The 53,468-nt window shown below is 47.8% G+C and overlaps 1 protein-coding gene and 1 long non-coding RNA gene across 3 annotated transcripts; one reads left to right on the top strand and one right to left on the bottom strand.

The window, feature by feature from the left end:
- Positions 1–7,076: 7,076 nt before the first annotated feature.
- On the bottom strand, positions 7,077–33,978 carry MAL (mal, T cell differentiation protein). 2 transcript variants are annotated; one of them, XM_066377677.1, is made up of 4 exons: positions 33,799–33,964; positions 12,726–12,893; positions 11,524–11,649; positions 7,077–7,619 (listed from the first exon to the last, which is right to left on the bottom strand). In XM_066377677.1, exons 1-4 carry the CDS (start codon positions 33,889–33,891, stop codon positions 7,545–7,547), a joined length of 462 nt encoding a protein of 153 aa, XP_066233774.1. In that variant the 5' UTR covers positions 33,892–33,964; the 3' UTR covers positions 7,077–7,544. The 2 variants fall into 2 exon arrangements, with proteins under 2 accessions (XP_066233774.1, XP_066233775.1); XM_066377678.1 differs by lacking the exon at positions 12,726–12,893 and having other exon boundaries at positions 33,799–33,978.
- A 119-nt stretch (positions 33,979–34,097) lies between these two features.
- LOC136400637 (uncharacterized) lies at positions 34,098–49,724 on the top strand. The gene is made up of 3 exons (XR_010750344.1): positions 34,098–34,629; positions 40,306–40,461; positions 49,657–49,724. It is a non-coding gene; the product is annotated as an uncharacterized lncRNA (long non-coding RNA).
- The last annotated feature ends 3,744 nt before the right edge of the window (positions 49,725–53,468 follow it).

Here is a 53,468-nt window from a genome sequence, read left to right as displayed (position 1 = left end):
AAAGGGTCAAACACCGTTGACTGTTAGCACCAGGGGCCAGTGAATGGTTTGATGCAGGAGAAATGGGGTGAAGGGCAGAGCAGCCTGTTGTAGCATCTGGCAGCCCCGGCCAGCTCACTGGACACGCTGTCTCAGTATGCATTCCTGTCATTGTTTGCCTGAGGCAGGGCACAGGCTGAGACTGGAGGCCCTAACCCCACTTTTAGAAGTGAAAGGTCCGCAGAAATATGCTGTCTGTCCACCTACAACTTCCCCTGCTGGCCATCCCTCCCTGGCCTGGGTGATAGGCATGAATCACAGGAGGGACCCTTTAGGCCAATCCATCTCCTCCTCCTGCTGCCGCTTTCCATCCTGGGAGCTGCGAAGAGCCTCTGTCCTAAGTTTGCTCTGTCCTGTTGAGGGTAGTGTTGGGTGAGCTCGTGCAGAGAGCTGGTCAGGGCATCTGCCTGGGATGGGTGGGGTAGGGGTGAAGTGTGGAGAGCCAGGAGGAACAGGAGCCGGCTGCACATGGGGGAAGCTCACTGGAGCACGTGGCCTGACAGCTGGGCAGGGTTTAGGCCAGCAGATGACATTGTGGTCATCACCATCATTGACGTTGTCACCAACATTCATAGTACAGTGTATGAAGATGTACTGAGTGATTGACAAGTGATGCTTACAGCAGCTGTGCCTCACCCCAGCCACTGGTGGGTGCATGTCCTGTGTGATCCACGAGGTCATCATCAGTTCTAACCCCAGAAACCGAAGGCCTTTGGAGGCCACAGAGCCCGAACGCTGTCCCCACACTCACAGGGATAGCTTCTTCACTGTCCTGCCATGTCGTCAGGGCAGGTTGCTCCTTTAGCTCTCTCCTTTCTGCCTCAGTGACCATGGCAGGAGGCAGCAAGTTATCTTATAAGAGGGCATAATGTCTGAAGGTCCATCTGTGTTATCACAAATGGCAGGGTGTACCTTTTTTTATGACAGTACTATTCCATTGTATATATGCACCACCATTTCCTTATCCTTTCATCTACTGATGGACACTTAGGGCACATCCACGTCACGGCTGGTGGATAATGCTGCTATGAACATGCGGTTGCAGCTATCTCTTTGGGACAGTGATTTCCTTATGCTAAGTAAAATAAGTCAGCCAAAGAAACACAAATATTTGTGATCTTATATATGGAATACTAAAAAAAACTCATAGAAACAGATCAGATTTGTGGATGCTAGAAGCAGGTGTGGGGATGAGTAAGAATTGTGAGAAGGTCAAAAAGTACAAACTTCCAGTTCTAAGATAAAAGGGGGATGTGATGCACAGCATGGTGACTAGAGTTAATAATAATGGATTGTTGTTGGGCAGATAATTTATGCTCACCTCATTAAAGATGGCCGCTGCCCACGTGGGGTGGCTGATTGCCCTTCTTGCTTGGGATGGGGCTTGGGTATGCTAATGTGTGTTGGGGGAGGGACTTTCACATGAAAAGTTTTAAAAGGAGGAGCTAGGAGGCCATTTTTGGGAGAGTGCCCACCTTCTTGTAGAGAGGAAGAGCCCATGGGGTAGCAGGTCACGGAGGCTACCTGGAGGAGGCAACCCAAATGGCGGAATGGTGAGGTGGAAGCCTTTCATTCTGGGAAAACTCTGATGAGTCAGTGGCTTTGGGAGCCCTGAATGGAAAGGGAAGTGTTTCCCTGCTGTGTGTTTTTACTAATTTGCTGAGTACGAATCTAGGATTAAAGAAAAATGGACCACCAGTTTTTGGCTCCGCAGTTTCTTTACCATCTGTCCAAATTAAATATGAACCTACATGGGCCAGGCAGCTTTGATGGTGGCCGTGCCTATTGGCCCTACAATTGTATATTTGAAAGTGGTTAAGAGAGTAGATCTTAAAATTTCTCATTACAAGGGATAAACTTTATAACTATGTGAGGAGACAACTAGACTTATTGTGCTGACCATTTCATAATTTATACAAGTATCAAATAATTATGTTGTACACATGAATCATACACCATATTATATGACAATTATATCTCAGTAAAACAGGCAGAAAGACAAGGGGGTGGCTGGCCGAGGAGGGTGCCAGGAGCCCCGAGCTGAGTGCTCACTCCAGCATTAACTGATGGGTGCTCTTGGTGCCTCGCAGGCCTCCTCTTCACCTGTTAACTCTCAATTCCACCTGGCACTGCTGTCAAGGGGTGACGGGGAGGCTGCTTAGGCCTGGCCGGATTCTCAACCTGGGTGACAAAGGGGACTAAAGGTTCTGGTTGATGACCTTGACCCTCTCAGACCTTCTTGGTACACTTCTCTTAGTGGTCAGAGGGCTCTGGCAGAAGTGGCCTCCTTCCCAAGGGACTGAAGTTGGGTTTACTAGCTGGGGCTATTTTAAACTGTCATGGCCAATTACATGTTCAATTCTGTGGGGAAAAGCAAAAATGTCCATCCAAGTTCACAACAATGTCAGGAACATGGTTAATCAACAAACACATCGTGAATAACCATTATCCATCTGGGTTAGAAACTTCAATATAATTCTAGATCCTTCTCTCCTCATTCCTGTAATTCAGCACCATCCCTCCCTCCCAAAGGCCTGAGCCAAATCCTGGAATTCTCCCAGCAACCTATGAATGTTCCCATTCTACAGGGGAGGGCGTTGAGGCTGAGACAGCCAACCCTAAACTGCCTCAGGGATCCCTGCTGTCGGCCACTCCCTTCCACTGTCTCAGTTTACCAAACCTGGTCAAGTCTGTCCCACCTCCCCAGACCAGCCTGTCCGTTCACTCCCCTGCCACTGCCCAGACCCTCGGCACCTCTTACACCGGCACCTTTTACATGGCCAGCAGGTGTTTTCCACAGGTGCCCCCTGGGTACAAAACAGGCTGCACCCTTGCCCTCAGGGGGCCCACAGGGCCCTCACAACGTCCTGAGACCTCTCTGCCCCCACCCCACCGCTACCTGAGGTGGCTCACAGCCTGGCTCTGCCTGGGAAAGCCCTACCTACTTTCTTTGCCTGCCAAAGTCCCCTCAGCTCAGACATCACCTCTCAGGAAGGTGGAGCTTCTGCCTGGATTCCCCTGACACTCATGTGCCTTTTGGAAATTTCAGTGTCACTAGTCAATGTTGTGGCTGTGAAGGACTTGCTTGGCATGTCTGTGTCCCCTGCTCCCAGAGGAACAGGGACCTTGGCATGCATGTTAAAATGTGGCAATGACAGGTAACTTGGGGTCTCTGGAACCAGATCCCTTGAACTGGAATCACACTGATTTGCTCTGTGGCCTTGGGTAAATGACTTAACCTCTCTGCATCTCAGATGTCTCATCTAAATGGTATCCACCACATGTGTCACAAGGATTAAATAAAGAAGTGAAGCACTTCCAGCAGCCCCAGGAACCACGTCCTTGACAAGTCCTTTCCCCTTTGTGCCCTGGTGTCTGCATCCTATAGGCTCTTGGTGACCATGTATTGACTAAAGAAAATCCTGGAGGCTAAGCAACTTGCATTGAGCAAACCTCCCAGGGTACCATCTATAGAGCCTGGCACAATAACTGCTCCCTCCTTAACAGTGAAGGAAGAAAGACACCGCAGTGGGAGCCCCAGCGCGTGCCCCCAGCACCCCAGCTCTTAGAGGCGGCCACAAGCAGATGCGGGGGACACAACAAAGGCCTCTGAGTCACGCAGAAAGTGGGGAGAATTTCTGTAATTTGTTTTTCCAAATTGTGTTATTTTAAAAGCCCTGGGTGGTGCCCATGTACACAGGGACACTTGGCTGGGCCAGAGGCGCTTTGTTCCCTGAAAGGCCCCATTGTGACCTCGAACTGGCCTGAGTGATTCCCAGAACAACAGGCCCTTGTGTGGCCCCACAGGCTGCTCGCTGTGCCCACGGCTGGCAGTGCGAGAGTTTTGCTGTCTTTAAGGTCAGAATAGGGAGGCTGTGGGTCTCTGTTAAATGGTGCTCTTTACAGTTTTGTTCTGGAATGTCAATGAGGCCCACCTCCTGTATGTTGTGTCCTCTCCAGGAGAGGGGCAGATCCAACAGGGACCACCAGGAGCAAACATGGTGGATGAGAGATATGTCCCAGAGGAGTGAGTGCCGCCCAGGCTGCCCTGCCCTGCCCTGCTCAGGGGCCATGGCCACTGAAGCCACAGGACGAACCACCACACCTAGCTGGATTTGCTCCACAGCTGTCTTATGCTGTCTGTCCTCCTGTGATATATACCTGCACCACATACTTACAGTGACTATGGTTGGTTCTGCTCTGCAAGCTTTGGCTCTGAGTTAAATTGCAGGCATCAGCTTCATATATACTTTAAAAAAAATTTATTGATTGATTTTTAGAGAGAGGAAAGGAGAAACAAAGGGAAACATCGATTTGTTGTTCCTCTTAGTTATGCATTCATTGGTTATTTTATGTGCCCCGACTAGAGATCGAACCTGCCACCTTTGCATGTTAGAACAACACTCTAATCTACTGACCTACCCGGCCAGGGCTCATCCACCTTCTACACAAAGCATCAGCCAGACTGGGTGGGCCTTTGGCTTTGTGGGGGCTGCAAAGTGGAACTCACTGGCTGCCTGAACTGGCATTGTGACTGCAGCTCAGAGCAGCCAGCCCCTTCCACTAAGACAACTGAGTCCAGAACCTGGACCCAACACACAGCCTCCTACCAACCCTTTAGGTTGTCAGGGATGTCCCCCTGAAGGCCCCTGCCCATGGGCATCGGGTACACTACAAGGTCTCATCTTACTGTCACTTTCAAAGGATCAGGAGGACACTGGGGACAGGTATGGGCCCTGGAGGGCGGCAAGTAAGCACAAGGCTCCAGGGACAGAAGGAACAGGTCCTGATCACAGCTACTATTTTCAGTTCTCACCAGCTGAGTGAACCTGTTTCCTCACCTGTAAGCAATTTCAGTGGTCATCTCATCTCCTGTGGCCTCTGGGAGGATGACAGAATGCTCCAAGTATGACAACCGCATATGCAGGAAGTACCTGGCCCAAGGCAAGAGCTCCAAAGATGGCGGCAAGATGGTTACACAGTGCAGATGTGTGTCCTTGGGCAGTTGTGCGTAGGGGTTAGTGCTACCTGTCCTTCACCAAGTCAGGGCCACCCAGCAGGCGATGTATAAGGAATGCCCACCCACCCTTGGGATGACACCAACATATGCCCTAGAGGAAGGTCTCCTGCCCAAGACCCAGAAGCAGAGAAGGGGAGGCATGGTGGCCACAAGAAGCTTTGGGGGACAGACACTATCCCACACCATGAAAGCCAATGGTCCCAGCATACAGTAAGGTGCTGAGTCAATGCTTATTCTTTGCTGAGACCTGCCCATTAGCCAGTATTTGGACCTGCAAACAGTTCCAAAACAGCTGGGTAAAGAGGAGCTGAGCACTGAGATGCTTGGAGCAGAGGGGAGAGAAGTGGTCTGAGAAGAAAATAAGAGCTCAGGAGATGGCATTTGTGAAGCTGTCCATCCTGTTAACATCTGATGCAAATTGGATGCAAATCAAAGGCCCAAATGAACCAGCAAATTGTAAAACTGCCTCAGCATGGGAGGAAGGAGAAAGCCAGGTGGGAGACCCCTCCCTGCTAAGCCTTGGGCTAGTTAAGCTCCTACAGTTGGACCCATTTGCAATTGAGAAAGAGAAAATAGAGAAAGATCATATCAAAGTTTCCTTAAAGGATTAAAAATTGAAACCTTGAGAAATTGGACTAAGCCTTCTGCTTCTCCTCTTTGATGGGAGTCAAAACAAAAGGCCTGTTACAATCTTGGTGCTGCCTCACTGGCAATTTTATTTAAAAAAATGAGACCTCCCTCTGTCATCTGATTGCAAATATTGTTAAACACGTGACAAACTACCTCTCATTTCTTAATTTGTCCTTTAATTTTTCAGAATAAAGACCCAATCAACCCTTTGCTCTTAATTTACTATGAAGATTTTATTTATATTTTGTGGTAAGTAGACTCACTAAAAGTGCTCGTTTTCTGGTACCCTGGGATAAGACAGCCTGAAGACACCACTGAGACCCAATTCAGTCATGGGGCCCCAAGCTGGAAGGGAAGTAAACTGTCTGCTAGTGAAACCCCCATCTAAGGCTTCAATCTTTGCCCTGCTTGACCGCTAGCAAGGGGTCACTCAGCCTCTGCCTGTGCACTGTGTGTTGACAGCCGTTATGATACGTGTTTGAGGCACCTGTCCCAGTGTTCTGAGTTTGAAATATCTCTAATTTCTTTGGTCATTGAGACAAGGGAGCATTTGACAATGAGAGCTGAGCTTTCAGGAGTCCAGACTGAGCGCCCTCCTTCCTAGCTGTCCCTTCCTTTCAACCCACAGACACTTCATACTCACATGTGGCACTCACCACGTGGCATACCTTCCTCTGTAGTCTGGTCCCTCTTCTCTCCTATGAAATGGCCCAAGGAAATTCTAAAAGCAGTTTGTACACATCCCTAATTGGAGCAGAACTCAGAGCACACTGCCCAGAACATTTCTCATCAGCCACACAGGGAACAAGAAGAGGCTTTTGCACCTTGTTTTCTTTGGCTTAAAGACTTTCTAGTTGAGCCCTGGCTGGGGTGCTCTGTGGACAGTGCACCGAGGTCAGAGTTCGATCCCCAGTCAGGGCACATACAGGAAGCAATCAATGCATACACGACTAAGTGGAACAACCACATGGAATGGTGAATTGTTGCTTCTCTCTCTCTCTCTCCCTCCCCCCTTCCTTCCTCTTTCTTCCTCTCAAATCAATGGAAAGAAAAAACAACTTTCTAATTGAGCACAGACCCCTTTGTCCTGTAGGAAAAAGAATGAGGACCCTCAGGCTGGTACTTAGGGAGTTTCCAAGGAAGCTGCAGACACACGGGCAGCTGGGGAAGGTGGGATGCCCAGCACCATGCTCTCTGAGATGACAGTGCAGTGGACATGCGCACACAGCTGTCAGCTGAACTGCCACTGATGCTGCCACTAGAGAGTCACTTTGAGCCAAGGATTCCTCAAAAAGAAAGCTGACTTGATGGCATTCCTGACACTGGGGAATTAAAAACAAAATGCAAACAACACCCCACAAAAGGATTGAGCATAAGGCACTTCGAGGAATGTCTCAAAGGTTTATCATCCTCCACCATGAACATCTGCGAACATTGGTTGGTCAAGTTTTACTCCCCGTGACAGTCTCCATGAAGGCTGAGAACCAGGCCAGGGGATGGTTGTTCAGAGAGCCCGTGATCCATCCAGAGGTCTGCAGGGGGTCTTTGTTTCATGGTCTCTCAGATCACAGCCCCAACTTCCTACCCCCACCCTGCCCCCTCAAAAAACCATAATAACCCAAGAAAGACAGTCATCATTGGAGGTTAAAGGTAGCTGGCCCCCATCCCTGACATGAAGGTCTATGGGACAGTAAATATAACACCCACAAGAAACAGAGCATTGCTTTTTTTTTTGGTTTGTTTTGTTTTGTTTTTTCCACCATGGAGAGCATGCCTGCATTCTAAAAAGTTATGCTAGAAGGCCGGCCGATCAGTGAACACCGTCTCAGGGTTTAGCTCAAGTTCTTCCTCTGCTTTATGAAGACTTCCATCGGATTAAAGAAAACACGGCGTGGACCACATACAGCAGAGTGGCTACGTATGAAAACACCTGAAACCAAGATAAATGACCATTAACGGGCATGCATGGAACAGGGCAAGGCATGAGCTGGCTGCACCGGGCTGGCTGCTCACACAGTGCTGGTTCAGGATGACAGACCTCCCGTGTGTGGCCAGCTTCCCACCACTCATGTGACACCCCTTCTTCCTAAGCCCAGATGTGGCCCCAGACTGCTTTTGGCACAGAGCTCCAGCTAACCAGACAATCCACTGGATGTGGTGGGCAAGGTCAACTATATAACTTCTCACATGGTCAGGTGGGTGCCTGCCACTCAACTGGAAAGGGGGACTTCAGAAGCAGAAGAGTATTAACCATTCTCCATGGAAAACGGCCCCCCCCCCCCCCCCCGCCACACCAGTCAGACTAGAGTCTACCAGCTGTGAGCCTAGCGGCCTCTGCTAAGAAAATATGCACATGTGGACATGTGGGTTTGCGGGCCCCAGTCAAGGTCGATGCTGCCTGCATATCCTCAGACCTCATCAGAGTTTTATTCTACAATTCAATGTCACAGGCCTGGGTAAGGGGGCGAGGCTCCCAGGCAGTGAGGGGCAGGGACATGGAGGAGGGATTTTGAGCTTTTGTGCAAAAGGAAGGAGCTTACTGAGGGAGCTGCTGGGAAGATGCGGTTAGCAGCTTTGGCTCTGAGAATGAAGGCCCCAGAAATGTGGCAATTGGTCACTTGGTGGTTGTCACACTCCTGACTGTGTTCATTGAGTACCATTTACCCCTACTACCCTACTCAGGTGGCTGGTCTCCCTAAAGCTGCCTGCCCTCGAGTCAACTATCTGCACCTGGTTTTGTGACCTTGAGCTCAGGATCAAGAGTTTTCAGGCCAGCCACAGCATTTAGGGTGGCCACGCTTCTGTGACTTTGGGAAATGCCGATAAACAGCGGCGGCACCGTGCTGCTCTGCCCCTGCTCCACACATGGGCGAGCCCTTCAGCCTCGTTGGCCAGAGGCGATGAGTAAGCCGAGTTACTTAATAACAAATGAAAGAGAACTCATCCGGGGACTCTAAGCACTCTGTCTGGAAAGAGCAGTCATACACGTGTGAGCAGCCCCCTATAACACCTCCGCATTAGCAGGGAGAAGTTCACGGCCTGGGCAATTCCACAGCATGAGAACCCTCGGCAGAAGCACCTCAGAAGTTCCCATGGGAACAGGAAACAGAGACATATTTTCCAAGTGAGGCCAAGAAATGACACACTGGGGACACTGAGAGCCAGGGACATGAAGTGACATTCTTAAGCTTTCAGAAACCCCTTTCCCTAAACAGCCGCCACCAGTGCCCACCACAGATCCAGAAGCCTCCAGTTTCTGAAGAAATTTCCGCTGTCCTCAGTCAACTCCACCAATGCCTGGATCCCAAAGGCCAAAGGTATGGGAGAAGGCCATGAGTTGCCTCCCACACCCCTGGACTAGCCACCTCCTGACCATCTGAAGGGTAGGTTCTGCTGGTCAGGATCTGGGGCTAAATCCCGATTAATCCTGACTCTTTCTGCATGGCACTAAGGCCACAGACACGTCCAGTAGGAGGTGTGACTTTACACAGAACCGGGCTCATAGTTCTGTGATGGTTTCAGCCCAGCCCATCTGCATGCAGGGAACATTTTCATCTAAATTGTGGTGCTGCTGACAGCCTGAGCACGCTCATGGTTCTCCAGCTTAACTAACACAGATGTGGGGGCATGAGCCCCCACAGTGAGCAGTTGCAGAATAGACAAACAGATGCTGTGTGGTCCTTTATAGAATCCTATGCAGCAAGAAGAATGAACATTGTATGTCTCACCCCCATGCGGGATAGCCTCATGGCTGAGAGGAAGAAGCCTGACAGAAGAGAAGACACAAAGCACAACTCCACTTACAGGGAGCTCTAAGGCAGATGGGGCTGAACCGGACAGCTAGATGTGGGGGTGGGGGTTATCCTTGGTGTGGGTGTGCAGTGATGGCGGCAGGACAAGGAAGGGACCTCAGGAGTTATTTATTCTATCTATTTCATGATCAGGACACTGGTGACACAGAGGAGTTCACTTCATGAAAATTCATCAAGCTGTATGTACACTTGCATCTTGATCACTTCTCTGGATGTATGGAGTAGCATCGCAATAAAAAGTGAAAGAGAAAAGTCAGAACATAGTAGAGCTCAGTGGTTCTCAATTAGAGACCCATCTGGCAAGCAGGCATGAATTCACACTGACTGGATTGCTTCATCAAGTGCAGACCCACTAATAGAATTCCTTCTACCTTTCATGAGTGTTGTTCACAGTAATTTTATGAAAATGATTGTCAAATGCCTTGCTGATGTCTGTTGGAAGAGAAGCCTTTGGGGTTGGGATAGTGGAGGTGGAGGCTCTCTAGGTCGTTTGAAGGATAACCAGCCTCCCTTGGAAAATGAGCCAATAAGGGAGCCACTCCATACTGTGGAACACTGAGGGTACCAGGGACCACGAGGTGGCTATGTTTGTGGAATTGGGGAGAAAGCTGGAAGCTTCCCCAGGGTGGGGGATGGGCCCATAGGGCCCAATAGACAAAACTGTGAGGAACTTTCCCCAAACACTTGGCTCTTCGAAGGCACCCTCACCGAACCCCTTCCCAGAGCCCAACACCATCCATCCCTGTGGGTTTCCCTCAGCCTCTACTTCACCCTTTCCAAAAAGGGGGGCAGCAGAGTTTTGGTACCTGGAGCTGGCTATCATTATATTTGCATAAGTCATAGGTCAACCTTTAGAAATCTAAGGAGTGCTAGTTCTGAAATTTTTTCTTATTTTTTAAACACAGTTAAGAAACACCTTGACATTGTAAGTTAGTGCTGCAGTACAAGCCCACGCACCCGTGACTCTATGAAAAGCTTTGTGTAACAATCTGTTGTCAAACTCCCTGTCATTCTGATCCTTTTAAAAAGAAAACCCAGGTCCTGATTTGCAGTCCACCAACGGGTCCTGCTCCGCCACTGGAGAGCATCCTCTTTAGAGCTCAGAGACCTGTCATACATGGCCAGCACCCCTAATTGTTCTGCTGATTGGCTGAATGAGATACAAGGCCCTGTCCCTCCCACTGCTCAGTGGGAGGCCTCAAAAGAAGAGGTTCACTACCTCTGGGTTCATCAAAGGACCTGGACAGTAAGTACATCATATTTTACAGATAAGCAAGCCAAGGCTGGGAATACAAGGGACCCACCCACACAAGGAATCAGTGGAGTTGTAACTCCGGTCCCTTCTCCTCCCACAGGTCCTCAACAGTCAGGCAGTAGACAGCATCACGAAGGCCACTAAGCAGCAAATACCCACACCTGGGGGTTCTGGACGAGGGTCTGGCGAGGCACTGGTCACTTGGTTTTCCACTCTGGCCTCAGTGCTTCCCAGCCCTGACTGAGCCCTGATGGCAGGTCGACCGCTCAGTGACAGCCAGGAAGCCCAAGTGAGTGACAGAGTACCTGGCCTGGATATCAGGCCCACCGATTCCTGTAATCTCAGAGCAAGTCACCCAACACTCTTGGTTCTCTGGCTCTATCTATGAGATGGTGGAACAACAGTGGCTATGTCTCGGGGCTGCTGGGAGGGTTAAATGAGATTGTTCACCGAGAGTTCTGACAGTGCTAGGCACTGAGCGGTCTCGTTTCCGCACACACCTTCCTCTGCAAAGCCCCCCAGGCACACACCCCTGGGCCAGCCCAGGTGCAGGGAGTGCAACACTGACTGATGGCTAGGGGAGTCTTGAACAGGTCACTTCCGTTCTCTGGGGCTTTACTTCTTCAGGAACAAGGGGAAGGTTTACTTCATTCAAACGTTAGTGGACTATTGTTATAAACTATCAACAGAAAGGACCAGGGCAGCCTGTGGCTCAGCCCCTGTCAGTGGACAGTGGGGCTGTGAACGTGGAGGGTGGATGGACTCACCACGGCGGAGATGTTTTCGTGGTACTGCTTGTAGGTGTAGCCGTAGCGCATGTTGATGGTGGCCAGAGCTTCCAGGACAGAGGCACTGAGGTAAAACAGGGCGGCGGTGCAGTGGTAGGCTGCGTCCTACAGGTCAGAAAGGGCGTCAGAAGGATGGAGGCCAGACACAGACACAAGAGCAGCTGTGGTCCAGCAGGGCCTGTCCGGCCCCCACCCCCACCTGGCATGGCTTTGGTCCCTTCATCTCCCCTTATCCTTCCATCACCACCCCACCGGGCCTCTCCTCAAAGCCTGCCCGATCAGCGCTTCTCACTGGTTGGGGGTCAGAGGAAGGACCTCAGTGAGGAAGGGACGCTGCTTTTCCTTGCGGTTGGGATCAAGAAAGGGGGAAGAGCAGCTTGGGATGTAATAGGTAGAAACTGGTTCTGGACCTGAGAAGGGTCACACATGGTCACAGTCCCAGTCAGGATGTGACCTTGGTGGCCAGTACAGGGGAAGAGAGTCCCAGGCCATTTCCATTACTGTTTTGTTTTGTTCTGTTGTTCTGTTTGGGGGAGGGAGAATCAGATATGCTTAAAAGCAAAGGAGTTTTGAGAAGCTGCAATTTGGAAATGATTTCAAAGTCTCAGAAGGAGGCTTTTTGAAAGAGAGAGGCCCAGCCAAATTCACAACCACAGCAGGTGTCCTATGCGTGAGTTTTACCCACTTCATGGGCCTTGAGGCAGAATTTATGCAGACAGAAACCACAGGTCATCCCTGGCCCCAGCCCCCCAAGTTACTCTCCGGCAGCCCTGCTTCAGAAGGTGTAATGGGGAGCTGAGCAGCAAGCACAGCCTCACACTGAGCAGCCAAGGCCGACACCTAGGACAAGATGGAAATCAGCCCTCCTGGAGGACAGAGATGCCACTCTGGGCACCTGGCAGGTGCAGGCAGCATGGGTGGGGGTTTGGGCTGCCAGTCATCCATGAAGAAGGCAATCGTGCAAGAGGGAGCAGAGCAGGCCTCTGCCTCCTCTGACCTCCTGGCCGCAGGGAGCCCTGGATGCTTGGACAGCTCGGGGCTGAAAGCCCGGCCGGCTGCTCCTTGGAGCACAGGTGGGAGCCGTCTATGGAACAACCTCACCCAGCACAGGAAAAGCCAATTCCTGAGGAAAAGGGTCCAACACGACCCACCCCCTCAGACATCACAAGCTGGGGACTCACCAAGGTGACCCAGGAAGCCTCCCCACCATGGGCGCCAATTATATACAGGACAAGCAGGGTAGTGGTGGCCACGAAGCAGAACACGGACACGAACATCACCCATCCCTGGACCAATGGCATGGCCACCAGCGACGAGGCAATCAGGATCCACACCAGGCCCCCGAAGACCTGCAGAGGGGGAGCACAGTGGGAGGGGTAAGCACAGGGTGGAAAGGGCCAGACCCAGAGGTCACACCGGGCAGAAAACAGGCAGCAAACAGTGGCGGACATTTTTCTCACCAGAAATGACCCCGACCCCCTCACGCTGCAGCTGGATCTCCCATTCTAGTCTGTCACACCTCCTGTGGGCTTGCCTTTTTTATTTTTTATAATGCAATTAATACTTTTAATTTAACAAATGCTTATATCACATTTATATACCTATACTAGGCACTGTCCTAAACTCTTAAAAAATACTACCTCAGTTAATCCTCACAACAACCCTATGAGCGAGGTACGGACCCATTTGTCCTCTGGGGAAACTGATGTACATGGAGGTTAGGTGTTTCATCATCCCAGGAAAAGGCTTATGTTAAGGTGTCCAACTTTTTTATAATGAAAAGGAGAACAAAAATAAATGGAAGAAAACAATTTCGTAAATAAAAGAAACATTTTATTCATTGCAAAAATAATACACTATAATATGATAAATGCATGATAAAAACATTTGTAATATTTTATATTATAATTATGCTTACATGCCTATTAATTTTAATAATAATTGTAAGAAAACTATTATCTAAATGAGTACTTTTCCATTAAATGAATATTTTTTGTCAACGTATCATCTTGTAACAATATATTGGAAATATCTGAACAAGAAATATCCTTCATATTGAATCTTACAACAAGTGCTGCAGCTAGAGTATCAACATTCAATCTTGATTTCTCACTTGTCCAAAAATCATTAGCAATTGAAAGAATTCTTTCAACTGCTGCATTAGTTCCAGGGCAGCACAATGTAAACTGAACAAGAATAAATAAATTTTCACATGGAGTATGTTCATTTTTGAAATGGCTGAATATTTCCACCCATCTTTTATCAATTTGACATGTTCATTTTCCCATTGTATTAATTTTTCAGAATTTAAATATACATTCAGTCTTCTAATTTCTTCAAAGAGACAACTGTCATCTATTTTGAGGTCTGGAATTTCTTTAGATAAAAACTCAAGACAAGATTCAATATCTGTCCAATATACTTGCTATGAAGTCAAAATACACGATTGAAAACTGTTATTTCTCATGATGTTTGTTTCAGACTATTCTTCAATATATTGAAAACATGTCTGGTAAATATTCTGCACTTCTTTGATAAACTTTTCTGTTATGCCCGGATTTGATTCCTCTAAGTCTAACAATTTTCTTTTTATAATTAAAGGAAGAAAATTTTCTTCAAAACTAGATTTATATTGAAGGATAAAGTCATTCAAAATAAGACAAACTTCTGTAGCTGAAATGTGTTCACCTTCAATCTTTTGAATCATTTTGTGAAAAATAGATGCTTAATTATGTACAAAATACATTAATATCTCAGATATTTCATAATTGAAAGAGGATTCCAAGATTTTAGGATATTTGTCTAAACTTACAAAATATAAACAGCCTGACCCAGGTGGTGGCGCAGTAGGTAGAGCGTCAGGCTGGGATGTGGAGGACCCAGGTTCGAGACCCTGAGGTTGCCAGCTTGAGTGTGGGCTCATCTGGTTTGAGCATAGCTCACCAACTTGGACCTAAGGTCGCTGGCTTGAGCAAGGGGTTACTCGATCTGCTGAAGGCCCACTGTCAAGGCACATATGAGAAAGCAATCAATGAACAACTAAGGTGTCGCAACGAAAAACTGATGATTGATGCTTCTCATCTCTCACTGCTCCTGTCTGTCTGTCCCTATCTGTCCCTCTCTCTGACTCTCTGTCTCTGTAAAAATAAAAAAATAAAAATATATATATATATAAACACACACACACACACACACACATACATATACACACACATACACACAGAGGCTCAAATAATTGTAGAACACGCTCTATAGCAGGTGTTAGAGCAAGCCATCTAACTTTTGAATATCCTGAAAGTTTTTTGTATTCAACATTTGCTTCTTCACAAATTGTTTTAAAGTAGCAACATGAACGGTAAAACGACTAATGTGCAAATAAATTGTAGTTATTATTACTTTTACATCAATTGGCATGGCACATGATGCTGTGTTGATTGCATTTGATAAAATATGTGCATTACAACCTATTCCTAGTATTTTCTTTTGGAGTAACTCTTGCAATTTTACATATACATTATTTTGCGTCTTTGCTCACCAAAATTTGTATTTGTATTATCAGCCGTTAGTTCAACAACTTTGGATTTCAAATTGTTTTCATTTATTACTCTGTATAGGTGGTTTGACAAAATTTTGGAAGTTTCTCCCTCAATGAATTCTAAATTTAAAATTTTACTTGAATGCCCTTGGTAACATTAAAATGTCTTACTATTATTGGATACAATTTAATTTCATTATGATTTTAATGCATCAGATAAAATCATTACAAATGTTGCAGTTTCCAAGTCCTCTGTAAGTATTTTGTCACAGTAATTTTTAAATACTGATTTCAAAATAGCCTCACATTTTGTCCTGGCACATGAAAATTTTGCATTGTGAAACTCTTTCAATAATTTAGTTGTACAATTCATACTGCAGAAACTTTGTGAATTATGGTATGAAAAGCAAATGTTCTCTCCATTGCAGCCAAATGGTTTTCATCTTCAGAATAATTTGAAGTTTTAAAAAAACTTGTTACTTTACAATTGGAAGCTGATGCATCTAATGATTGCTTATGTTTGTTGGTAGTCAAGTGTTTCATTATCGCTGCTCTGCCCCAACTGCAATACAAAATTCTCCACTGCAAATATTGCAGAAAACAATGGTATCTTTCTCTGATATGAGGAATGGAAATTCCTTTTTCAATTTATCATTGAAATGGCATTTTCTCTGTTTTGATTTTTTCATCCCTTAAATGAAATTAAAAATTAAAAATAAAATATAGAGCTACACAAACAATGCAAGCACATTAGGAACTGAAAACGTTACACCATGGTAAGCGAATTTTCCGGAAGCTAAATTAACAAAACTAAATATCAAACAAAACCACTAATTTGGAGTGATATTTGGGTGTATTTATCATTTTCTAATTAGAAAACATGTTTTATGCAACTATTTAATCAAAATTCGTTATTAATAGATATGGTTTGAGGTTAGATTTCCACTTTAAAACTTGAATTTCAGGAAAATACTTGTAAATAAAATTATACATATTTGGAAATTATTAAATAGATAATGAATTAATAAAATGTGAATTGTGCTTACCTGTCTATGATTAAATATTCACTGAGAAAGAAATAATCGTGAGTCTACAATGTTGTATCAGTAAGAAGTGCACAAAGCCATTCGCGCACTCGGTATATTGCGCTCTCTCTCAAGGCCTCTCATGCGGAGCGCATGCGTCTCACTATCATGTCTCACCACACTGTACTGATCCTTGACAAGTCGTCATGTCAAATACAAATACGTCACATCACACACAATGGATTGACTCTGCATCAATCGAATACTGACATTTACAGATTAGTCTTCCAATATCAAAAAGGAGGACATATAGGAGGGCATTTTTCGAGGGAGGACAGAACTTACAAAAGAAGGACTGTCCTCTTTAAAGGAGGATGATTGGTCACCTTATGTCATTCAACTAGATTATCATTAGAAGGGTGTTTTTATTCTGAGGTTATAGCCTCCTTAGTATTTTGATATTTCTTTCTTTTATTAAATGGTAGTGATCAGAAAAATAATTAGCTACAATATGTCATTAGCATTTTGTTTTTTGAAATTTGATTCCTGACATTCCCAAGTCTAGGAGGTGCTCTGACAACCGGAGTCCACGCTTGAGTGGAGAGGGCCCAGGTCAACCCCCCAGGTGGCCCAGGACAGATGTGAAAGAAGAGCTTCCCATTGTTACCTAGGAGACACCCCCATTGATGTCCACAGGGTCAGTGAGCCTAATGGTTTCAACCCCAGCCCTATGTGCCCTGTGGTGTGAACTAAAGTGGTACCTTTTGCCCACCTGCTGGCTAAGTGAGCCCACTGTCCTCACAGGTGTTCTCAGCCACTTAGCTGAGAAGCATCAGGAGACAATCACATTGGGAAGGAAAAGTCAGTGCAGTGAAGACTCTGGACTTACCAAACCAGGCTGGTCCTGGACTTGGCTGGTTAATTCAGTTGGTTAGAGTGTTGTCCCAAAACGCCAAGGTTGAAGGTTCAATTCCCAGTCAGGACACATACAGGAATAAACCATATCGGGACCATGCTCTAACCAACTGAGCTACACAGCCAAAGCCAAAAACAGTTTTAATGAGATGTAATTCACATGCCATAAAATTCACCCATGTAAAGTATACAATTTTGTGGTTCATAGTAAATTCACAGAGCTATGCAAACAACATCCCCAGTCCATTTCAGAACATTTTCATCACCTCAGAATAAGCCCTGTGCCTTTTAGCTATCTCTCCCTTGAGCTCTCCCATCCTTATCTGATAATTCCCTGACTTTCTGTCTCTATAGATGTCCTTGTTGTCAACTTCCATGCAAGAGGAACCACATATGTGCACTTTTGTGATTGGCTTTTTCATTTAGCATGTCTCCCAAGGTAAAAAATTCTCTCTCAGGAGGACTTGTACAGCATACCTCTACCATCACAACACACTCATGGCCCATTCTGCCCCCACCATTTAGGGGGTGCCGAGTTAACATGTCTCATCTTTCTGGGGCTTCCAAGCTGGGAAAAGCTGAGGAATCACTTTTTTCCCAGGGCAGTTCTTATAGGACAGATGCCACCAGGCCCCACGTGTCCCAGAAACATATTTTAAGTTACACGTCAAGAGAAGGGAATGTCCTCAGTCCAGATGAAGTGATTAAAACCTCAGGGGTTTTGCTCTCAGGAGACATGCAGTAAGCGTGCCCTCTGCCCGCCTGGCCCTGCCCAGGAAGTACCTGAGGGGGAAACGCTGGGTGGCTGCTTCAGGAGGGAGCCACAGAGGGCCACCTGGGAGGGGTGCTGAGGTGGGAACAGAACAGCTCTGGGGACAGGAGGCCGAGCTGCGGAGAAACTCTATTCCTGGCTAGATGTGTGTGAGCAGGGCCCTGGGCACAGACATTGTTTTTGTGAGAGTCCTAGGGCAGGTGTGTGTAGAAGCTATACCAGCCCTTTTTGTACAAACTGATGCTCTCAGTTGCTTAGAGCATCATCCCGGCAGGCCAAGATTATAAGTTCAAATCCCTTGTCAGGGCAGAATTAACTGATTCATGCATAAATAAGTGGAACAACAAATTAGTGTTTCTCTCTCGCTCGCTTCCTCTCTCTCTAAAGTCAATAAATGAAAAAGTAAAAACAAAAATAAATTTTAAAGCTGTCACAGCAGCTTGCCAGGGCACTTGTGAGGTCCCACAGCATCAGTGCCATGGAGCATATGCTCGTGAGTTCTGAGGGATGCCACTGCATCGATGGCGCAGGCTGTATGTAGCAAGAGGTCCAGCTTGCTGGTATACAAATGATCATTTGCTGCTGCCCCTCCCCCCCCACACACACACATTGCCATGGGTGCAAACTGGCTGAAACTGTGGAGAAGCTTCTGGCACTGTGCATAGCACCACCCAACAACTGGGGTAAGACATGCTCCCCCAGGAGGCTGACAGCCTAGCGGAGACAGAGGTCACCAGTTACACTGCAGGATGATAACCAGCCACGAGCGAGCTGGGCAGGAGCTCAACCAAAGGGAGAGGTGGACTTGGTTGGCTGACTGGGCCAAAGGGTCAAGAAATAGCTTTCGGGGCAGAGGGGAGGACAGAGGACACACCAGCCCAGAGGATGCTGAAGCAGCAGTGAGGGCCTCGGGAGGCAGGGAAGCTGTGCACAAAGCAAGGGGCAAGGAGTGGCAGGACACAGAGCTTGAGGGAGGGTGAGCCTCGAGACAACTGACCGGGCCAGGCCCACACAGTACTGACCCGGGATTCTGTGTGAATCATAGGACTAGGCCAGGGCCTGCCCCACTCCACCCACTAACAGGGCAAACAGAGAACAAGAGCTGCACCCACACCCGGCAGATAAGGCATCCTGGGCAGGGAGCAGTCACTCTGTCCAAGCCCAGGACCCTACTGGCCAAATATTTGTCAAGAGCAAGGGGTAGGTGAGGGTTCAAACATTTCCCTTCATAAAGAACACTCTAGGCCCTGCCCGGTTGGCTCAGTGGTAGAACATCAGCCTGGCGTGCAGGAGTCCCGGGTTCAATTCCCGGCCAGGGCACACAGGAGAAGCGCCCATCTGCTTCCCCACCCCTCCTCCTATCCTTCCTCTCTGTCTCTCTCTTCCCCTCCTGCAGCCAAGGCTCCACTGGAGCAAAAAGTTGGCCCGGGCACTGAGGATGGCTCCATGGCCTCCGCATCAGGTGCTAGAATGGCTCTGGTTGCAACAGAGCGACGCCCCGGATGGGCAGAGCATCACCCCCTGGTGGGCGTGTCGGGTGGATCCTGGTCGGGCATGTGCGGGAGTCTGTCTGACTGCCTTCCCGTTTCCAACTTCAGAAAAATACAAAAAAAAAAAGAACACTCTACACGGTCTCAGCTTCCAGGAAGCAAATGCTCAGAGGCCATCATCCACTACCCCTGCCCGCAGTCAGGTCACCACCCACCATGATGGAAATGGCCCGGCTCAGGGTTGTCTCAGACAAAGGGCTCTACGTCCCCCTCTGTCTGGGACCCAGATCCCCTGCTGGAAAGGGAGATGGAACCTGGGCTAACACTGCATGCTCCTCAGTTCTCACTCTGCGTTAGGATCACTTGAGACACCGTGAACAAACACCGACACCCAGGGTCTGGCTCTACTGGAGAGAAGCGGTTATAGGACAAGAAACAGACATCGGGCTCTTGCCAAAGGCCTTGGAAGATGTTTCCATAGCAGCATGTAGAGGGGGTTCTGGTGACTCCTGGGAGACAGAAAAAGGAGCTTCTCCTGTCTCCTGTCCCAGCCTGGCCATCCAGTGACACCAGTCTATACGCCACTCTGAGTTCTGGGTGCAGAGTTTCCTCTTATTTCCTCTCCTCTCCTTAAGCCCCAATCCCTGTCTTACCTTGAACGTGAGCTCATCCTCAGCTGTCCTTCAGACGCAGGGACATAGCCTCAGTGTTTATGTATGAAAGGGACTGAGCTGGTGGTCTGGGCCCCTACCCACCCTCGCATGGCAGGACTGGAAACCTATGTTTAATTCGGGCCAACCTGGATGCTGAGCTGAGCTGACATTCTTTAAGAATTAAAGATAATGTACAAAACTAGAAAAAAAAATCCCCAAAGACCTAAAGAGTTTATATCTGTGGTCTACCTGATCAAATGATTTTTGTGAAAAAAGTTTCCACGGGAGATAGTCTTGGGGGGAGCTCTCATGTAAACTCAGGGAAGGTTCTCTCTTTTTTTGTCTGAGTTAATCCATGAGAGGCAGGTGAGGGTGGTTCAGGGTGTAAACTTTGGAAGAAGAATTCAATCCCAGCTCTGCCATGTACTACTAGCTGCTTAGCCTGTTGCCCCTGGCAAGTTATTTAACCTATCTGTTCCCTCTCTAAAAAATAGTGGTAACAACGGAGTCCATACACCAGGTCAGAGAGAAATGGCACAAAATCTGCAGAACGCCTGGCACGTGGTGAGGCTTTTAAGAGCTGTGGTCACAACTGTTATGTGATAAGGTCACAAACTGTAACCACGTAAAAATCCAAGGAGGTCTAGGATCTCCACATGCACAAGTATCCACTCCAAATCCTGTTGGGACCCAGATCTAAAAATACTTTCAAAAGCAAAGAAAAACCAATGATTTCCCAGAAATAGAAAGTGGAGATAAATGTGTCTACCTCTGTGAGATAAACATAAAAAACATCAAAGTATCAGAAATCCTTCCTTCCATGATCTTTGGTTACAAAGGGGAAAGGAATCTTCCGCACATTCTTGAGATTTGCAAGGCGGTGCCCTTGCTAGCTCAGTGCTGAAGGGGCTTGGCGCCCACAATGGCCCACTGTCTCTGCCGCGGGACGCTCAGGGCAAAGGAATTGCTCAAATTCTCTGGATATTTTCCTGGGGCTCCACTGTACTTTGTCAGGGTCCCCACTAGCAGATACTCTTCCAATAACATGTATGTCAAAATGTGAACCACACAGGGCCTTCCACATACACACCTGGTGGTGTGGCCCCTACAGGTCTGAGCATCTGGTGTCATGAAGGGGCATGTGAACAGAAGTTCATGTGCAGAGTTCCTGAGAAGTAAAGGAAACTGGCCACAGAACCTAAGCTGTGCACTCAGCACTAAGCTGTCCTGCTACTTTGGTCATGTCTCCTCAGGAAGGGAAAGAAAAGATGGCCACAACAAACGAGATGCGTCCCCATAGATGTGAGCACCAAGCCTGTCTGTGCTCCCCCAAGGCCACCAAGGACAGCAGCCCCAATCTGTGTTGCTGAAAACATCTACACTCACTGACGTACGTAGCAGTCAGGGGTGACCGCAGTCAGGAGGTCGCAGTGAGTGTATGATCTGACCAGGACAGGACATGCACGACAGCTGGCAGGAGAATGCACAAAGAGGGAGGTCAGAGAGAAAAGACCCAACACCCCTAAACCCTGAAACCTTCCCCAGGGTCTGAGAGGAAGGGTAAGAAAATTTCCTGCTCTGAGGGGCAAAGATGGCAGAAAGCAGACACAGAGGGGCTCACACCAGCTTCTCTGGTTCTTGCATGAGCCCCACCACCCTTGTGGAGAAACTCAGCTCCCAGCAAGTCCAAGGAGATACTTCCTTCACTAGCTCACTTGCTTGCCTCCTCGTTCATTCATTTGTTCATTCACGCATCTAGCAGACGCCAAGAGTGACCAGGAGGGTGGTCGGCACCAAGGGCAGGTGCACCCAGGGCAGGTGCACCCACTAGAGAGACTGATCCAAAGACACATTCTAATAAACAGATCCCATCTCTCCTTTCCTGTCCCCTCTCTTCTGGTCTTGCCACCAGGCCCACTGAGCAGTTCTAGGTCCACCAAGGGCAGAGTCCTGGTGAAAGTATCGGGGCTCCAGTGAGGCTGACCAGCTAAACACCTCTGCCCAGCACAGGGACAGAGCCCAGAACGTTACTCTGACCCCATGAGGAGGTGGCTGGGGCAAGTCAGAAAACTGTGTGAGGGACCCCCTTCCCCTCTGCCAACCAACAAAGCAGCTTATTAAGAGTCTGACCTCTGAGGCTTTCCGAAGGCGTACCCTGGGAGTGGTGCTGAAGGCCCCTGACTCAGTTTACCTATAGCATTTGCTCTGGCCTCTGGCTCTTTCATCAGAAGGTTTCTTCCTCCCAGAGGGACTCAACATGCTATCATCCTTCCCAAGGTGTCTTAGATTATATCCTTTTACCTAATCTGAAGGCAAGACCAGGACTCTGGGGGATGGAGGGGGGTGACTGAATTCTGTCTGTGAAGAGGGGATAAAGATTTGGGATTTGGAGAGATAGGGGTGAGTGCACATGCACAGCTGATATTAACAGGGTGAGTGAGGCCTGGGAGGAGGCCCCTGCTCAGGCTTGCTGCCCCACTTCCCTCACGTGGCAGGGAAATCTGCTTCACTGTACCACCGACCTCTGCTCCACCGCACTGGCCCAGAGCATGATGACTGGTCATGACTAAATACTGATCATGACCTCTCTGGCCAGGCAGAGGGCAATCACCAGGTCCCAAATGAATGAGAACTCCTCTCAGATCCACAAAGCTAGGGGCTTTCCTCAGGCATGTTCTCAGCTGGATGGAAAATTTTACCTACCACACCTATACCCACTGGCTTTACCCAGCAGAATAAACAGAAACAGGAGTTTCCATGAAAAATACGGGTAAGTCACCTGTGAAAGACAGAATCTGCCTTGGACATGCTGGACAAGATGGGAGTGGCTTCCGTGCAAAAAAAAAAAAGAAAAGGCAGTGATTGGAGTCATCGAATCGGTTGGCAAAGTGAACAAACCAACAAAACAGGCGTGTACCTGCAAACCCATGCTTTTCTGGAGGGTTCCAGGAACCTCCTGGGAATTGGTGGTGATTGTCAGTTTCATCTTCTGTCTGCCTTGGGGTCATCCTGGGAGTCATAAACACTAGTTAGGTGGGAGACAAAACGCTAGCCTGTCCCTCCATTGCACGCTGAGAACTGCTGCACAGAACACGGTCTGCCAGATGGAGACACACTCATGGTCTGAGCAGGAGACAGATGACAGCAGGGCAGGCAGTACAAGTGCTGAATGCTAGGAAGGGGTGCTCTTGGGCAGAGCCGCTGGGAAAGCCCAGGCCTGAAGGACAGAGGACTTAGCCCCACCATGCCACCTGCACCAAAGGAGCAGATGGAGACCAGGGAGGACTATGGGGCTGGCTCTGGAAAGGATTCTAAGACCCAAAGCTGGTTGTTTCCTCCCTGCTAGGCCCTTCAGTCCAAATGTCCCTGGCTTAGCAGCAAGCAGGGCAGGGTAGGATGGGGGGAAAGTGGGCACACCTTTTCATGCCCGAGCCTGTCCTCCCCCAAACCAACAGCCTTCCAGACAGTGATGCGCTGACATGGAAGATGAAAAATTGTTTTTGAAAGGTTTAATCCTGGGCCCAGTGGTAATTGGTTCCTTTGCCTACGGGCAGATACAGCAACTGTCACCACACTCAGAATTTACAAAGCTCTCCCCACTCATCCTGGCACAAGGCTGACAGGAGAGAGGCTCAGGAAGTGCCCTGCCCACCAGGCAGAGGCAGGACAGGACAGCCAAGAGCCCCTTCCCGCTTGGCACCTCACCTGCCTGGCCAGGGACAGCTCCAAGCTGAAAAGCCACTAGGAAGGCTCCACAGAGGGTGGTGTCTGCAGTACTTGGCGACTCTGGGGACAAGGCAAGTGCAGCCTCCACAGCCCCACACATTCTCAAATCTCACCCACCCTCTGCCTCACACACCCTGCTTCAGAAGAGCACTCAAGGCCAAAAGGGGGTGTGGGATTGGCCTCTCGGCTCTCTTTTACACTGACTGGTCAGTTAATTTCAAGGCAGGTGTTTGAGTTTTTAGTGACTTGCTAACAACTGAAGCTAACAGCTAATGAGCAGCACTGGGCATCGTGTGAGAGCTCCGCGTCTGTGACACTTGATCATTTATCACGACAATCCTACAGGCAGGTGCTATGATAGCCCCATCTTGCTGGTCTGCAGGCTGGCCGTGGAGCCCGAGTCAGCCAACTGAGCCTGTGACAATTCCCTGAGGTGACCAACAGCCAGTCCACCCAAAATCCCCCGTGAGAACAGTAACTCGGAGGGCGAGCAGACAAGGCCGCTAGCCTCCACCCTGTTCCCACCACCCTGGCTCTCGGTGAGGAGACTGCAGAGGAGGCGCCCGGGAGGAGGCTTTCCGTCCTCACCCTCCACTGCTCAACAGGCTCTGTTCTTTCAGGGAAAAGAATAGCAAGGTCTGTGTTCAAGGCCAAAAAGCAAGCAGCAGAGCAGGACTCAAGCACCCGCTTTTCTGCAGGCAGAGGTTGTAGTCCTCATCCCCAGGTCCACCGACACAACGCTTCTCATGACCTGTACGCAACCCCAGTAATAGGTGGGTGAGTATGGCTTCTCTTCTTCCCCATTTACTCTTCCTGGAGTGCCTCCCTCAAGCCTGTGCCCTTGGCCCTCTAAAAGCCTCCAAAGTTGGAGCCAGGAGTTTATGGGGTCCCCCTCCCCTCCTCCTCCACCTCTTCCCTACCCCGCCCCTCCCACCCAACTGCATTCTAACAGAAACTGGGGCTCTGGTGTGGGATTTCAGGTCAGCTGGCCCTGAGCCTTCCTCTTCCCACTGTCTATGTGTATCAATGTGTGCTGGCTGGTGACAAGGCTGTTCTTTTTTTTTGTATTTTTCTGAAGCTGGAAACGGGGAGAGACAGTCAGACAGACTCCCGCATGCACCCGACCAGGATCCACCCGGCACGCCCACCAGGGGCGATGCTCTGCCCCTCCGGGGCGTCGCTCTGCCGCGACCGGAGCCACTCTAGCACCTGGGGCAGAGGCCAAGGAGCCATCCCCAGCGCCTGGGCAAACTTTGCTCCAATGGAGCCTTGGCTGCGGGAGGGGAAGAGAGAGACAGAGAGGAAGGAGGGGGGGGTGGAGAAGCAAATGGGCACTTCTCCTATGTGCCCTGGCCGGGAATCGAACCCGGGTCCCCCACACGCCAGGCCGACGCTCTACCGCTGAGCCAACCGGCCAGGGCCGACAAGGCTGTTCTTTTAGTTCCTACACAGTTGCCTCAGGTCTTAGTCTTGGTGCATTAAAATGATTCAACACAGGGGTTGTTTTGCCCCACTGTGGACAGAACATGAGCTATGAGTGAGGTGGGTGGGAGTGGTGGAGAGCCTGGACCTAAGGGTAGCAGAGAATCCATGTCTGGACATCACCGTGGTGCCACTCAGGAGCTACCAGGAACCAAGTCCTTCCTTCCACCTGTTGGAAAGTAGGTCAGGCCCATCATGCAGAGAAAACTAGGATCCATTCAGTGCTCCCAGGAATAATCTGAAACCTGTGAGGAGTCAGCCTACACTTCCCTGTGGCTTCAGTGCTTCAGGGACCAAAGGTGCCACTCACCCACTGTCCTCACATCCACCAGCACTTGGAGGGAACACCTGCTGCGGTCTCCTATGAGCGCCTGCCTCAGGTGGCCTTTGGTGCAAAACAATATTGAGAGACTGGAAGGAAGCTCTTGCTGAGCTAGTATCCCGTGGAAGCCCTGGGACTCTGAGCAGCATCCATTAAGGGTCAACCCACAGCCCCCATCCAGGTCTGGAATAGCTGGGCCCATCCCACCTAAGGCCCCAGATGCTCAGTCCTTGCCCCCAGCCTTTCCCTCACAGAATGCGTCTGGAGCCCACAGCAAAGCTGAGCCAACCTAAGCCGATAGCACCATGTGCTCCCCCACTCTCCACAGGCAGCAGGCATGGAGGGTGTAGGTGCAAACAGTCAGCCTTTGTCCCTGGCCTGAGCTGCCCCTGCAGTGGCATCTGGTATCCTCCCACCCTCCTTTCACCCAGAAAGGGTGCCTCACACTACTATAAGCATTACCCAGTCTGAGTCAAGTCAGGAGCGACTTATGGAAAGCTTAAAGGCACTCTTCTCCAACACGACTGGGTGTGGTATGTGCACCACCATCCTAGAGCTGAGCCCTGTCACCGTCACCGCACTTATCAGTTTCCAGAGAACAACTCAAAGTCACTGACTCTGGATCAAAGCAGGCCTCTGGGTCCTGAAAAACTGGAAAAGTCACTTCTCAACTCTGAGAACAAATCCCTTAGAGACCTCTACCTGGAATTCTTCCCTCCCTGTAGAGAGGAGGAAAGAAGAAACCCTAGGCAGTGAGTGCCCTTACCCCCTTCTAAACAGCTACAGAGAGGGGATCTGCAACACAACATAGGCCCAAAGCCAGGAGTCCATGGACACAGCTGGAGAAAGCCATACTCAGCCACTGCCCTCCACTGACCAGCAGGGGTGACCCCATGCTCCAGTGACCACAGGAGTGGTCCCTGACTGGGGCAGCAGAAAAACTTCCCTGGGAGCAAAGGGAGTGCCTGCTCTGAACCCAAGAGAACCACAAGGCACCTGCCTCCCTGCCCCAGCCTCTCACTGCATACTGTCCCACTATTCTTTTTTTTTTCTCCAAGATTAACTTGATTTATTGAATAAGCAAAGACTGAAAGAAAAAACAGAAGAGAGGATGATTAAGCTATAGAATTATTGGCGTGAGAGGTGAAGGATAAAAAGGATGTCACTCGCCAGTATCAGTGAGTTTGAACTGGCCACCAGAGGAAATACTGCCATGACCTTATACATATACTACATCAAAGGTATTACGGGTCATCTTGACAAGAACACACCATTATGCAGTTTAAAGTGATGTCTCATCAGTTCGAGATTAAAGCAGATTTTAAAAGGAGAGGTTAACAAATTCACAAAAACATAATGAAGAATTAGATAGAACTTATTTTCCATGACACTTAACATATTTTCAGCCATTGGCCGGGTAGTTCAGTTGGTTAGAATGTCGTCCCGATACACCAGGGTTGCAGGTTCAATCCCCAGTCAAGGAACATACAAGAACCAACCAATGAATGCATAAATAAATGAAACAACAACTTTCTCTCTCCCTCTCTCTCTCTCTCTCAGTCCAAAATAAATTTTTAAAAAAAAAAACCACATATAAGGGTTAGGGTTAGGGTTAGGAAAAATAAATAAATAAAAAAGGAAAAAAAGAAAAAAAAACCACATATATATATTCAAACAACGATGACACTGTACAAAATATATTATCTATCCCAGTAGACTATCTTTTCTGGAAAATCAAAACCATTTCTCATTCATACCAACTTCTACAACATCTTGCAGAGTGCCGCCAGTTTTCCCATCTCCCTGTCAGCCCTCTTTAAATTTTGTTCTCTTTTGATTAAATTCTTACTCAATTGCTGCTGTGCACATAAAAGTTCTGCATTATTTTTTTCTAATTCTGCTTCCCAGAGCTGAAGAGAAACATCAGGCTGAGATACTGGCCCACTGTGCCGTGGCCAGGTGGTAGACTTTGGTGAGCAGGAGTGGGCAGGCAAGTGGCATCCCAGGCTCCCCTATGTCCCCACTATTCTGTCCCCCCATAAAAACATTGAGGGGGGGCTGGCCTACAAATGACCACAGGGCCTGTGCAGTCCTTGTCAGATGCAGATTCCTGCACCTGCTCTGGACCTAGTGTCTCAGACCCTCCAGTGTGTGTTTGACCAGCAGGCCCAGGGACCTGTGAGCTTCCCAATGGCTCTAAGCTGTCCCTTCATTCTCAGGGTGGGAGAAGGGAGCCAGGCCTTGCCCAAGGCTTCCAGATGGGCAGGGCCACCCTGTCATGGTCCCTTCTGCTGTATGCAAAGGTTCATCGTGGATGTCTGAGAAAATGCAGAAACCTGGATGTGACTTGCTATAACTGCAGGACGTGCCACCTGGAGGCATAGTTCCCAGGGCAGCTGCCTCCTCTCTCTGAGCCTCAGTTTCCTGTCAGCTCTTCAAAAGTGAGTTTATGTAACTTCATGTCTCTCCTCTCCTGGGAGTTCAGATGTTTCCTTCTCAATGCAGGCAGAATGGTGACCAGCCTCCAGAAAATGGCTGGGTCCCACTAGAGCCCAGGGCTCAATCCTGGAAGGAGAAAATCTAGGGCAGGTCCCAGGACTTGCCTGGTCACTATCAAATAGTAAGAGGTCCCCAATCACTTTGAGTCACAAAAATGATCTCATTCTATTAATTATTATGTCCAGTTTACTGTAAATTAATCCCAGATGGCTCTCCACACTCCATCCCCACCATACAAGGCAGCACCTCTCACCACACACAGGGAAGGGGACACCGCCCCAAAGAAGTGGGTGGCACCTCTAGCACACTCTTTTCAAAAAATGTTCTCTTAATCCCAGCTATGCTTTCTGCAGCTCTGCCCTCTTATTCAAGCTGGGAGGAGGCTGCGGGTTGGTAAATTCATAACCTGTGTTCAGGCACTTCCATTACAAATTGCAGAAGTGTGTGTGAGTGTGGGGGGTCTCTCCTGGCATTTTGTGAGAAGCTTCCTCTTAGGGATCAGGCTAGAGCTGAAACAATAGCATCCCATGTTCACATCTTGTTTTGTGAATAGTGGCCTGAGTGTCATGAAGCCCTTGACTTGGAGGAGGAGAAGGAAACAGAGACTGTGGCTTCAATAGGAAAAGTCCCCCATGGAGCGGGGATGGGAGACAGGACAGAGCAGAGTCCTGGGATGAGTTGTTGAGGGACGGGGGACATTGAACACTGCACCTGGGTCCATAGAGGTGCACCGGTACCCCCACTGACTGCAACAGCAAGCAGCATGACCTGTGTAGGGCTTTGGGGGTGCTCACCTCCTGTGAGGACCCTGCAGCGTTCAAAGGTCAGGAACTCTGGGGCTCAGCCAGAGAGAGGCTGCCTTGCCCCTCCCTGAGCCACCTCCCTTCCCTATGCCCCTGGGCAGTTTCCCTACCTTAGTGAGGAACTAACCTCCACCCTGGTTACCCCTGGAGGCCGAAACTTGACATGGGCACCTCCCAGGCTGGGAATATGAATTGTGAGTAATGAACAACTTGCTGGACTACAGATTTAGAAAAGCAGTCAAGCATTTCACACCCACTGGACTAGCAGAAAATTATATCTGATGCTACCAAGTGTGGCAAGGATGAGGAACAACGGTGACTTTCATAGATTGCTGCTGATATTCAGAGGGTCCAGTTTAAGGCTGAATGATCTGACGACCTTCTTTATAAAAGGATAGAAAATGGGGCAGGGTCTTGGAAGGGGCTGAGCAAATTGGGGTGCTGAGCTTAATTAAACTTCGGCAGCTTCCCAGTAAATCTGTTCCTGGAGGGTGTGGGTCAGAATAACCCAGAGTGAGCATGTATAAACCTTAAAGAACATCGCATGGAACGCCTGCTGTAAAAAGCTATGCACAGGAGGCTACTGTTGCCATGAAGTATGAAAACATAGAAAGCAGGGCTCTGTGTAGCTTACCACATTTAGCCTAAGCATGGCCTGAGGATGCAGAGAGCAGAATAATATAATAGCAGAATACCCAGGGGGCTGCCATGCCATCTGAAAAGGTGTGTTTCCTTAATACTAAAAGTAATAAAGCAATATATTAAGATTTGACAAAGTTGAGTGATAATTAACCTGGGTGCCTATCTTAAAGTAATGTGTTTGTGAGTGTGTGAGTGTGTGTGTGTGTGTGTGTGTGTGTGTGTGTGTGTGTGTGTGTGTGTATCTTTCTTTCAGTGTTTAAATATTTTTACAATTTTTAAAAATTGAGCCCTGGCAAGGTAGCCCGGGTGGTTAGAGTCATCCCAATATGCCCAGGTTGCAGGTTCAATCCTGGACCAGAGCACATACAAGAATCAACCAATGAATGCAAAAATAAGTAGAACAACAAATCCATGTCCCTCTCTCTCTTTCTCCCTTCCACTCTCTCTAAAATCAATCGTTTAAAAAATTGAGGTGACATTGGGAAATATAAAATTATCCATTTTAAGCTGACCAATCCAGTGACATTTAATATTCTCACAATGTTGTATAACCACCATCTCTGTTCCAAACCATTTCCATCACCCCAAAAGGAAACCCATACCCATTGAGCAGTTGCTCCCCATCTCTCTCTCCTCTCAACTCCTGGCAACCACCAGTTTGAGTTCTGTCTCCCTGGATTCTAGTCTTGATATTTGATATAAATAGAATCATACCAATAGGTGACCTTTGTGTCTGATGTCTGATTCCTCTACTTAGCGTAATGTTTTCAAGGTTTATTAACTTTGTATTATGTATTAGTACTTGATTCCTTTCAATGGCTGAAAAGTATGGGAATATATATATATATATATATATATATATATATATATATATATATAACAATTTGTTTATCTGTTCAGACGGACCTCTGGGCCATTTCTGTTTATTGTGAATGGTGCTGTTATGAACACGCTTGTCTATGTACCTAATCATGTTCCTGTTTTCAATTCTTTTTCTTTTTTTAATTTTATTTATTGATTTTAGAGAGAGGAAATATAGAAAGGGAAAGAGGAGTGGGGAGGAGCAGGAAGCATCAACTCATAGTTGCTTCTCCTATGGGCCTTTACTGGGCAAGCCAGGGGTTTTGAACCAGTGACCTCAGCATTTTCCAGGTCGACAGTCTGTCCACTGCGCCACCTCAGGTCAGGCCCTGTTTTCAATTCTTTTGGTTATAGACTTAAGTGTGGAATTGCTGGGTTGTATGGTCATTGTTTTTGAGGACCCACCAGTCTTCCACAGCAGATAAACCATTTCACATTCCAAAACTAATGCAGGAGGATTTCACTTTTTCCACATCCTGGCTAGCACTTATCATTTTCCTTTTTTTATATATTATCCTAATTTTGTGTGAAGTGATACCTCACTGTGGTTTTGATGTTGTTTTCCTAAATAACACTGAGCATCTTTTCATGTGTTTATTGGCCATATGTGTATCTTCTTTGAATAAATGTCCTTAGCCCATTTTGAATTTTTTTTATTGACTTTTTTTAAAGAGAGAGGAAAAGGGGGGGGGGAGAGAAAGAGAGAGAGAGAGAGAGAGAAATCGACTAGTTCCATTCATTCATGCCATCATTAGCTGGTTCCTGTATGTGCCCTGACCCTGGATAGAACCCACAACCTCGACCCATCGGGATGATACTCCAACAAACTGAGCTACCCAGCCAGGACCAGTCCTTGGCTCAGTTTGAATTGGGTCATTTATCTTTTTTGCTGTTGAGCTGTAATAGTCCATAATTAAAAACACCTCCCGGCTGGACTGCCTCAGCCCTTTAACCCTCTACTTTTCCTACACATCGAGGTACAGACAGTGTGGCATTTACAATCCTGTAGAGGAAAACTCACAGGGCTGTGTCTGCCTTTTTCTGCTCTCCCAGCCCCCTATAAGCCGACCCCCAACCTAGAGAGGGGAAGAGCAAAGACAACTGAGGCATCCAGGGCCTCTCAGGAAAAAGGCAGAGCGAGCAGGGGAGAGGTGGAAGAAAACAAGCAACTTCTAAGACAACTGAGAGTTTTTCTGCAAGGGAGAGGTATTTCTTTTGGAAGCTCCCACCGTCACAGGTCATATACCACCCTGAAGGAGTAAGTTTCCACTAATCCCTGACTCTGATATATATCTCCCTTCACTTGGTGGGGTGGGGGACTCCTGGCCCCTCCTCTGAAGATCACCTGCCTGGCTGAGCTGTTCCTAACCTCAGGGGCACTTCCCCTAAGATGCCATACCAAGAGAAAGCAGAGGGCACCAGGAGGCCATCCTTTCTGTGAAGATACCTGCAACCACCTGCCGCCACCTGAGCAAACCCTTGTGAAGGCAAATGAAGGAGTGTATACCAGAATCCTCTGCATGGAGTCCAACTAACACACTCTCCCATAATTCTTGCAATAATGCTCCCCAACAACTACAAAGGTAGAATGAACCATACACTGGAGCAACTTAAGAGACACTAGGAAGAGCTTTTGCTGTTTAAAAATGTCTCTGCCCCATCACACCTCACCATTAGCCACCATCGCTTTTAGCCACAAAACTGCCTTTGTAAAAACAGTACAGTAGCCTCTAAAGGAACTGCCACTCCTTGTGAGCACAGCGTGCTCAGTTTCTTTCTGTACTCCAGCCTCAGGCAAGCACACGCTATGTGCTGAATAGAAGCATGGAATGAGCTGGTTGGGGAAAGAATGTTCCCGTGGTACAAGCTCCTCCTCATTGTTGGGGAGGGAGGGTCGCTAGCTACATAGGTGGAGTTTGACTTAGTGGTGTCCAGGGCTTCTTCTAGATGTCACTTTCTTGATTGTGGTTAGCCCCAGGATTTGAAGTCCCTCTGGATACACCCAGATTTGGGTTCAACTCAACTTTCACAAGTTCAGTGGCTGGTGCCACCAGACACCCTATGCCTCCTTAGCCTTTCCCCCAAATTCTCCATGGATGACAGAGCCTGCTTCCTTTGGTGATCACCCTCCTGCCTCCATCAGGCAGTAAGAAGTTGGGGTCTGGCCCTGGCCGGTGGCTCAGTGGATAGAGCACCGGCCTGGCATATGGATGTCCGGTGTTCAATTCCCATTCAGGGCACACAAGAGAAGTGACAATCTGCTTCTCTCCCAACTTCTCTCTCTCTTCCTCTTCCACAGCCAGTGGCTCAATTGGTTCAAATAACTCAGTTGATTCGAGCACCCACTCTAGACAGGGTTGTCAGGTGGATTCTGGTCAAGGCACATGAAAGAATCTGTCTCACTATCTCCCCTCCTTTCACTTAAAAAAATAAGAAGTTGGGGTCCCTTTTTAAATTGATTTTAGAGGGAGAAAAGAAGGGAGGGAGAAAAAATGTGAGAGAAACATCCACCTGCTGTTCCACTCACTTTATACATTCATTGGTTGATTCTTGCATGTGCCCTCTCCAGGGTTGGAACCATAACCTTAGCACATCAGGGTGATACTCCAACCAACTGAGCTACCTGGCCAGGGGAGGGGTCCCATTTTTAAACAGCCAGGTTTGGCCATTTTCTTTTCCAATTAACTCTCTAGGCAGCCACCTCTGTAGTAGGGGTGCAGGAAAGGAGTCTCAGTGTCTGCTATCTCTGAACCCAAGGGATAAGCAGAGATCACCTCCTTCTGGGTAAGAATCAGTGGCCTCTGGGGAGCACCTTACCATCTTGCAGCCTCCCATGGAGCTGTGTGCTCCAGAATACAGGGAGACAAACCCGAGACCTTGACGGCTCAAGGTCAGCCCAGAAGTGATCTCGCTCTGCCAGCGCACATGCACACACACACATGCACACACACAGCAGAATAACTGGTGGAGCACAAACCACGTCCCATTTCATTCTTTCAAGATCAAAGATGTCTTAAATACATTCGCTCGCCAGAAACTTTCAAAGGCCAGAAGTGAATGATCTAGATTCAGCTCTTTCTACCACACCAGCCCCATCTCCAAACTGTGGATGGTGAACTCAGGTTTCTTTTGCAAACTATAAAAAACGAAATCCTAAACCTAGAAAAAGCTGGGCATCTCTACACGGACATCGCTTTCCAATAAGGGCTTCTTCTGCGTTGCTCATGCAAAGCGGGTCTAGGACGCAGCTTTGGAACTGGAACCAGCGCACAAGGAAGGGACCTGGCCCACTTCGTTTCCAACCTCTGACCCAGGCTGAGCATTGTTTTTCCTTCTAAGTCTGTGTCCCCCATTGTTGTTAGTCTAGAGGGGGCCAAACTGACTGGAAGAATAGAGAGGTCGGGAAGAGGGAGACCCTCCCCACCCTGGCCCCGATACCCCGATGCGACCAGTGCCCGCCCAGCTTAAGAATCTAGTTCAGACTGCCCCATCCTTCCCTCTCCCCAGAGCGGGCGCGCAAGCCACTCACAAACTCGAAGATGAAGAGCAGGTCTGGGAAGGTGGTGAAGACCGCGAAGCCGCTGGGCAGGGAGCTGCCTCCCGACGTCGCTGCGGGGGCCATGCCGGCGGAATGTGTCGGCCTCGGGTCGACGACTGCTTGCTGGCTCGGCGGAGGCCAGTGGCCGGGCGCCCCCGCGCGCAGATTAAGAGCAGGGGCGCCGGGCCGAGGAGGGAGGAGCCCCGGCTGCCGCCCGCCCCTCCCGCAACCCCCCCCCCCCGCCCTCGGGCTCACCCCAGGGAACTCGATGAGGGGGGTCGCTGTGGGCGCCGCCCTGACCCGCTCAGTGGGCGCGCCGCGGCTGTGTGGCGCGAGGGCGGGGGCCTGGCCCTGCGTCCCTCCTCCTATGCCACCTCCCGCGGGGAGCAGGAGTAAGTCACTTAGTTTGTGCACTCTTCGCAGGTCATCACCATCCCTTAGGAATAACCATCAATAACTATGTCCCCAAACTCTCACGGTGGCGCCCCTCAAGTTGCCATTGCTTGAACTCTTAAATTGGGTCCCTTCATCTTTCTTAAAGGTGCGTTAATATGCGCTACCTCTGCGTCAAGGCTCACGGTGGAACAGATTTCTAGCCCTGCCCATGGGGGCTTGCAAGAGCGTCTCCGGGGCATTTTTTGGCCACCCACCCTTTCTGTGCGTCGGAAACCGCACGCCTTTAGATCGCTCTGCTCTGAGTTTTAGCAGCGAGTTTGTTCGTCTGAGATTGGAAGGTCGCTCTCAGCCGTGCCCGCGCCGGAGGAGGGCTGCTCCTGCTGCTACTGGTGCTGAGGCAGATCTTCATTGAACCCAAGGAACATGGTGACACCCCTACAGCAGATTTACCCCCTTTACTGGGGGTTGGGGGGACCGTTGGCGCCTCTGTGATGGGATGTCCTTCTCTTGCCCTTTGACTGCTTATTAACGAGCTTGTTTTTTTGTTTTTGTTTTCCTGGATCACAATTACTTCTCTCTCTCTCTCTCTCTCTCTCTCTCTCTCTCTTTCTCTCTCTCTCTCTCTCTCTCTGTCTTCCTTCCTCCCTTCCTCTTCTTCTTCTTCTTCTTCTTCTTCTTCTTCTTCTTCTTCTTCTTCTTCTTCTTCCTCTTTCTTCTTCTTTTACTTTTATTTTAAATAGGTATCACACTGGAGTAGTTGCTTGTTTGCTTTGGTTTAGGTACTGTTACCAGGGGATGCTCCCAGCTCAGACTCCCAGAACTTCTGTGGTTTCACCCACAGCTGGTAGCCACGCACCCAGCTCACCTCTCTCCAGTAGTACCAGTGGTGGGATTAAAATAATTTAACAACCAGTTCTCCATCCTAACGACCATTTTAAGTACAAAAGAATGATATACCAAAAGGTAGTTTATTATTTCATGCATTTAATAATTAAATAAGAACAATAAAAGAGGTACACAAAACTAGATATGGTATGAGGAAACGTTTTAAAATATTAATGAAAAAATATTAAATAATACATGATAAAAACAATAAAACTGTTATTTAAGATATTTCCATATTGCTTCTTTTTTAATTTTTATTTATTCATTTTTAGAGAGGAGAGAGAGAGGGAAAGAGAGAGACAGGGAGGGAGAGAAAGGAGAGAGAGACAGAGAGAGAGAAGGGGGAGGAGCTAGAAGCATCAACTCCCATATGTGCCTTGACCAGGCAAGCCCAGGGTTTCGAACCGGCGACCTCAGCATTTCCAGGTCGACGCTTTATCCACTGCGCCACCACAGGTCAGGCCCATATTGCTTCTTGATTGGTGTCCTCACTTGCAATTTTTTTTCACCTATGGACAGAATGAGTATTACTACGGGTGCTAAGAATACGCTGTTGTGCAGATGAACATTAAAAAAGAATAAGGAGGCTCTGGCTGGTTGGCTCAGTGGTAGAGCGTCAGCCTGGCATGCAGAAGTCCCGGGTTCGATTCCTGGCCAGGGCACATAGGAGAAGCACCCATTTGCTTCTCCACCCCTCCCCCTCTCCTTCCTCTCTGTCTCTCTCTTCCCCTCCCGCAGCCGAGGCTCCATTGGAGCAAAGATGGCCCGGGCGCTGGGGATGGCTCCTTGGCCTCTGCCCCAGGCGCTAGAGTGGCTCTGGTCACAACAGAGCGACGCCCCAGAGGGGCAGAGCATCGCCTCCTGGTGGGCAGAGCGTCACCCCTGGTGGGCGTGCTGGGTGGATCCCGGTTGGGCGCATGCGGGAGTCTGTCTCTCCCGTTTCCAGCTTCAGAAAAATACAAAAAAAAAAAAAAAAAAAAGAAGAAGGAATGTAAATTTGTGATTTCCACGTGGGGTGGCTGCCTAGACACCCATGTTAGAGAGAACCCTGATTACAAATGCATTTTAACAACCAGTTCGCCAAACTCAACAAAAAATCAGGTATTGGTTCTGTCAAACCAGTGCAAACTGGTTGAATCCCACCACTGAGTGGACCCTCACCCTTAACCCTCTGTAAAGTTCTCTTTCCTTCCCAATCCACCTGGAAAGAAGTAAATTCTTGGACACATTTTCCAAAGCAAAATCCTTGCCCGTAAGCTGTCCATTCTGACCACTTTTGGTGAGAAACCAGGCATTTGAAATGAGAAAATCCCTCTGCACCTCTGTGAGCTTCCTTGAGGTTGCTCACTTTGGTGACCTGAGACCTAGGGGACCATTGTGCCAGGGCCCATTGTCACCCCTCACCCACTAGCTCCCTGGGGCAGGACCTCTCTGCCAAGATGAGCCTTCATGGGCACAAGGGATATGAGAGTGTTAGGACCTCCCACAAGTCCTCACCCACTCAAGCATTTTACACCAAGTCACCTGGGGCTGTTGGGCCTGGAAAAACATCTTCTTCTTCCTAAGGGGACTTTAGCGGGGACAAACCTCAAATAAAGTAGACACAGAAAGCCACAGCCCTCAAGCAGATCCTCAAAAACAAACATAAAAAAAACCAGTAGCTGCTTGACAATTTCAGTATCAGTATTCACTACTTAAAAACACAAAGGTAGTATCAACTCCCAATAATCTCTTTGCCTGGTCTTCAGGTTTTTGTTTGTTTTTTGCTAGCTTTTGCAAACCTTTGTTGCTAAGGTCTTCAAGTATGGGCCTATGACTTGGGGAAAGGCTCCTTGATGTCTCTCAACAATGCTAACTGACTCTAGCCCTCCTCTGATAAAGTCTAAGATGCTACAAAGGATTAGGAAGTAGTTTGGCCAGGGTCAATGGGGCTTGTTCCTTTTTCTGTGACCTACTCCTCTCCCCTTTCTGTGACCTACTCCTCTCCCCTTTCTGTGACCTACTCCTCTCCCCTGTAGTCTTCTGCGTCATGTTCATCTTCCTGACCACACTCTACCTCTAGAGAACATCGCTCACCCTCTCCCTATCTACCTGTCTCCTTCCCTGTTATGTCATATCCTTATTAGAACCTAACGAAGAATTCAGCCCATGGTAGGTACTCAATAAGTGTTAGTCCAGTGCCAGGATGAAGCCAGCTTTGCCTGTGCTTGACCACAGAGGAGGAAGTGGAATGACATTGTTTGGACATAAAGAGTACTAGGAAGCAGAGAGACAGGTTTGCATTCATGTCACAGCGGAGCTTCCTCAGAGGGCCCTGGGCCACTTGCTGATGATTGATATTTACAAGAAGCCCAGGTTTCCAACAGAATATGAAAAGCAACCCCAGCTAATAATAAGTCATTGCATGATCCTCGGTCCTTCTAACAGCATAGTGGGTGTGAGTATGGGGGTCAGTCTGGACTATATCTGGGGCTTCTGTCAAAATAATAACATGGCCTAGGGTGGGTTTCTACAAAGTAGAAAGTAAAAATTACATTGCTATGCCAGCCAATGGCTGAAGAAGTCATCTCCACTTATGTATGGGTTGGAGGGGCTGGGAGAGGGGGACCTGTTCCAATATAGCTCCTTGGGACAGGAAAGGCCAGTAAGTAACAGCAGGCGATTTGCTTTTGAGGTCTGTAAAATGACTTCCATTTGACAGATAAGGTAGTAGAGGCTCAGAAGGGTTAATGAGCTGTTCAAGGCTACAGAGCTGGTGAGGAATGGAGCTCAGCCTTGAACCTGAGGGATGCTGTGCCTCCAAAGCTACAAGCACTTAAGACATGCTTAAGATAGACAATTGCCAATCAAACGCTATTCTCCGTGCAGCCACCCAAATCTAGTCTTAGTGGTCATCTCAAGCATGGCACTGGGCATGCTCCCTGAGGCATCCCTGCCCGGCTGACAGGGCTCTGGACCCTGACAAAGAACAGAAGGTTGGAGGTCATCATCCTTGTTTATGGCCAAGGAAGCCGGATGAAGGCCAAGCACAGAGAGCTGCTGTGGGCCAGCATTTACCCCAAGGGATCTTATTTGTTTCACAGTCAACACAGCCCTGGATTTCCACCCAAAGCATTAAGAAATGAGGGCGCCTGCTGGACAGACAGGTTAATGGCAGTCACAGCTGACTTGGCGGTGGCTCACTAAGTGAGCACCACCATAGGCACTTTGTCCACATGACCTCATTTAACCCCATAGAGCCATTCTAATAGATGTTACCCCATCATATAGGCTCATTGTGAGAAGGAAACATGCCCAGGCCACAGGGAAGGCAACAGGACCTCTTGACTCCAGAAGGCAGACCATCTCCACTGCCTTCCTGCCTATTGCATAAAATCTACACCTTCAAAACTAGAAGTGGTGTTTGCTCCCCAGAGAGCAGTCCCTGAATTGATTGACGGGGCACCTGTTCCCTGCTGCCTCCAGTGACAATGAGCCTCCACATATGATCTTTGTTTCTTGTTCCCAACCTCTTCTAGGTGTGTGTTTCTTAGAGCCAGGGAGGCTAGGCACTCCCACTCTCTCAGAGTCATCACCAAGCTCTGAGATTCTGGGCATGCAGCAGGAGCTGGTGTTGTCTGGTGTCTCAGGGACAAGGACAGAGGGCAGAAGGTCTTTAAGTCCTGGCTCCCTAAGATGAGTTCCGTCTAAAAAGGACATCCCATGCAGAGTTAGTAGACATCGGGGCTGAGCCTGCACTGGCACTTTCCCCATCTCTGCAAATACTGAACAATCAGTCACTCTACATCCAGGCTGGGGTGGGGTTCCGCCTCCATTTTGGAGCACTTGCTGGGAGCACTGAAGATGTCACCCTGTTAGAGGCGCCTGCCCTCAGTGCCCCCATCAGTACCAGCTCGGTGAGCACCAGGCAACAGGGACAGTGTAGGAGCAGCGTAGACATGATTCTTGCTTTTTTGAAGCTTATCATTGGTTACAAGAGGCATGGTCAACCAGATGTCCACACAATAAATGTGCAATGAGGTTTGGTGCTAGAAGAAGAGAGCAGGGAACCCCCTGAGCATCCACCAGCACCACCTGGTTTGTCCTGGGTCAGGGAAGCTCATGGCAGGAAATGACCATTGAATAGTGAGCATGGTTACCTGGGGGAGGAGAGAGCCTGCCCCACAGAGGAGCAGCATGCCCCCCACTGTCTCCAGAGGAGCATCAGGCACTGCTTCACATACCATGATGGCTCCAAGGCCAAGGACGGCTTCATACTAAGAGTCAGAGTCACTCAGTTGGAGGCATCCAGGGCAGAAAGAAGTAGACACTGGCAGTGAGTTCTGGAAGAAGAATGTAGAGAGATGCTGGTCGGGGCACTAAAGGCGGTGGAAAGGGTGTGAAGGCAGAGGGAGCAGCATAGATGAGTCCTGAAGACCAGAAAGCTTTTGATATCTATGGAGAGCAAGGTGGCTCCTGGAACAGAGCTAGAAAGGCCAAGGGCAGGCTAGCTCTAAAGAAAAGAGGCAAAATTCACAGGGTGTAAAGCATGCTTCCAGCTTAGTCATTTCCCTTTTTAGCCCTGAGAGTAATCCAGCTCCTGTCTGCCTCAGCGAGGGCCGGTACCACACCTCCACACCAGAGCTCAGGACCTGCCCAGGGAGTCACACTGAGATTTGGCCCAAGTTGCCCAAAACATCAGGAAACAGAGACACAGAGCAGGGCCGGCCAGTGGGTCCTTGGAATGTGGTCCCGGCAGGTTTGGGGCTTAGCTGGCCTGCTCCCATGTGAAATACCTTCCTTCAAGGTATCACTCACCTCTCAGATAGCCTCACCACACAGCATGCTTCTGAGACCCAGAAGCAACTGCCCAGTGAATATTGGATTTCAGCAGGTGCATCTGGAAAGGGCTTGGCTCCAGGCCTTTTACTCTCAAACTCATACTCCACTGGGGCTTCCTGCAAAGGCCTTCCCATGGGAGCTACCCCTCATGAATGACTAGGAACCTCCTTTCTAGAAAAGCCATTTGCCTCCAGTCACTGAGAAAGTAAAGGAAAGCTAACTTCCCACCTACCATGCCAGTAGGCCCTCTCTCGCTACCTATTCCTCTCAGTAATCTTGTTTTTTATTGGAAAAAAATATACTTAAATTTAGAAAATGTAGAAATAAAAATTGTATAATGCCCCTAATTCTCCCAAATCAAAACAACAATTTTCATCTCTGCAAATTATCTTTTAGAACCCATGGAGAGGCATACAGGCTACCTTTCTGAGTTTCTGTTTCCACCAAGTGACCTGTCCATTCACTCAGCATCAAGGACCCTCCCAGCGCCATCCCCAAGCTGTCGGCGCAGATGGCCAGGCTGGAAGAGATGTGTGGGAGCCTTGGATGAAGGTGAGGCCAGAGTACCTGCAAGCATTCCAGGTGGAGGTCATCAAAGCCCTCGCCGAGGCCAGTGTGGGTTCTCTCCTAGGGGAAGGGAGGGGGCTTAGCAGGTGTCGTGTCTCTGCAGTCCTTGCAATGCTTGGTCAGTGCCAAGCTTTTGAAACAGGGCCAGAAGACACAGGGGGCCAGAGACAAGCCCTAGAGATCCAGATAAACATGAAATACAGAAAACACAATAAAACCATGAAACTTCAAACAAGCAGAATGAGAAAGTTGGTGCAGAAGAATGGAATGTACTCATGGAGAGTAGTAGGCACTTGCTCGTTCATCTGTTTGTGCCCAGTGCTTAGCACAGGGCCTGGTACTTGGGAAGGGCAAGGAGTGAAGGCCTGGGAGAGCAGAGCAGCTGGAGAAAGGGAGGGAAGGAGCAAGAGAGGCTTCTGGAAAGCAAGGGACCCTCTGACTCCACAGGTTTCCTAAAATTGTCAAACGTGACCCAGAGTGTGTCATTTGGGTGAACTGATCTCTATTACAACAAACGGACTTGTTTTTCCAAATGTGAAGCCTCAAAAGAGAGGAGGGAAGAGCTCTTGGCTGACCCTGGTCTTGGTCTATGACTCAGAGCAACTAAGCCCTTCGCAGGAATGGAGGAAACCTGCTGCTTCCTCACCTGGATGACTAAGGAGGAGGCTTCAGAGAGGTGTAGACAGAGGTGTGTGCAGGAAACAGCCTGGTCACAGAGGGTGGACAGCAACCACAGCCTGTGGGGACCAAGGCTAGACCCTCATCTGACCAGTCTAGCTGCTTTGGGAAGCACCTCTGACTGTGCAGAACTGGCCACTACCTCGTGGAAGATGATTCAGAACCATTACCTCGGCATCACCTCCCAGAACCATCACCTCTCAGACTCTATCACCTCCCAGACCCATTACTTTTCAGACCCATCACCTCTCACACTCACCTCCTCACAAACCCAGGACCTCCCAGACCCCACCATCCATCACCTCCCAGAAACATCACCTGTCAGATCCATCATCTCCTCTAAACACCTAAGCATCAGAAAGACCAGACATTTAGCATTACCTGGTTCTCTGAGACACAACGTCCTCTGCCCCACTGCCCCCCCCCCCACCTCTGGTCGCTGCTCAGAAGGAGCAGCTCTGTGAGAAAGGACAATCCCTTCCCAAGAAGGCTTTGTGACCACCTTCACTTGGCATAGAACAAGTCAACCAGACATACAAGGCCTGTGCCCACACAGTGGGACCCTGTGCCTGCAGATACAAGACAGCAAACATTCACATGCTGACCCAAGAAGTTGGCCAGGAAAGCATCTTTTGCAGGTAAAAGAAGTTGCTGATCAACACATAAAGCATAATTTATGTTTTTTTCTTTTAAGAAACGACTAGTTTGTAAATGTGTAGGTGACTATGGCCAGTTTGCTCAGTGGTAGAGCATCGGCCCAGCATGTGGATGTCCGGAGTTTGATTCCCAGTCAGGACACACAGAAGAAGCACCCATCTGCTTCTCCATCCCTTCCACTCTTGCTTCTCTCTCTCTCTCTCTCTCTCTATCTCTATCTCTATCTCTCTCTCCTCCCCTCCTCCTGCAGTCATGGCTCAATTAGAGAGAGCTGGCCCTGGGCACTGAGGATGGCTCCATGGCCTCTGCCGCTGGCACTAAAAAAAATGACTCTGGTTGCAACAGAGCAATGTCTCAGATGGTCAGAGCATCACCCCCTGTGGGCTTGCTGGTGGATCTTAGTCAGGGCGCATGTGGGAGTCTGTCTCTGCCTCCCCTCCTCTCACTAGATAGATAGATAGATAGATAGATAGATAGATAGATAGATAGATAGATAGATAGATAGATAGATAGATAGATAGATAAATGTGTAGGTGAAACACCTGGAAGGGAAAGAGGAGCCACAGTGGTTCTCTCTGGGGATGGGACAGTGGGTGAGACAAAGATGGGACCAAGGATAGGAGAGAATGCCACTTGTTCTTTAAACAGTAGATGTAGAATAAAGAACTTGTCCTTGGAAGCCCCATTAAAGGAAAGCACATGGTGAATCCAGACTGTTGCTTTCTGCTACGCCGGGCATGCCTGTGTGCTGCAGAACCAAACAGCAGGGCAGATGGCCCCAATCTCAGAGCTCCCCATTTCTGGAAACATCATTTATTTCTCCTAACCCAAATGGCCTCAACCTTCAAGAGATAGGCTAGAGGGGTGGCTGGATAGGGATGAGTACACTTCTGAGGCCAGGGACAAGGTGGTCTGCCTCCCAGGCCAGCCCAAGCTGATGACACTGTTGCTTGCTCGGGCTGCCTTAGTCATGTGGTTGTCACAGAATTCTTGCTTTGGGTTTCCTTCTCACAAAAAGGAACTAAGCATTCAGGTGGTTGGCCCTTCTGAATGTTGGCCTCATCTTTCTCTTCTATATATTGCCTTCCACAAAGACAGCCACATATTGAGTCAAGCTGCACCTCTGATTTTATCACTATTATCCCCTCTTTCTAGTCCTATGTTTAACATCACACATCTAATGAGGGCCCTCAGATTATGGAAAGAGAATTTGGGACTTGGGTTAAAAATCTCCCTTCTGCCTGACCAGGCGGTGGTGCAGTGGATAGAGCATCAGACTGGGATGCAGAAGACCCAGGTTCGAGACCCTGAGGTCGCCAGCTTGAGTGTGGGCTCATCTGGTTTGAGCAAAAGCTCACCACCTTGGACCCAAGATCGCTGGCTCGAGCAAGGGGTTACTCGGTCTGCTGAAGGTCCACAGTCAAGGCACATATGAGAAAGCAATCAATGAACAACTAAGGTGTCGCAACAAAAAACTGATGATTGATGCTTCTCATCTCTCTCCGTTCCTGTCTGTCTGTCCCTATCTATCCCTCTCTCTGATATCTCTGTAAAAAAAAAAAAAATCTTCCTTCTGCTATATATTCACTGTGCCACTTCAGACAAATTACTTGATTTCTGTGCATTGGTGTCATTATCTATAAACAGCAATCATGATCCTGCTTTCACAGGGCTATTGTCGTTTGAATGATATAGTGTGGGTTGGGTGTCTGATATGAGGTAAACTACAAGATTAATAGATGCTCACAAAACTCCTCCAGGTTCATCACTGTCACACACGTGTGTGTGATCTCCCACATACCTTCACTCTCAGAAGTTTTCCCGGCCCTGGCCAGGTAACTCAGTGGGTGAGAGCATTGTCCCTATTCGCCAAGGCTGCAGGTTTGATCCCCAGGCAGGGCACATATAACAATTAACAAATAAATGCATGAATAAGTGGAACAACAAATGGATATTTCTCTGTTTCTTTCCTCTCTCTAAAAAAAATCCTAATTTTTCTCCTATACATGGATGCAGAGTTCATTAGAAAACATTCTGGCCCTCACTCACACACCTGTATCTCCACCTCATTTCCTGGCCATTACCTCCCAAACCTGAGGCTATTTCTGTCCCTTCCCGTTTCAGACAGTGGAAGTCTCTGTTTTGGTCACTGCAGGAGCCACCAACCATGAATTTCTATAACTCAGAAGATTGGAGGATGTGAAAGCCAATCCCACAGTCAGCAGCTGAGAACTAAAGCAAAAAATGACACTCTGTGTCACCATTGCTTGACCCTAGAACTTTAAAAAGGGGTCCTTACAGCCTTGTAATGCTAGGGCAGGAAAATAAATTCAAAAAGGCCCCAGAATTTTTATCAGCAAGCAAGATCTCTCAGCCCCTGTAGAAACCCAGCCATTTGTGGACTGGCTTCCTCCTTGACTCGCCCCCGTTGCTCTCACTGTGCCATCAGCTGGCACCACATCATGGTGTAGGCCAGGTGACACTCCGGGGACAGCAGCTAGATGTATCTTCTCCTCCCTCAACTGGCTTTAGTCACTCGGGTAACCCATTCTGGAAGTTTCACTCTCTAGGGCAGGGGTCAGGAAACTTTTTGGCTGAGAGAGCCATGAACACTACATATTTTTAAATGTAATTCCGTGAAATTCATACAACGTCCCGTGTACGTTATGCATTATTCAATAAAAATTATGTGTTGTCCCAGAGGACAGCTGTGATTGGCTCCAGCCACTCGCAACCATGAACATGAGCGGTAGGAAATGAATGGATTGTAATACATGAGAATGTTTTATATTTTTAATGTTATTATTTTTTTTATTAAAGATTTGTCTGCGAGCCACAGGTTCCCGACCCCTGCTCTAGGGGACTGTGGGGGTAAATGGGGGGCTATCCAGCTCAGGTAGGGTACAGAAGCAGAATTGCCCCTGGCAGCCCCTAGGGCTCTGCCTTGGGTCAGGCCAGGTTCACTGGGGTCCTGAGTGGCTGCCAGAAGCCTCCGTGTTGCCTCTGTGATAGCCTCTCACCTCCCGTTCCAGCACTGCAGACTCAGAGGGCCTGGGTCCTCTCACCTGCTGCCCCTGCAGCTGCACCGCTGTCTCTGAGTCCAGCCCTGGGAGGACAGGAGGACAAGCACTCTCACCTTCTTGGTTAAGTTCATTTCTAAGTATTTTTGATGCTTTGTAAATGGAATTGCTTTTCAGATTTTCTTTTTACATCATTTATTGTTTATGTATAGAAATGCAACTGGACTTTGTTTCTTGCTACTTTGCTGAATGTATTTATTCTAATTTTTTTTTTTTGGTGGCATCTTTAGGGTTTCTATATATTAGATCATATCACCTACAAATAGAGGGAACGTTATTTTTTTCTTCCCAATTTGGATGCCTTTTATTTCTATTTCTTGGTCTGGCTAGGACTTCCCAGTACAATGTTGAATATAAGTGCCGAGAGTGGGCACCTTGTCTTCTTCCTGATCTTGAAGAGGAAACTTTCAGTGCATCACTATCGAGTGTGATGCTCACTGTGGATTTTATTGTGTTGAAATAGTTTGCTTCTATTCTTAATATGCTGACTACTTTTCAAAATGTATTTTATTGATTTCTTTAAACACATTTTATTTATTTATTTTTATTATTTCTTTCCTTCTCTAGCTTTGGGTTTAGTTTGTTTTTCTTTTCTAGTTCTTGAAGTTGTAAGGTAAGGTTCATTTGCAATCATTTTGTTTTATAATGGAAATGTTTATAGCCATGAACTTCCCTGTAGCATGCTTTCACTGTACCCCAAAATATTTGGTATGTTGTATTTTACTTCTCATTCATCCCCAAGTATTTTCTAATTTCCTTTATGATTTCTTCTTTGACCTTTTGATTGTTTGGATTCCACAATTTTGTGAATTTTTCAATTTTCCTTCTGTTATTTACTTGTGACTTTATTCCACTGTGGTAAGAGGAGATACATTAAATTTACTGATACTTAATTTGTAACCTAACATATAGTTTATCCTGGCAAATGTTCCATGTGCACTGGAGACAAATGTGTATGTTGTTGTTGGGTACCGTGTTCTGTATCTGTTTTTTATTTTATTTTTAATTTATTTATTGATTTTTAGAGTGAAAGGTAGGGAGAGAGAAACATCAATTTGTTGCTCCACTTAGTTATGCACTTATTGGTTGATTCTTGTATGTGCCCTTGCCAGGGATTAAACCCACAACCTTGGCAGATTAGGACAATGATCTAACCAACTAAGTTATGCAGGCAGAGTGTATATGTCTTTTAGATTTAGTTGGCTTATTGTGTCATTTAAGTCCTCTCTTTCTTTACTTATCTTCTGTCTAGTTGATCTACCCATTACATGAGTGGAATGTTGAAGTCTTCTCCTGGAAGTTGCAAACCTTCAATAGACTCCAGAGTTCCAAAATAGTTATATCAGACATATTCTAGCAGTGAAATTGTCATCTAGCTGGGGAGACAGATTTCTGGTGCTTTCTGCTCCACCATCTTTCCAAAATTCTCCAACTAACAACTGTGCTTTTTATTTTTTATTTAAATTTTTTAAAAAATTTTAAATTCATTTTAGAGAAAGAGAAAGGAAGAAAGAGACACACACTGAAATATCAATCTGTTGCTTGTATGTGCCTTGACTGAGGATCGAATCAGCAACCTTTGTGTATCTGAACAATATCCTTACCAACCGAGCTATCTGGCCAGGGCCAACTAACAGCAGCACTTTTTACGGTGGAAACTTGCAAATGGAAAATGGCATCATTTATCATATACCAAAAGGAGCTCTGAAAATAGATGCCATGAAAGCCAAACAATAGGATTACATTCTGTAAGATTCTGTGGCCAAGTCAAGGTCTCCACCAGCAACTGAGAAAGTGTGGCAGTAGGACCCCAATGACAGTATGAGCAGGATGAGACTCACTGGCTCTTGGGATGCAGCCTCATCCGCAGCTCCCTGAGGAGTGGGGTGAATTGATTTACCCTCTCTCAGGGTAGGGAATGAATCAATACAATAAAAAGAGTTTATGTTAAAAATTAAAAAGGGAATCTTTTTCTCACCATACTTACAACCTGAAATCACCTGGCTGGGGATTGGCTCTCTGAGTACGGACTACGTTTACACTGATGAAGATATTGGCTCAAGTATGGAGGCTTCCCAGAGAATCATCAATCTACAGTGTGTCCGTAAAGTCATGGTGCACTTTTGACCGGTCACAGGAAAGCAACAAAAGACGATAGAGCCCTGGCTGGTTGGCTCAGCGGTAGAGCGTCGGCCTAGCGTGCGGAGGACCTGGGTTCGATTCCCGGCCAGGGCACACAGGAGAAGCGCCCATTTGCTTCTCCACCCCTCCGCCGCGCTTTCCTCTCTGTCTCTCTCTTCCCCTCCCGCAGCCAAGGCTCCATTGGAGCAAAGATGGCCCGGGCGCTGGGGATGGCTCTGTGGCCTCTGCCTCAGGCGCTGGAGTGGCTCTGGTCGCAACATGGCGACGCCCAGGATGGGCAGAGCATCGCCCCCTGGTGGGCAGAGCTTCGCCCCTGGTGGGCGTGCCGGGTGGATCCCGGTCGGGCGCATGCGGGAGTCTGTCTGACTGTCTCTCCCTGTTTCCAGCTTCGGAAAAATGAAAAAAAAAAAAAAAAAAAAAGACGATAGAAATGTGAAATCTGCACCAAATAAAAGGAAAACTCTCTCAGTTTCATACTTATTCAGTGCAGTTCGATGAGGGCTCACGTACAGATTTTTTAGGGCTCCTTAGGTAGCTATCCCGTATAGCCTCTACAGACTCGTCACTGACTGATGGCCTACCAGGACGGGGTTTCTCCACCAAACTGCCGGTTTCCTTCAACTGCTTATCCCACTGAGTAATGTTATTCCTATGTGATGATGCTTCATTATAAACGTGCCGATATTCACGTTGCACTTTGGTCACGGATTCAAATTTAGCGAGCCACAGAACGCACTGAACTTTCCTCTGTACCGTCCACATCTCGACTGGCATGGCCGTGGGCTGCTCCGCTGTATACACAGTGTTACGTCATCATCTGTGCATGCACACATGCTGCCACATCACCCTACAGAAACTGGGAGGGTTTTCTTTTTATTTGGTGCAGATATCGTCTTTTGTTGCTTTCCTGTGACCGGGCAAAAGTGCACCATGACTTTATGGACACACTGTATTCCTAACAGGCCAAGAACGGACTTAGCAAATCCTCCCCTGAATCCTTCTTGGTTGTTGTTGTTCTTAACAGGCAAGGACAGCTGGCTCCCTGAACTTTCTGAATAACTTGTAGACTCTTTCAGGGAGTTTCTAAGCATTGCTATCTTGGTCATGGCAAAAGTAGCCACTAGTTTGGTACTAGAGCTCAGTATATCCTGAGAAAGCTATCTGGTGAGGATTATTTATAGCTAAGACACCTGCTGCTGGCCCTGCATACACTCACGTGGGTGGTTATGATTTTTACAAATTTGGAAAAGGTCACCCACCATCCTGTGGTGTTGCCCTGAGTTTCTCTTGGCTTTGAACTGCTAATGCATGCCTATTCATTAATATAGCTGAGAGAGAGTGACTGCTTTCTTTTGCTGATTGCTTTGTTTCCATGTGGCTGCATCATTTCCATTTTGTTATGGTCTTTGTAGTCAATAAGTCCTTCCTGCTGAAAGCAAGAACCAGTCTGGTGGCTGTTGTGTAAACCCTGGCTTTTCTCTCTCTTTTTTCTTTTCTGTAATGCAAGTGCCTGACTCAGCTGTTATTGCTGAGGCATCCACTGCAAAGATGGCTATCTTGGACAAACAAGTGCTGGCCACACCCTAGGTGAGAGCCCCGCCATGGAGGCCCCTTTGTGTTAGATAGCTCGGTGAGTTTAAATAACTGACCATTTAGGCCAGTGGTCCCCAACCTTTTTTGGGCCACGGACTGGTTTAATGTCAGAAAATATTTTCACAGACCGGCCTTTAGGGTGAAACGGATAAATGTATCACATGACCGAGACAAGCGTCAAGAGTGAGTCTTTGACGGATGTAACAGAGGGAATCTGGTCATTTTTAAAAAATAAAACATCGTTCAGACTTAAATATAAATAAAACGGAAATAATGTAAGTTATTTATTCTTTCTCTGCGGACCAGTATCAAATGGCCCACGGACCGGTACCGGTCCATGGCCCGGGGGTTGGGGACCACTGGGTTAGGTCATTTGTTTATTTTCTCTTTCTACATTTTAAATTCCTGCTCTTATATATTTTTTTCACTAAGGAAACATTTATTTGAGGCTTAACATGAAATCATACAAAGAAAATTTGTATTAACACAAATCTACATTGAGTCATAACACAGACGACAAAGTAGAAACAAAGAAAACTAATTGGTGGCTATATGCAGTTGGACACACTTGTGTCTTGTACATTGGAAAGTCTTTTACAAAATAATCATCTTATATCAACAGGACACCAATCTTCAGTGTCATCCTGCAAGATGGATTACTATAGCAATCTCCATATGTATTCTCCAATGTCCTTCTTTAGTATATAGCTGGTGATTGTTTTGGTAATTGACACCCCCTGGGAACCCCTCATCCTAAGTGCTCTTATGTTGTTTCATTTTTGCTTCCTATTGATTTTTTAAAGAGTGAGGAAGGGGGGCAAAGAGAAAAAGAGAGAGAGATAGAGTGATTTGTTGTCCCACTTATTTATGCACTCATTGATTGTTTCTTTTTGTTTGTTTGTTTTTAACACATGGGAGACAGTGACAGACAGAAACAAACAGGCTGAAAGGGGAAGAGATGAGAAGCATCAACTCGTAGTTGTGGCTCTTTAGTTGTTCATTAATTGCTTCTCATATGTGCCTTGACTAGGGGGCTCCAGCCAAGCCAGTGACCTCTTGCTCAAGCCATCCACCTTGGACTCAAGCCAGCAACCTTGAGGGGATCAAGCTAGCAACCATGGGGTCATGTCTATGATCCCATGTCCAAGCCAACAACCCCAGGGTTTCAAACGTGGGTCCTCAGCGTCCCACTATGCCACCGCCTCGTCAGACTCATTGGTTGCTTCTTGTATGTGCCCTGACTGGGGATTGAACCCGTATTGGGATGACGCTCTAACAAATTGAGCTACCTAGCCAGGGCCTCTTATGTTTTAAATTTACCAATAAAGAGTGAGTTCAAGAAAAACTAAGCCCCCACTTTCTACCCCATTAAAAACAGAATTTCAGACCCCTGTCATGCTTTCCTTTTACTTGTAACCTCTCTGTATGGCCCCAGGTGTGCTGTGCAATTTCTACATCTTATAAGTAATAAATCTACATCTTTTCAAAGTTTCCTGATCATTATTGCTGAAGGGCATCTTGCAATCATAAGAACCATAGGGCTGGTTCAGCTGCAACACTGGATATTAATCAGCTAATACTAATACAAAACACTGGCCACCAAAATCCTTGAAACCTTTTGTTCAGAAGCCCCCAAGTAGGGACCAGAAGGGAAGGTGGTCCTTAGCACCCAGTTCTGGATTCTGTCTGCTAATGCACCCAGCAGAGAAAACAGCCATGTGGGTTTGTTTTCCTAGCTGTGGCCTGATTGATGGAGTCATGGGACAGAGAAGAGAGCCCAAGCCTGGAACAGGAGTAGAGCCCGGGGTAGGCAGGACCAATGCCAGAAAGGGTGGTGGGAAAGAGGGGCACATGGGATCCTAGGAAGCAGAGCTGAGAGTGAAACCAGAGGGGCCTCTCCTGCTTACACCATAGCTGCGGACGCCCATCTGGCAGCTTGATCTCCTTCTCATCCCACTGAAGCCAGTGGGGTCTCCAAAACATGTCACCTCTCTGTCCATTTTCTCCCTCTTCCCCACCTCCCTAGTCCAAGCCTGGGGCTGTCTTGGCTACAGGCTCTGTGTAGCCTCACTGCTGGTCTGGAGGAGACTCCTGAGCCATGTTCAGGGCATGTTAGTCCTCTGATGGCTGTTCCTCCACAGCACTGCCTGCTCACCCCGGCACAGCCAGACTCACCTCGGTCATTCCTGCAGTTCACGGTCTCGCTGTCCTCCACTCCACTCCTCTCACACAGCCAGGGCCTCTGTGCTCTCTGCTCCCTCCACTCGGAGGACTCAATCACATTAAACTCTCTTAGAGGGACTTTCCCTGACAAGCCCTCACCAGAAACCCTTTCCTCTTCTACATCACTGCTCGTGACCCCTTGATCATTTCTCATGGCACTTTCTTAACTGAAAATTGTCCAGTGCTTACTAGGTTAGTGAATACTGACCCTCTGGAAAGCCTGCCTTGTTCTCCATTCCAGGAATAACTCTGGCACTGAGAAGGTCCTCAACTAGTCGTTGTCGAGTGTGTGACATCCTTTGAGAATCTGGAAGCCAGCCTGATTCCTGAAGCATGTCTGGTCCTCATGTTTCTAGACATGAGAATTAGTCCACACTTAGCACTCAAGACTGTGCTCTCCTGTAGCCAATTCCCACAGTGGGGTCCGGGATGGCGACTCTCCGTCTGAGCGGGTCAGGAGACGTCACATTTTGAATTGCCTGAAATCTGCTTCATGGTATGCATTGCTCACAAAACTGTCTCAACTTTCTTAAGACTCTAGCTAACCTCATCTTGTCCTCTGCTGATGTGCATGTCCTCTACCTTGCAGGTCATCCCTCACTGCACACTTGCTTTACCCTCAAACCACTGTTCAGTGTTACCCTCACAGGTCATCCGCATGGTAGCAGGCATCTTCTCTGCCCTTCTCTGCTCTGTTGTACTTGTATTTGCCTTCCGCTCCGTCACCTAACGTATCTCAGGTCCATGCACCACCTGTGTGGCCCCACTACCTCTCCTCCTCACACCCTATTCACCCAACATTTCATCTACAGGAATGATCTATTATCCCATGGAACAGGCCTGAGAGCTTGTCTTTCATTTTTTAATTTTTTTTATTTTAGAGAGACAAAGAAGAAGGGAGAGGTGTGGAAGGTAGAGAGAAACAAGGCATCAACTCATTTCACTTAGTTGTTCCACTTAGTTATACACTCATTGGTTGTTTCTCATATGTGCTTGTGACAGGGGACCAAACCCGCTACCGTGGCACACTGAGACTACACTCCATCCACCAGGTCACCTGGCCGGGGCCCTGAAGCTTTTTTTTCTTTTAAATTCAGTGAGAGGAGAGGAGGCAAAGACTGATTCCTGCATGTGTCCCAACCGGGATCCACCTGGCAAGCCCACTAGGGGGCAATGTTTTGCCCATCTGGGGCATTGTTCTGTTGCTCAGCAACCAAGCTCTTCTTTGAACTAAGACAAAAGCCATGGAGCCATCACAGCACTCCTGGGAGTTTTTCAAAGAAAGAACAATCTTAGTCATTTTTCTATCCTTAAGGTCTAGAGCACACATCCTGATAAACAAGTAGCTGACTGAGTCTGTGAATGAGTGAGTGAGTATGTGAGTGAATGAATGATTCATCCTTCCTGGCTATCATGTGTCTGTGTAGTGGTTCTGACATAGGGCTTGCAGGGGACAGATGTGGACTGACAGCAAAATTTGTCTTTTGTGGCTGACCTTGGAAGCAGCCTACCCCCCTCACCCTCACCTGGCCTTTTTCCTTACTCAAGGCCCAGATTTTGGTTGGGTCCTGGGCCCTGTAAGCTCCATGGCACTGCCCCAGGCCCAGTGCTTTCCAACCTTTCCTGAGTCAGAAAGTATCTAGTGTACTGGTGTTTTAGAAAATTTAAAGATTCTTTTGTTGGTGAAAATACAGTGGTACCTTGAGATATGAGTTTAATTTGTTCTGTAACTGAGCTCGTAAGTCAGTCAACTTGTATATCAAACAAATTTCTCCCATTTAAAATAACTGAAATAGACTTAATCCGTTCCAACCTTGTGAAACATCCCCAAACCATCCTAAATTATGAAAAAAGACATGTTTTTAATTAAGAAACACATGTATACTTTACCAATGCATAACAAAATATATGAAATAAAAGAAAAAAGTGTTATTTAGTACTGTATTCTTACCTTGGAGACAGACGAGTGCGGCTAACGGAGGTGAATGGCGGTGGAGGAAGGAGGGAGGAAGGGATGCAGGCACTGTAGACACGTAAACTAAAACTGCACTTTCTTAACACTAAATGTAAACTAAAACTGCACTTTCTTTACTTAAAATGAAACCACAAAAACTTAATTGTAAAAAAAAAAGCACTTTCTTAACTTTAAACTTAACCTAAGCTTAACATTATGTATTTTTCATTTAATCATCACCTGTTTTTGCCTTTCTGACTGCACTTTCAGCACTTTCACTTGCAGGACTTTTGAATAAAAATCTATCCAAAGAGGTTTGCTTTTGCCTGCCTTTTAAAATGTTATGGAAATGTGACAAACAAGTGTCATTAAAAAGTGCTGAAGCATGACCAGTTGAAACTTTTTCTGGGTGTTTCTTTTCAATGAAACTTGAAAGCTTCTCCCACATTGCCAGCATGTCTTTAATTTCAGTTGTAAAAATCACTTCCTCCGACTACCTCCTCCTCACAGCTAATCTCTTGCAGAAGCTCCATATGTTGCATCATCTGTAGCTCCTTCAACTCCTCAGTTGAGAGTTCCTCCTCATGTTCCTCGATGAGCTTGTTTACGTCACCCTCATCTACATCCAGACCCATTGACTTTCCGAGGGACACAATCTCCTCCAA

The sequence above is a fragment of the Saccopteryx leptura genome, chromosome 3 (genome assembly GCF_036850995.1).
Source record: "Saccopteryx leptura isolate mSacLep1 chromosome 3, mSacLep1_pri_phased_curated, whole genome shotgun sequence".
Lineage (NCBI taxonomy): Eukaryota > Metazoa > Chordata > Mammalia > Chiroptera > Emballonuridae > Saccopteryx > Saccopteryx leptura.
Note: the sequence above shows the minus strand (reverse complement) of the source record. Positions and strands in the feature narration are given on the sequence as shown.

What these genes read in the sequence shown, in the direction of transcription:
- MAL (XM_066377677.1), bottom strand. Translation starts at nt 33,891, where the DNA reads ATGGCCCCCGCAGCGACGTCGGGAGGCAGCTCCCTGCCCAGCGGCTTC. An exon ending in TGCTCTTCATCTTCGAGTTT is followed by an intron (nt 12,894 to 33,798) that starts GTGAGTGGCTTG and finishes CCCCCTCTGCAG; the next exon opens with GTCTTCGGGGGCCTGGTGTG. An exon ending in ACGAAAACATCTCCGCCGTG is followed by an intron (nt 7,620 to 11,523) that starts GTGAGTCCATCC and finishes TCTTGGTTTCAG; the next exon opens with GTGTTTTCATACGTAGCCAC.